Source organism: Ictalurus punctatus, chromosome 17 (assembly GCF_001660625.3).
Source record: "Ictalurus punctatus breed USDA103 chromosome 17, Coco_2.0, whole genome shotgun sequence".
NCBI lineage: Eukaryota > Metazoa > Chordata > Actinopteri > Siluriformes > Ictaluridae > Ictalurus > Ictalurus punctatus.
This window is the reverse complement of record NC_030432.2, coordinates 17,486,558-17,550,894: the sequence shown is the minus strand read 5'-3', so window position 1 is coordinate 17,550,894 and position 64,337 is coordinate 17,486,558. Positions and strand designations below refer to the sequence as shown.

Sequence of the window (64,337 nt, the reverse complement as noted above, 5' to 3'; positions counted from 1 at the left end):
AGAGAGAGAGAGAGAGAGAGAGAGAGAGAGAGAGAGAGTGAGTGAGTTGTGCTCTGTGCATTATTTGCTTCTGGATTTCAAACTATTGCAGACATATTTTTGATATTTCTTAGGATATAAGTCTTACTGTTTAAATCATAACTCAGAATATGAGTGAATTGCAACTTAACCCATGTGCGTCAATTAAAAAAAGTTACATAGGTCCATAGAGGACAAAAATGTCCATGTCCAAAAACTGTCATATAAATATTATATATTCATATTTTTTCCCACTTTCACTGACTTTGATTTTTTACCAGCGTCAGTTCTGATCATAATTGCCAAAAATTCATTCATTTTCAGAATTGTAACCATCTAAATGCTGGTTTCTTTACATAATGCAAAAATCTTCAAAGCTCAGTAATCTTCTTTGACTCATATACATGGGGTGGGATTTGTGATTTCCAGTACAATAGAAATTTCTCCTGTCAAACTGTTCACACACACACACACACACACACACACACACACACACACACACACACACACACACACACACACACACACACACAATTTTCAGTAATTCCCCTCAGGCTAAACCTGAGAAAATACTACACATTTCAGAAAGTTTTTAAAACCTTGTCAACAAAATAAAAGCCTATTAACACAGAATGCATGATTTTATGCTTAAATGTCTCGGGTCAGGGATTAAATATTGAATATTGAATGGGTTCAGTGGGGGCATTTTTGTCCTTAAGGTCCTGAGTGTAACTATTTTGTGTACACACCTTTTGCAAAATTTATGCTGTTTGCATTAACACAGACAAAATGTTAAAAAAGAAAAAAGTCCACAAGACCGCACAAGGGTTAAGCTTTTATTAGGAATCTGTAATATTTGACCAGCTGGAGCATAATCTCAGTTGATTATTTACACTCAGACACATGATAACATGGCATTGAAAAGTCTGCACTGGTGTTCGATGCAGGCAGAGGTCGTCTTTGTCACCCATGAGTCTATTTTATGGCAAAGGTCTGGTCAAAGCAGCCACACAGGTAAACAATGCAAGCACAGACAGGAAGGGCGTTGACGTTGTAGTCAGATCTACTACAGATCTACAAGACACAATTCCAACCTGATACCAAACACCACCGTTCTCACAGAACAAAAGGCCACCAGTCACCCTACACATAACATCCACATGAAACTCTCTGTAAGTTTGTAAAATGAAGTGATGTTGCCACAAGTACATTAACTACTAGTCTGTGTTGTTTGATTGCATCAAATACAGTACATAGCATTAATTAGTTTCCTTGCATGTAGTCGTCTAAAATTTGTACGTATTTCTATGGATGTCTATTTCAGGTTATAAAATGGAGATCCCAACACAGGTTACCAGGAGCTAGACACCCTATAAAGCCAATAGTATGTAGATACCTGACCATCACAACTATATGAGCTTTTTGAACCTCCCATTCCAAAACCATGGGAATTAATATGGAGTTGGACCCTCTTTTGCAATTGTAACAGCTTTCACTCTTCTACAAGGCTTTGGAGTGTGTCTGTGAGAATTTGTGCCCATTTGTGAGGTCAGGCACTGATGTTTTTTACGAGAAGGCCTAGTTCACAATCAACATTCCAGTTCATCCCAAAGGTGTGCAATGGGGTTGCGGTTAGGGCTCTGTGCAGGCCACTGGATTTCCTCCACACCAAACTCATCAAACCAGAGATGCGTGCACTGAAATTCTTCCACAATAGGCATGGAGATCTGCTGCAAAATACTAAAGCTTGTGACAGACAGAGTGAGAGGAAAACATCATCAGAGAATCCATCTGTGCTATAATTAGCAACATATTGTATATTAGCATACCAACATTAGAAAGAAAAAAAAATTAAAAGCAGAAAAAAGTAGACTAACAGTTTCCTAATCTTAGTAACAAACTTGCTTGTTTAAATAGCAATGAGTTATGATTCAAGCAGGCCCACTGTGCATACTGTCTACTGACCCCAAGGAAACATACTCACATACATACAGCACCCATGAAATATAAATGGCTGTAGCACATAATCAAATTTGAAAACATTCCTGTGCAGTATTTAACATTGCTTTAAGAACTTTACCAGACTCTCCATTGGGTTAACAGTCACTCTTCCATTTTTATCCTTTTTTGTGAGCCGGATTTATGCAACATTTTACTAAACTTGAACAAATGAAAACAACCAGATTACACCCCCTATATATATATATTTATATATATATATATTTTATATATATTTATATATATATTAGTGGTTAGCATGTTTGCCTCACACCTCCAGGGTTGTGGGTTTGATTCCCACCGTGGCCCTGTGTGTGCCGTGTTTGCATGTTCTCCCCATGCTACGGGGGTTTCCTCCTCCAGTCTAAAGACATGGTAGGCTGATTGGCATGCCCAAAGTGTCTGTAGTGTATGAATGGGTGTGTGAATGTGTGATTGAATGTGTGTGTGTGATTGTGCCCTGTGATGGATTGGCACCCTGTCCAGGGTGTACCCCACCTTGTGCCCGATGCTCCCTGGGATAGGCTCCAGGTTCCCCGTGACCCTGAAAAGGATTAAGCGGTATAGAAGATGGATGGATGGATGGATGTTTCAGTGGGTGTGGAAGATTTTACTGTAAAAACACACCAGACACTACTATTTATAAAGTGCATAAACCTACATTTTGACCACTATATTTTGATCATATGGATATATTTCAGACAGCTCTATTCCTTATGCCAACATATGCTACTAAACCCAGGACAGCTTTCATGGTTTCCCTCCGTGATGAGGTGGAGTAAAACCCTGCTCAGACAATTCACCACCACCTCAGACAATTCACCACTAGAACGCCAGAGGGCGCTCACCCCTAAATTTTAAAGGTTACTCAGCTCATTTCCTGGGTAACTGACATAAAACACATATGGACCCTAGCCATATTGCAAAGCCTTATCATTTGCATGCAGTTAAGAAAGTTCTGAGCCATGTTCATTTGGATAGCCTCATGTGTATGACCATAGCCTGTTTGTTCTTGTCCCTGCCCTTGCCTAGCCCTTTGTGCCTACTACTGAGCCTCTGCTTTTTGGGTATTTTCATCCTGCCTACCCTTGACATTGATATCAGTTCTGTTTTGGATTGATCTGCCTAGTCTGCCTACCCTTTTGTTAACGAACTGGACAATGCAGGGACAAGAACAAACAGGCTATGGTCATACACATGAGGCTATCCACTGGTGAACTGGGTGGAGCCAAGTACAGGGAGCGTCTGGGGAAGAACCCCATGAAATCTGCTAAAAACCTGAAAATGGGTTCAGAACTTTATATTCCAACAGGACAATTGCCAAAGCTCCATTTGAAAGGAAAAATGCTATTTTTAGAGGTATGCATTCCTTTTCTATCTACTGTACTGCAGTAAAAAAAAAAAAAAAAAAAAAAAATTCACTACATGAGAATGATTGCCAAGCTCAAATGGATAATGTATAATATTCAGTCATTCATCTCATCACATATTGATCAGTGCAACTCAATTTTCACAGGGGTCAATCAGTCCTTGTCCTGTCAGCAGTTATAGCAGAAAGCCTCTTCCAGGTTGTTCAAAGGAGAGAGAGAACATTATATCAGTTCTAGCTTCACTACATTGGCTCCCAGTTCATTTTAGAGTTCATTTTAAAAATGTTTTTAAATTGTTGCTAAAACTCTTGATGGTCTAGCACCTCTTTACATATCTAGCAGTTGCTAACACCTTTGATTATGCAAGGTACATGAGGCCTTCCTCACAAAACTGTTCCAAGGTAAAAATTACCCTCCAATTCAGAATTCAAATCCCATCTTAAAACCTACCTGTACATGCTGTCTTGATCAGGATCGATGGGTGTTAGTCTCACACCTTTGTTGTAATCTACATTTTATTCACTTTAATTGCTTTTTGTTTGTCTGTCTATTTTAATGTCTGTTGTCTTGTTTTCTTCTAATTAACTTTGTTTTACATTTCTTTTACCATTTTATATCATTTATAATGGCATTCAATGTACAGCACTTTGGTCAATGAGCGTTATTTTAAATGTGCTTTTTAAATAAATCTTACTTGCTTACTTTTAGTCTTTTGCAAGTAAAGCACTTTGAGATATTGGAGAAAAGACAAGAGACAGATTATTCTTATTATTTCATTTTCTGTTTTTATATGTTTTTAGGCATACAGAGCATTACAAAATGACCAAACTATTGATTGCACACAAACACACAAGGCATGGATAAAGAGAATCCACTGTATTTCATTGAAGTGCTACCATAGAACTGTGGAGAACTGAGGAGGACATATGTAAGGAAGTATAGCTACAAAAGTAGATGTAATGGCACAAATAATCTCAGCCTAACCTAAAGAACACATTGTGACCAATCACTACAAGATGCACTGAAGTTTAATGTCACAGAAATAGCGGATTTGGTCACAAGCTTTATGTTGGTCTCAGTTGGCACTGGCTGGCATTAAGTTGTAGTGACATTAAGTTGTAGTGTGAAATGTGTTGAAGATAAGGACTCCTGATGGTGTGTAACTAATGCATGGATTTCTCTCTCTCTCTTCTCCTGGTGTAGTTTTAGATTTAGTCAACTTCCTCAATGGTGGGGCCGGAGGAAGAACTATTACCTGCACCTGGAGGGAACCCACCTGAGCCACCAGGCATTCCACCTGGCATACCCCCTGGCATACCCCCGGCACCTTGGTAAAGCTTGGCGATTATTGGGTTACACACTTTCTCGAGCTCTTTCTGCTGGTGCTCATACTCATCCTTTTCTGCAGTCTGTGGCACAAAAAGAGAGCAAATAAATGAAATATTAGAATGATGTTTTGTCAATTTCATCCATTTAATGAACCACTGATGGACGTTTTATATTTGAAAAAACGGATTACCCTGAATTCCCTGGTTCCAACAACAATAAATAGGTTTAAAAAATATTTTGATGGATTAAACACTGTGACCTGACAAACACTTTCTTTTCTGGTTGGTTTTCAAGCAATTATACAAATATCCTCAGCACAATTTTCCAAAGGGAAAACACTGTATATCATAAAAGTTATTCACAAATCACAAAACTCTTATACTTTCTTACAAATCAAAGAGGTTGGAGCACTTGGTGGAAAACAGGGTAAAGAGTTGTTCTGCAAAACCGATTTTGGTTTAGTGTCTTTACCTGATTCCTGTCCAGCCAAGCAATAACCTCATTGCACTTGTCCACAATTGCCTTCTTGTCCTCAGCACTGATCTTGTCTTTGAGTTTCTCATCATCCACTGTGCTCTTCATATTAAAGGCTAGGGACTCAAGAGTGTTCTTGGCTGTGACCTTTTCCCTCTGAGCATCATCCTCCGAACGGTATCTTTCAGCTTCCTGTACCATTCGCTCAATGTCCTCCTTGGACAGACGGCCTGAAAGAGCCAGACGTCATTAGTGTGGGAGAGAAAAACAAAATCTAGCTGCATTTCTGGGGCTTGATTGTGCTGATACCTTTGTCATTAGTGATAGTTATCTTGTTCTCCTTGCCAGTGCTCTTGTCCACTGCAGACACGTTGAGAATACCATTGGCATCAATATCAAAGGTCACTTCAATCTGTGGCACACCTCGGGGGGCAGGGGGAATGCCGGTCAGCTCAAATTTTCCTAGAATGTTGTTGTCCTTTGTCATGGCTCGTTCTCCTTCATATACCTGACCAAAAAGAACACTTTATTATAGCAGAATACATGGTATGGTGCTGACCAGCTAAAGCCAGAAAATCAGGCAAGTTTTGCTGTTTTGATGGACTTATATTTGGGGTACCAGCTGCCGTCAACAAGGGGTACCTGGATCAGCACACCAGGCTGGTTGTCTGAGTAGGTTGTAAAGGTCTGGGTTTGTTTGGTAGGGATGGTAGTATTCCTCTTAATGAGCACAGTCATGACACCTCCAGCTGTCTCAATCCCCAGAGACAAAGGAGTGACATCCAGCAGAAGAAGATCTTGGACATTTTCTGACTTATCACCTGACAAGATTGCTGCCTGGACAGCTATATGGGAAGGTTTGAATGTCACAGTCCATTATGTGGAATAAAATGAGTAAACAGTATGAAAATTATTTTTATCAGTGAATAAGTACTACTTAGACCACTTGAGAATGAGACCTCACATACCTGCTCCATAGGCCACTGCTTCATCAGGGTTAATGCTCTTATTGAGATCACGACCATTGAACAAGTCTTGCAGTAGTTTTTGGATCTTGGGAATGCGAGTGGACCCTCCAACAAGGACAATGTCATGAATCTGGCTCTTGTCCATCTTGGCATCACGCAAGGCCTTTTCAACAGGCTCTAGAGTACCACGGAACAGGTCAGCATTGAGCTCCTCGAAGCGCGCCCTTGTAATGGAGGTGTAGAAGTCTGCACCCTCATAAAGCGAGTCGATCTCAATGCTGGCCTGTGTGCTGGAGGACAGTGTGCGCTTGGCACGTTCACAAGCTGTTCTCAAACGACGCACTGCACGTTTATTTCCTGTGATATCCTTCTTGAATTTACGTTTAAATTCAGCGACGAAGTGATTGACCATACGGTTGTCAAAATCTTCACCCCCAAGATGAGTGTCACCAGCTGTCGCCTTGACCTCAAAGATGCCATCCTCAATGGTCAGGATGGATACATCGAAGGTGCCACCACCCAGGTCAAAAATGAGGACATTACGTTCACAACCAACCTAAGGCAACAGACCACAATTTAAGCTTTGCACATGTGGCAGTTAATGATCAGTCTAATCAATTTAGCCAAAAGAATTTTTGTCATAAGACACAAATACACAGCAATATAGCATCTGGATCATTTAAGGATTGAATACTGACTTGACATATTTTGAATTTTACACCAATTCTATCTTCTAAGTCTTCTTTTTTAAAATAATGCTATTATTCACTTTTGTTTCAACTGGACAGTGGTTAAAATATCAGCATACCTTTTTGTCCAGCCCATAGGCAATGGCTGCTGCTGTTGGCTCATTGATGATGCGGAGGATATTCAGGCCAGAAATGGTGCCAGCATCTTTTGTGGCTTGCCTCTGGGAGTCATTGAAGTAGGCAGGTACTGTGATAACAGCATTTGTTACAGTCTAAAGAGGCAGGAAATTGAGAAGTAATGAATAAGTTAGATATAATTGATCAGACATGGATTTCTGAGTAAAATGGATAGACTGATGTTCGCTGAGACTGTTCTATGGACATTATTCTGACAGCTGCATGCACTGTAGTTTGGTTGTTATACATACTGATGATAAATTTTGTATTAACTGAGACACATATTGTACTGTGTAATATTTATTACTGTATTTTTATTGCATTATAAGTGTAGCTTTTGGTTTTAATTTCTAAATCATTGTTGTAAGTCGAATAATTATTCCTTTATATTCATCATCAGAAAACAGCTGGCTTCTCTGATTCATCTTACTTTGCCCAAATAAGCCTCAGAAATCTCCTTCATCTTAGTGAGGACCATAGAGGACACCTCTTCAGGATAAAAGGTCTTCATCTCTCCCTTGTATTCCACCTCCACTTTGGGTTTGCCTCCATCGTTCACCACCTTAAAAGGCCAGTGCTTCATGTCTGACTGCACCACAGCATCGTCAAATCGCCGACCAATCAAGCGCTTGGCATCTTGGCAGAAACAATGAGATCTATTTACATATGTAAATTTGAATATAACGCTAGAACCCATCTGCTAGCATTATAACTAACACTGGAAAGTGTTGATATAGTGCAATGAATCTGTTTACAGTTTCTAAAATATAGAAACATTTTAGACAGTAATCAAGATATTTACAGGGTCTTTTCACTAAATCCTATTTTCAATACTCTTGAAGTTCATTGTTTAGCATTTAGTATTTGTTCTGCCATCTAGTGTAATGAACTGTACATGGCTAAACAAACAAAAACAAATTAATTAAAAAAACAAAAAACAAAAACTGAACATAATTTTGTTTTCCTAGTTGCCTGAGATCTTCAATACAGGTTACATTAGAGCTTTCATGATGGTTCACTGCAGTGTACACTGTCTTACCAAACACAGTGTTGTTAGGGTTCATGGCCACCTGGTTCTTGGCAGCATCTCCAATCAGTCTCTCAGTGTCTGTAAAGGCAACATAACTGGGCGTAGTCCTGTTTCCTTGATCATTGGCAATGATCTCCACCTTGCCATGCTGAAAAATGCCAACGCATGAGTAGGTGGTACCCAAGTCAATGCCTACTGCTGGACCTTTAGACATTATTCCTGAGAGAGAGAGAGAGAGAGAGAGAGAGAGAGAGAGAACACTCAGGTCCAGCTGTTGTCATAAATAGTATACAACATGGGCACACTGCCCAAAGATGTCAACAGATTTAGAAAGTGCAAGCAAGCTAGTAACCTGCTTGACGGTATTTGAATCTGTAGTGGGAATAACCATATGACTGTCCATCACGTCCAAACAGCAAATTTCTCTTTTCATTGAATAAGCTGCTAAGCCTATTCAGGTTGTCTATTCAATGAGCTACCATTCATGATCTTAGAAAGCCACTACTGCACATACAAATAAAAATATATAAAATGTGTTATTCCATTTTTATTCCCTTTTAACCTTCCAGGACTCCATCACAGCCTCAGAGAAACCATATGTTGACCTTCTGCTGTACTGTAAACAAAAGCTAGACTTATTAATGTCTTTGGAAATTTTAAGGCTGATAAATTTATCTGTTAAAAATTCAGCATCAGGTTATTTTCCCAGAGAAGCAAAAAAAACCAAAAAAAAAAACGATAAGAGCATTCTAAAATGAATATGTTGTTCTCTCTCTTCAACTTGGTACCGGCCTCTGAAGACCGATTAATAAAAACGGCAGCGCTGCCATGAAACTATAGATGATCAGTAACATAATGCTTTTGCAGCTAATAAAAATACTAATAAAATTAAAAATACTAAATACAAATGTGAGGTGGTTGCCAGATTGGATTGGACTGTTTTCAGCCAAATTATGGTTCAAAAATTTAAAGATAAACCATTATAAATTTGATGAACTTTAGGAAACTACATTAAATCTAAATTTACTATATAACTGCTCTGAAATCCATCAGTTTTTTGATTTTGTGTTTCTTTTTATTGATTGATATTGATTATTGAAGTCTTTATTATTCTTATTAGAATTATCCTTGCTTGTGTTTATTCTGATCATTTATTCAACCATAGGCTGTTGTTGCACTTTGCAGTGCAAACAGGATGGACAAATGAGAGAGAGAGAGAGAGAGAGAGAGAGAGAGAGAGAGAGAGAGAGAGAGAGAGAGAGAGAGAACGAGAATATACATTAGGGCTAAACATATGGAAAACAGGAAATGCCAAACAGGAAATTCCTTGAGGCAATTATTACAGTTAAAGCCTATCATTAATAGTTATGATATATAAATACAGGTTTGATAGTGACATATGATCCCTGTTATTCAGTTACATAGATAAATACTGAACTACATGAATCAAGTACCTTAATACTGTATTGTGTATTTCTCAAATTAGGCTTCATTACACAACTTTTTTTAAAAATTATTATTATTAAGCACTGTACAAGCACAGAATGTCAGAAATGGTAAGACATAGAGAATGCTGAAATTTTGCAGCTGGCAAAGCAGAAGCCAACAAAAATCAACAACAATATAAAAACAAAAACAAAAGGGGACAGACTAAAGCATGAAGCCAAGCCACTTTCGCAGGCCGTTTGCAACACCTCCGAGAAAAAGGTTTACCTTTCCTGGAAACTTCAGAGAGAACTGTTTGGAGTATGTAGGATGGCTTTAGCCCTGTTTGAACCCTGCTGGCCTGTTCACACTCCTGTCCCACTGGAATCAGAGACTGAGGCTCTAGACACTTCTGCGTATATAGCCACAGCAGCCAGAGAGATTCCAGCACTTAGTCATCTGATCCCACCACACAGAGAAAGTTCCAGACTGCACTGCTCATGTGTGCTACTCAGGCCAGCTCTCTGCAACACAATCGCATTGCACAATGCAAAAAATAATGCTCTGACTGTTGTTTGAATGCTTTTTGACCAGATATATCTCATTTAGTGTTCTTAATAATGTGTGTGGATGCAGTCTTATGATATTTTAAAGTCTTCTTTTAAGCATTAAGGTATCGTTCAGCTTAGTTGACTTGCTCGGCTGCAGTAGGCTAGATAAACATTTGCTCAGAAGTGATAAGCTCAGAACCAATGAAACTCTAAAACTGAAAATTATTTGAGTTTCACAGTAAAAATGGAGAGGACCAGATTAAAAAATGCATATTACACGCAGTTTATTAATTTCAGTACAAAATAAGCTTACGCTATGAGGCCTTTATTCAATGATTCAGTGACTCACATGGTTAAGGTTACTTAAATGTCACAGTAATCCTAAAATAAAACACAAATGACACTCCTATTCCCTCACAACACCTCCAACACAGTCACACGAGGACCCTTTGTTTATGTGCTGAAACTTGGAAAAACTTCTTTCAAAAAAGATCTTTCCGAAACATTCAGAAAAAAGGAACCAATTTTCCAATTTCCTTGACGTCATATTGAGCAGCAGATAGTGTCAGCAGGACACACCTTCCAAAAAAAGAGAAAGTCCCAGTGGGGCTTCCATTTCTGACCCACTGACACTTGAGCATTGCTAACTATTGACTGTGATTCGCTACAGAGGCTCTTCTAGAAGAAGCAGTGCGCTGGTCAACTTACACATAAATTTCTACTGAGAGCAACATCAACACTATGTACATATGTGCGTTTCTATTATTGCAGACTGATCTAATCTAACTCAGAAGTCAAACAGCAGCAGATTTTCAGTCCTAGACTCGAATATAGCCACGGGGTCTGGTCTTAAACCTTCAGAACAAATCTGTGGTGTATATTCTTCAAAAATAATCAAAAATAATCCAAATACTACATTTTATATTTGGCAATGGATGTTCTGTTAACCAATGATAATCTCTTGTGATTTTTATAGAAATACAGATGTAAAATGTATTTTTAAAATACCCATTATAAGCAGTATAATGCTTATAAATATAAACAATATTTATGGAAACCAATAATATTAGACACTTGGACTCTGTGTGACAGTAATTTATTATTTTTTTCCCCCATTGTATTTGTATTTCACCTATTCAACCTCAACACAACATTACCTGGACATAATCCTGCAGTAGGATTTTTAAAAAATGTATTTTCTTGAATCAATATTAAACTTCATAATAAAAAATATTTATTTAACATTGTACTATTTTAGCAAAAAATAAATAAATACAATAAAAGGAAAAAAGTTATCTAAACAGGTTAGTTAGTGTGATTACCTCCAGCCCCCTATCTAAAACCTGACAAATTATTTTTATAACAAAAATCTCAATATTGAATTATCAAATGCTAAATATTAACTGGATTTCACTGACTACCTTAAATAGCTAATTATTTAACAAGACCTTTATTTAGATACTGCTTGTATCTGAAACCTCAAACATATTCAATGACTGTAAATGTTTCCTCTGCATTTTGTAACAAGAAAATATTTTTTACATACTATGTGCTTAAACTGTGCAAATCAGGCCTTTGTTGTTTGGACCATAACGTATAGAGAACAGATGAGCGGTTCCCAAACTAAATTCTAGGAGATTAATGAATCTGAAGTTTCAGTCTTTTTGTTTTGTGTGCCCTAATGTGTATTGTGTTCTGTTCGCTCTAACGCACAAAACTCTGCTAGTCACAGCACAGCAAAGGCCCCGGTGTTAAATGAACACTGCTTTTATATATAATACTGGGGATTTTACTGTGTAGACTCGGCAGGACTGGGATTAGGGGCCACTTTATCAGACTAATACATATTTTTCAATACGAATACATTATTTTCAACAAGAACAGGACAAGTTCATCTCAATATTCCAAGACTGAATGATCACCTTCTTCACTTCAAAACCAGTCACTTATTTAAGCAGCAATATTCAGTTTAATGCAATGTTAACATTTCTGTGCACTACATAACACCTTATTCCTCAGAAAGGGCCAGAAATTCAAACATGACAGAACAAACCACCTTTCAGTTGTCAGTCATTTTTAACTGTCTTCTTCTTGAAATATACAGAAAATCCTCCTTTAGCTCAGGAGAACAGGTTGCGCAGCTGGTAGAGGAAGGGCTCCTCGTTGCTCTTGTGTCTCTGGTAGCATTCACTCAGACAATCCCTGGCCTTGCGCTTACAGTAGTTGTAGAAATGCTCCTCAGCTTTCTTCAGGCTGCTGTTCAAATCCAGCGTCCCCTGTAGGCTGGACGCAGACAGGAAACAATAAGTTAAAAGCCACACGTTAAAAGTCAGGCAAATGAAATAAGATGCTACACAGCATGGTTATTTTTTAATACTGTATACTATCACTAATAAAATACAAAAAAGCAGTGTAATTAATAAAAACAATCCACCAGTCCCAAAATGAGCAATTGTCATCATTTACATGTATCTATGAGGTCAGTAAGGTCATAGGGTGTCACAGTTTTGAGTACTCATGAGCACCCCCACATGACCTTAATGCAGGTTTAACTGTACCCCCTTGTCATATCGGCTGTAGGACCCATCAAAGCGGTTGGGTTTTTTTTTTTAGGTTAGAGAGCACTGATATAGTCAAAAATATTTCAATGAGTTTTCTCTTTATAATTTCATTAATTAACCTTTGTCAGAGAAGAGTATGATGGACTAAAATTATATGGAACAAAATCCATAAAGTAGCTGATTGTGGCAAGGAAAATCTTCCTGAGCGATAAGAGGAAGAAACCTTGAGAGGAACCAAACTCAAAAGGGAACTCATCCTCATCTGGGTGATACTGGGTAGTGTGATTATATATCATGTGATGTGTACGATCAGGCTCTGTGTGCATTTGTGCTTGTGAGATGTAATACATAGGCTATAAATTATTGACTTTACAACGGTAACACATTCATAGTTCTCAGAATGATTTTATGCAAATTATTATTTTTGTGAAGGAACTATCAAGATGGTTTTGAAGTTTGAACGAAAAATGACATAAGTTTCACCACGTCACACACAACAGTGCACACTAATGAGACAGTGTCCCAGAGGCTTTTATGTCCAAGCACTCTCAAGTACGGATTTATCAGACAACCTTAAGGCTTAGAGGGCTGTTTGGCATGGAGCTAATGTAACGAAAAAAAGAAAGGAAAGAAAAGAACGGCAACCTGTTTGTGAACTGCAGGAGCTGGACCTCATTTCTGCAGCTGAGCAGTGAATCTCTGTTTTCCAGCAGAATGGTGGCACAGATGAAGAGTTCAAACGTGAACTCTCTGTTAATGGACTGAGGTTCTGTCATCGGCTCATCCTCTGCAAGAATTGTGCAGGATAAAACACAGCCTAATTTTTTTGTTTTGTTTTCTTTTACACCATTATATGTAATCCAAGCAAAAACTGAAATTTAGTGGTCATCAAAAATCATGGGTGCTTAGTTTGACCAATTGAAATAAATAAAAAAATCCATGTGGAACAAATCATTACAGTAACAGTACTGATCCTGTAACCACACTCTGTATTTTAAACTGAATGCATTATTACTTTTAACTATACACAGTTTCATTGCTTTGCACACTTTGTAGTGTATATTATATAACATTCTTTGATCTAGAACAAGATTTTTATGTAATTTATAAAAACAACTAAGGCTAATTAAACCTTATATTATGCACAGATTTAGCTCCAGTTCTTCTGATACTGTATACAAAGGCCACTAACATGTTGAGCACAATAGTAGACACGGGTACCTTGTCAGTTACCTTGTTGGCACATAGGCAGAAACCAGAGCTCACTTTTTTTTGTGCACAGTTTGTGTTAATAATCCTCTATCCTGCAAAGTGTAAGTTTCTGACCACATCACTGCTACTGGATGGATATGTTTGGCTGCAGATATTTCTTGCACCAGAATGAAAGCAGTGTTGAAAGCCAAGCAACACTGCTGTCCCTGATACACTCACTAGACACACCCACCCACCCACCCACCCAAACCCAAACCCAAACCCCCCCCCCCCCCCCCCCCACCCCCACACACACACACCTTTATCTTGCCCGTGACATTGTTGTACTGAGAATGACCCACCAACTACATATTATTCAGTCTGTGGAGGTCCCATCCTGATGATGGATGGAGTAAAAGGGGATGACGAGCTATAGTCTTTATACCTACAATGTGCCTCTATATGATACAGTAAGCATCCCTGACAAATCTGTTCGGGCAATTGAAATTATAATGTACTTAATTAATAGTAACACAACTATAGCCTGGACGCATACTCAACTATTTACACAGGAAAATTAATTTCTTAAATTACATCATTTCCTCATCCTTATGATGAAACTCGAAGCAAATGTTTAAATCAAAACGAAACATTTGAGCAAAGCTTCCTGTTACGTTTACTACTGAGGGTTTGAGAACTCTTACGAAAGTTGTGTTTGTAGGCCAGTCTCTCCTGGTAGCGTGCCCGGTCCACCTGCTGGGAAATGAGCTCCAGATGATCACAGCTGAGAATCTCAAACAGCCGGAGAGCATCACTGTGCTCAAACTCACGCTGGAAACCCAACAGCAACCACCTGTACAGCAACACAGCCACAGAGACAGGCAGTTTTAAAAGAAAGGGACATAAACAGAGAGCGATACACAGATAATAAAAGTTTCACTGCACACGCTTGTGAAGGAAGTGCTAGTAAGACAGGATAAAACAAAAAGGAGACAGAAGAGGGGTGAAACTCATATATACCTGTGACAGAATGTCAGACGGTCCATATTGTCTGTTACAAGATGAGCATGAAGATGAGGGTCCAACTCCTTTAGCAGAGCCGCCTCCAATTCTGATCAAAAAATAGATATATTAAGCAAGTTCTAATTGAATAATTTGGTTATTTTATAAGCAAGGCATAAAAATCAATCATCGGGGTGTGCTGTTATAGAAAAATAATCAGTGGTGAGGTGGTGTGCTGTGATGTGGCCCAACATGAAGCAGAGTTACTGTTACCACCCTGAAGCTGATTATTTTCCTAAAACAGCACCTCACAATGTGTTTTATTTTTCTTAAACCACAGCAATTTGCCAACCAGAAAACACAAAATCCTCCACATTGAAGACTTTCCAGTGTCTGAAAGCATGAAGTAACTGTTACAAAGTGCTGACACTGGAAACTCCTTCCAAAAATGCTAAATAAATGTCGCCTCACAGAAAACTTGACACATTTTATTACATCGGGATCCTCCACCATAAAAGTCCATGTAAAAGCTGATTATAATGTTTCAGAAATACTGTCAGATCTCCTGTTATAGAAATCAACCAACACCTTCTGACCAACTTGAATTAAGCACTATATAACACTGTGATATAAGTAATAATAAATATTTCAGATAGTTTACATGATTGTATCCATCCATCCCTTTTCTGTACCCCTTATCCTACACAGGGTCACGGGGAGCCTGGAGCCTATCCCAGGAGACCTGAGGCACAAGGTGGGCGACACCCTGGACGGAGTGCCAACCCATCGCAGGGCACAATCGCACAATCACACACACACACACACACGATCAATCAGCCTACAGTACATGTCTTTGTACTGGAGGAGGAAACCCCGAAGCAGGGAGAGAACATGCAAACACCGTGCACACAGGGCAGAGGTGGGAATCAAACCCCCAACTCCAGAGGTGTGAGGCAAATGTATTAACTTTATTTATACAAACAAATATAGTACATATACTCTGTAAAACAGAGACAGCTGCAGTTGTTCTTTCTCTAAAGAAACCCACCAATTTTGCGGTGCAGGCCATCAGCACAGAAGTCCCTTGAAAATTTTTCCATGTAACAGCAAAAGCTCCAGTATGTGTCCACCTCTGAGTCCAGAACCTCCAGGAACCGACTGCACAGATCATTCATACCCTGGGCATAACTGACCTCTGAGAGATTGCATTGAAGAGGGAAATAAACATTTATATTCATTAACATTTCAACAAAAGATAAAAACAAATTTAAATGGCGTCAGAAATTTGGACAGTATTCAGGACTAAACAAAAATATGTCTGGTGTTTGAGAGTTCCTTGCCTGGGTGGAAAGCAGCATAGGTGATCAGGATATCTCTCAGTACCAACAGATTACCCAGGCCTTCATCCCTATTGAAAAGACCCCACACATCAAAATTCCTATACTTCACAGAATAACCTTCTGAAAAAAAACCTTAAAACTTTTGCATTGGGTTAGTCGTTCCTTATCAGAGAAAATATCCATGATAATTAGTTTGCATGAGTGAGATCATTACCAACCAATTCACAAATGTGATTATTTAACAAAAAACATATGTATTAAGTTTATATATAATTTGAGGTTTTGTTATTCATTATTCAGAAAACCATATTGGTGAATTTCTTTCTTTAATTTAATAGAAAACTGTTGAGACTCAGCTTTGTGATGTTATTCTCCAAAAGTATTTTCCACAAATAAAAAAAATATCAGTGGTTGTCAACAGCTGATACTCAGCAAGTGGATAATTTTCTATATCGGGATCTGTGAGTAACTGGGTGTGGTGAGTGTGAAATTTTATGCCTCTCTACTAATTCTAACCATATTCATATAAATGATGTGTCCATTTGTATATCTAAGCAGCTAGCAGTAGTGGAGAAGTAGTGGATGAAATGTAGTGACCAGTATTAAATATTTCTGAAATAAATAGTTATTATATATACATTAAGATGCACTATATGGCCAAAACATTTGTGGGCATGCATATGCGCTTTCCGAACACCCCTTGAGAAGGCCCTCCAACCGTAGGAAGCTATAAAGGGCAGCTTGCAATGAACCTGGAACCTTGGTATGGTTTACCGTACCTAAATGCATGGTCTACCATGAGTACAGATGGGACAGGCATGCTTACAAAGCAGAGTAAGGAAAAAACAAAGAATGGAGACATTGCTTGTGTACCATTTTGGTGTACTCAAACAAAGGAACCTTCTTTATTAAATGGATAAAAGATAACAAAAAGGGAAATAGACCCCTGAAACATAAAAGGGGGCCAAGCTCAAAATGGCAAAATACTGAGCTTTTAGTGGTCACTGGTCAGGAAATTTGCAAGAATTAAAGAAATAGATAAAGTAACTTGGGAACCATGGGATAGCATTTCCATTTGATTTGTTTAATGGTTTACACCTTGTGGGTAAACTTGGACAGTTTTTTATTTTTTCATTTTGTACACCCAGACATGTGTTAGCTTGAATTTTACATCAAACATTTTATCCTTTAGCGTGATTTTACCTTTGTGTACAATAAGACCATTAGTAAATTCCCTGTTTCTAGCTTCCCCCCCCACACACAGCTCAGTGCAGCAAAAATAAACAAGCAAATTGTGGCACAGGAGGTCTCAGGAGTGCATTTGTTCAATTCTTGATAATTTCCTGACCACTGATTTGCTGTTAAAACCATTAAAAGCTTAATAGTTTGCCATTTTTGGCTTGGCTCATTTTTTTTTGGCCAATAGTACATATATTATTTTCTCTTCTTTTCAGTTGTTTTGTAGTTTTGTCTTAGATTATCCTTTCTTCTTTCATTCATTCTGTTTTTCTTTACTGTTTCTTCTCTTTTCAATTCAATCCTCTTCCTCTTCTTCTTCTTCTTCTTCCTCCTCCTCCTCCTCCTCCTCCTCCTCCTCATCATCATCATCATCATCATCATCATCATCATCATCATCACGTCAAGCTAAACACTCATTTACCATACCGGTCATCCCTCTACAAAAGGTATGACGACGAGCCGCCTCATAGGCTGGCCTTAAATATCCCGACTGGCAGGTGCAGGCAATCAGATTAGTTAGCCTGGAGGATTAGGGTAATTTACCTAAGTTTTTCGAATGGGCGCTCTAACTGTGCGTCGCTGCTGCCCTCTGTTGGCTACTAGTGGAATAGCTTGACCTCTTAGAATATATTATACAATATGATACAAAGATAATAACGTCATTCTACATACGGATATAGAGACATTTAACCCAGCAAATGGGTTGTTTTTCAACTCAAATAACAGATTCGTTTTTACAAAAATGCTTGGTTAATTTTATTTCATAAATGGGTTAATATTTTCAGAGTTATTTTTACCCTTTGAAAAGGTCAAATTTATAAACAAATTTGTCGACATGGTGTCTCCTCTATTTATACACAAGGTGGTGTTCAGAAATGTTTTGTTAGAGCTGCTAAAGTGGTGCTTATATATAGGCTTTGAAGTAATTTACTCAAATAAGACATATATTTAAGACGAAAACGAAATCTAACAGTCTGTAGATTTGAAAACTGCTACCTCCACCTGAGGCGAATTCAGACTTCAGAGTTAATTTGACCCAAGGAGCTGGGCTGAGGTGTTGGGGGTGGGTGTGGGGTGCACTGATTCAACGGTCAGTGAAAATAACCCAGCCACTAATCCAGTGGTTGGGTTATACAAAACTACCCAGAAACTACCGAAGACTGAGAAAATAACCCAATCAAATGACCCAAAAGTCTAAACCCAGCGTTTGTGTAGAAAAAATAACCCAGCATTTGTACTTTCTATTGTGTTTGCATACACAGCAGCATGTCTCTAAGTACCGTTTTTGTATGCACTTCCTTATAACTTCAATTAAAAGACAGAAAGTCAAGATTTTACCACTAGATGTCATTCTATTACTTGTCAAAATGTAAACATACACTATAATGGTTATAAACAGTTAATAGTTATCTATAATAAAAGTGTCTTTTGTGGCTTTCCTAACTAAACATCGCAGTCTGTTCCCTAAAAAGTTCATTGTTTCTGTATATAATTAGCAGTATTGAAACAATTATTTAGAAGCTCTTTCATGGCAGTATATTGGGCTGTTAATATGTTTTGGATGACCTCCTTGACCCTTTTTTTTTTTTTTTTTTTTTTTAAGCTCCAAGCTTGTTTGATAAAGTGGCGTGGCAACAAGGATGTGCTGCTATTATGTCAATAACAGCTGTCTGCAGTTAAAACATCTAGAGTATATCTGAATGCTTTTCTATCCTATTTGTAGAGTTACTTATGCAGTGTTCACACCACAGTGCTCATTATGGACTTGAAACCCTATTATTTAGGATTTCATAAGAAAGTGCAGTGGCTCTAGGACATAATTTACAAATTTGCTAAAATCGGAGGCTTTGTGCCTTCTTCAGTGAGAGAATCACCAGAGGATTAATTTAACAGAGATTGTATGGGTCATTATAAATAATGACAATAAAACAACAAGATATTTGAGGCACAACAAATTCTTTAAAAATGAAAGAAATAAAGATTGGCATGGCATACGTGTAGTAGGCCAGGCCTCTATCAGTTCTCGGAACATCTTTGTCAATGATGCGTATAGCCTCCTGAAGTTCCTCCAGGTCAAAAGTCACCCGCTCAAACAGGACCTACAAAGAAGAAAATACAGCAAAAGTAAATAAGAAAAAGCAAAACATTTCATGTTTTGAATTCTCATGTGTGGCACTAAAATATAAGAAATAAGAAAGATACAAACAGGGCATTACTGGAAAAAGGAAGGAACAGTGACTGCGTTTCAGTGGCAATCGTTAACGCTCTTTTCCCAAGGCCACTTTACCAACACTCAATTGTGCAGAACAGTTTAAGAATTATTATTATATTTGAGTTTAATACAGTTTTAAGGTACCAACCCTACAAAAAATCCAAAGTATCCATTTAAAATGAAAAGCATCAGAGTGGCTGTGACATGCCCCACATACGTCTCTTATGTTTTGACCTGCAAACCTGATGCACCTGATTTCTGAGACATTTAAAGGAGTCTTACTGAACAATACTGGAAATGTATTATGATTTTTTTCCCCCAAAGACTCCAAAGTGCAAAACAAATAGTGCAAAACAAATAGTGATTTCAGTATACAAGTACCGCCAACTCAATAAGTTAACCAGGTATTCAAATACCTGTGCACACCCTTGGTTTTAATAATGCATGCAGTGGTTTAAAAGCATATGCACTTTTGGTTTAAACCAGTGTTTCACTTCTGGACTTAGTATCAGTTCTTCTTTTACATACTGTGGGAAACATGGTTTGTGGAAATGTGGTAAAGCACTTTCTAGCAGGTGCTTCTAAACCTCAGGGGTGGTTATAGTGGTATTTTAGCTTTACGTTCCCATTTATAATATTTGCTCATTATAAATAACTAACAAATGGCTTGACAAGAGCCTCCTTAAAAAAAATATAAAGTTCTTTTTTCTCCCCCAAGAACTGCTAACTGCTAACTTTTGTTTGGTTTATTAAAGCCACTATGAAAGACACATAAAATAGTCATTACATTGCCTGCATTATCATGTCGGACCAAACGTAGAGTGGTATGTCTAATAAAATATGACATAATATGACACTTTTTTGTTAAGTAGGCAAATTTAAATTGAGTAAAATGTTATTTTGTAAATAATACGAATTGCAGTGACACGCTGTACCAGCAAAACAGGGTTGTCACATGGGTTCATCCCACAGCCCTGTTGAGTTCTTTATTCTTGATCCAGACTGGTCAGCAGATGTTGATTCATTTTCTATAACTGCAGCTTTGAGAATAGTACTGACTATGATTCAAATCACAGGTTTATATTAATAGTTTATATTATCATTTCTATAGTAACACCTTACACAGGGACTTGTTTGGTAGACACTCCACATAAACAGACTGAAAGTCTGTGTAATTTCTGGAACTGGGTAACATTTTCAGTTGGTATTTTTGGAAGGAATCTTCAACATCAGTGCTTTTAAACAGATATAAACCTGTTCCTTTACGTTTTCAGATACAGATACATTTTCTGTCTTATTAACATAAAGGAAAATAAATATAGAGGCTGGTTAGTGAACGACTGTTTGTGGCTGCTATAACGTGCTATAAAGTGGTAACAGAAATGAACTTCTTTTGTGGACGTTCCATAACAATATGCATAACCACAAATGGCAAAAATAAAAAGTATTACATGCCTTTTGTTAATACATTTTTTTTAAATGTTAGCATTGACAATTGATGTGTTATAGGAATAATAAATCAAACTTTGGGGTAGCAACCGCTTCACATCAGAGCACATCACACCACCCTACAACATTTATTTATTTCCCTATAACAGCACCCACCACTGCACTTCAGTCCTTACTTAATTTTTACCAAAACCATGAAGCAGGTACAAGCACATATATAATATTTATAATGATAATATCACACACAAATGGATAGGCAGTTACTGTGATGTGTAACACTGGACCATATGATATCATCAGTAAATAATAATAATAATAATAATAATAATAATAATAATAATAATAATGTTTTACTTATAAAGCGCCTTTCGCAAGCTCAAGGTCACTTTACAAGGAGATAATACTTAAACACAGCATCACAGCATGAGGTACAGTAAGCAGTTTTAAATCAGATGACCGAAGAGAGCGAGGAGGTGAATATTAGTGCAGCAGTTCAGATAAATAATGGGGCGTAAGTCCATGAAGACTTTTAAAAGTTAACAAGAGAATTTTAAACTGAATGAGGACAGAAACAGGTAAGCAATGTAGATTGTAAAGCAAAGGGGTAATGTGAGCAGATTTCTTGACTTGATTGATGACTCTGGCAGAAGAATTTTGAACATATTGTAATCTAGTAAATCTCTGAATTACACTTGAAACATGCAGCTATAATGTGTAAAGGGGCATAATAAGTGTTATACTGATATTATATTATATTATATTACATTATATTATATTATATTTAATATTACATATTATAGTATCTCCTGTAGCATATATGTGACACAGGCCTTACCGACCACCCAAGAACTGATGGGCAAAATGAGGCTAAAATTGGCTGTAGCTGGTACCATAGAGCATTAAGGATTTTGTTTGCAGAGGATATTAATTTTACCTGTGCCTGAAGCTCCAAGAAGGAAATCCGTTTCCTGACCTCTTGTGATTTGTAGTGGTACTGCTGTGTTTCTTTTTCTCTCTGCTGTCTCTGCTCAAAATATTGCACTGCTGCTACCAGCTCAGCTGAGAAAAAGAGGAGAGAGGAATATGCAATTCAGCAAAAATATAAATTGAAGCACAGAATCTGCTAGTCCTTCACAGCTAATTGCAAAATGTCATAATGTTTAGAATGAGTTTTACCATCAGTGCCATTAAGACGCAAACGAACAGCTCCAGGAATCAGGCATTGCCATTTCCTCTTCAGAACATGGTAACGTACTGACATCTCTTCCAGCAACAGGGTGCGCTCCAGAGTCGTAGAGCTGCACGGGTACATTCCAAATAAGAAGCGCCACACCAGGCCTCGCTCCTCCGGAGACACACCACCTAGACAAACACACACACACACACACACACACACACACACACACACACACACACACACACACACACACACACACACACTCTGAGCAGATGTAGTAAGCTTCTAGTGCAATTACTGTGCAGGTTGGGTCTTAGAAATGATACAGAGCTTTACAGGAAACTGTTACTGACAATAAAATGGCTAAAACTGAACATTTCACTGTGAACACAAAGGGAAATATTCTGACTACTGAACTATTTTAAAGTAAGTAATAAATGATACTAGTTGAAAAATAAATGAATGCATCTGTAACTAAGGTGTACAATTTGTCATTTTTAAAATTGATTATCAATTTATTCCAATCATAAAGTCTGACAGAAATAGAACTGGCTACAGCTAAAGCTTAGTTGCCCAGCTCCCAAGAATGCAGCTCATGAGGCATACATAGTTTCCCCAAAGGAAGTTGGCAATGTTGTAGGTACAGTATGCAGGAAGGCTTGTGAATGTTTTCATTGCAATTCCAATTAACCTCACATAGAGCACTGGGATACTTTATAAACTGCTCCTTAAATTATTGGAAAATATAAAGTATGTATAATAGCATCTTATTTTGTTGGAAATATATTAAAAGTAACAAAAGAGCATTTCTGCAAACTGAATACAAACTAACAAATATATAAAAGATTGCATATAAAATATATGAAATAAATATTGTTAATACTGGGTTAAGAACAATCTTTAAGTACACATGCAGCATGGAGACTTTCTAGAATAAACCTCCGATTGATCCTATCTGTTTAGATAGACACATTGTTTCAATTCAGCATTTCACTGTAATAATTAAGTGTATGCAAGTCGGCAAAAAACAAAATGCACAATCCTCTGTCTGGACTTTACCCACCCCCTTCTTAAAGATCTTAAAGGAATCTTATTAAGTCTTTGGTCTAATGGGCTGTGAATATAATAGCACTGAATAAAATGTGTTTTGGATATGAGAGGCGTGTAGAACATAAAAAAAGGCACTGTAATTTGCATCACGTGTCGTTTTCAAGTAAACTGCTTGGCCTTGTGAGAGAAATAAGATTAGCTTGTTACCTTTTTCTGAAACCCAAATTAGGAAAATTCCAGTACAATGTTATTACCAGGTTTAAAGTACCATATACAGCACAACACATAACAAGGGTTTCTTCAAAAGGTGCCCAGTGATCTCTCTCAGCAGTTCAAAGCTAAATGTGCTGTATTATACAAAAGAGACCAATGCAATTTTTACAATACTGTCTTGAAGACTTTCCAATGTCAGAAAACTTAAAGGTACACATTTACACTGCCCTCCAGTAATATTGGCACCTTTGGTAAATATGAGCAAAGAAGGCTGTGAAGAATTGTCTTTATTGTTTAACCTTTTGATCTTTTGTCTTTTCCTATAATGCCTGATGAGGTTGGAGAATACATGGCAAGGGATCTGAGACCATTCCTCCATACAGAATCTCTCCAGATCCTTCATATTTCGAGGTCCACGCTGGTGGACTCTCCTCTTCAGTTCACGCCACAGGTTTTCTATGGGTTTCAAGTCAGGGAACTGGGTTGGCCATGGCAGGACCTTGATTTTGTGGTAAGTAAACCATTTTTTTGTGTTGATTTTGATGTATGTTTTGGATCATTGTCCTGCTGGAAGATTCAACCACGGCCCATTTTAAGCTTTCTGGCAGAGGCAGTCAGGTTTTCATTTAATATCCGTTGATATTTGTTGGAGTCCATGAGGCCATGTATCATAACAAAATGTCCAGGTCCTGTAGCAGAAAATCAGCCCCAAAACATTAAAAAGCCAGCACCATATTTAACTGTGGGCATGAGGTACTTTTCCATATGTCTACCTCTCTGTGTGCACCAAAACCCCCTCTGGTGATTATTGCCAAAAACCTCTATTTTTGTTTCATCTGACCATAGAACCTGATGCCATTTGAAGTTCCATTAGTGTCTGGCAAACTGAAGATGCTTGAGTTTGTTTTTGGATGAGAGTAGAGGCTTTTTTCTTGAAACCCTTCCAAACAACTTGTGGTGATGTAGGAGACTTCAGATTGTAGTTTTGGAGACTTTCTGACCCCAAGACGCAACTAACTTCTGCAATTCTTCAGCTGTGATCCTTGGGGACTTTTTAGCCACTCGAACCATCCTCTTCACAGTGCGTTAAGACAATATAGACACATGTCCAATTCCAGGTTGATTCATAACATTTCCAGTAGACTGGAACTTCTTAATTATTACCCTGATGGTGGAAATGGAATCAAAAGGTTAAATAATAAAGACAATTTTCACAGCCTTCTTTGCTCATATTTACCAAGGGTGCCAATATTAGTATAGGGCACTGTATATTCATTCTAATGCATGAATGGATGATACAACTAGATTACATCACTTGTTAATGACTAGTTCTGTGGTCATGCTCACAAATCTCTTACATTAGATTGCACATATGTTAAAGTGCAGGTGTTGTGCACTATATTTGTGTACTGGCATAGCAGCCATACTAGTAGACCTTTTCAGCAACTTTGAGAATGCACAAATGTAGCATTTTCTGGAGTACACGTCATCAGTAAAAGGCCAAACAGCCATCATATGGCCGTGAGAAATGTTCTTGAGATGCAATCTAATGTTTTCTGATAATGGGGCACTTCTAATTCTCCCAGTTATCTAAATAATGGACTGAGAAGATTAGGCCTGCATGAATTAGGCACTGTGTTTATTAAAACAAATTACACAATGTGCAAAAAAGTTGGAGAAAACAATATTTAAGGTAGGTTTGAGTGTGTGCTAATTGTTGGATCTCCAAGAGATGGCAATAATGGCAATGAAGTATTTGCTGAAGATGTTGCCCTGGCACAAGATACATATGATAAAAGCGCCAGTGAATGTAGATTAGGGATATAGCCGAATACATTATTTATATTTGAAATATAATGAATTCTAAACACAAATACAAAACCACATACAAATTGGGGGGTGCATTACTTATTAGTTTGATTGTTTGTTTTCCCAGAAAGATTGCTATAAGTGTGCATCAGGACTGTGATACCACAGGACACAACAAAATGTCATGCAAGAGGGAAGTTTTACTTTCATGTAGGTGTGAGTGAGTGGTCAGATTCCATCGAACTTCCAAACCACTTATCATACACAGAGTTGTGGGGAGCCTGGAGCCTATACCATTGAACTCGGGGCACAAGGTGGGGGACACCCTGGACAGGGTGCCAACCCATCGCAGGGCACAATCGCACACACACTCGCACACTATGGACAATTTGGAAATGCCAATCAGCCTACAGTACATGTCTTTGGACTGGGGGAGGAAACCAGAGTACCTGGAGAAAACCCCGAAAGCACAGGGAGAACATGCAAACTCTGTACACACAGGGCGGAGACGAGACTCTCAGCACCCAATCTCAGAGGTGCGAGGCAAACATTCTAACCACTAACCTACTATGCCCAGATGTGAAGCTTAATTGTGGGAGAAAGAAAAACCTCCATCCTTTAAATAACTGCCTGGTCAGGGCCGCAGTAGTTTAAATTAGGCTACTAGTTTGTTTATATTTTACGAAATATAACCAACCATATTGATTAGATTAAATGATGCAGGGAGATACATAAAATAACAAAAATTAATGCCAAAAGCAGGATTTTAAAAACAGTAGGCTAATGTGCACATGTCTAGTTGAGTCTAGTCTATTAGTGATTAATGATGAACTTGAGTGATGTAGCTGAAATTAGGGAACTGTCAGTGTTATAAATCACACACTATGCTGACAGTACAGGCATTTATACCGCTGAGGTTATTTCAGTGTGTTCGGGGGTAGAGTGGTAGGTCCATCCATCCATTTTCTGTACCGCGTATCCTACACAGGGTCGCAGGGAGCCTGGAACCTATCCCAGGGAACTCGGGGCACAAGGCGAGGGACACCCTGGACAGAGTGCCAACCCATCAGGACACAATCACACACACACATTTACACACCCATTCACACTGATAGGCTTCATATTCACTCTTAAAAAAAAAAAAAGAAAAAAAAAAGTCTTTCTGTTTAGACCACGCCCAATTCGGGTTTAAATCCGAATACAGATAAGGATATTTAGTGCGCTAAACAGGCACACATACAGATGCATTACACTCCTAGTGTAGATAGATGTTAGATGTTCCTAATAAAGTGAATTCACACTGGGACACATCATCACTGGTCTAATGTTACCATTTTTAAATATGTACATCCGCAGTCTGGACTCGTCCACTCTCCCCTCTGCGTCCATAACACCGGGCAGATTCACGCGCTGCGACGCGGATATGGGTGACGTCACAGGGGCGACACGTGACACGCTCGGCATCTCGCTGTCAGCTCTCAGTGACTTTCTCATCTGACAAATACCACCTTCTCGGCTTGTGTTTTCTTCCCACAACGAGCCGAAAGTTATTTCCCCCTCCAACGCATCACGCGACGAGCAGACAATGTTTGAAGCCGTGCACTCCATATTCAGTCTGAAAAGTTGTAACCGAAGAGAAGACAAGCAAAACACCAAGCATGGGTTCACCCAGCGAAATCTTCTGTCAGTTCAGCATAATGATTCAAAGCGAAACCGTGCTGATCCTTGGCCCGGTCCATGTACAGCTTTCTCACCAGCAGCACGGTGTAAAATGACTGGTTTAAAGTAAACTCTGCACTCCTCCTGTCACATGACCACATACTGCGAGCTCCTCGGGGTTCAGAGTCTTATCAGAAAAAACTTTCAACCCCCTCTACTGGTGAGATCTTTTGCTTTGCACTTAGCTGGGGTGTGGTGGTCATCTGATCATATTATCATTCACATTTATCATTAGGATAATCCAGTGGCACATGATTAACACTGCACACTCTCTCTCATCTTCATACTAATGCAAGAGTATATGTGACTTATCCTAGCTCTATAATTTTGAATTCATTTTCAATAACTGCTTTATGTCCGGAACACTGGATATGAGGTGGAAATACACCATTGATTGAACACCAGTCCATCACTGGGTGCAATGTAATGATAATGATAATGAGTCTTAATTGATCACATATATACATTACAGAAGAGTGAAATTCTTTTTGTTGCATACCTCAGCATCTCAGGAGGTTGGGGTCAGAGCGCAGGGTCAGCCGTGACACAGGGCCCCTGAGGCAGAGAGGGTTAAGTGGACTAATTCAACAGACTTCATATAAAACAATAATGATCTTTCATTTACTTTCACACTATCTGTTGTTACCCAGATAAGGATGGGTTCCCTTTTGAGTCTGGTTCCTCTCAAGGTTTCTTCCTCTTAACATCTTAGGGAGTTTTTACTTGCCACTGTCGCCACCGGCTCACTCAATTGGGATAAATGCACACATTTAAAATCTGTATCCTGTGTTTATATATGATATGCATATTCATACACTCAATCAGTCATGGGGCAATTTAGCATAGCAGATCCACCCTCATGTATGTTTTTGGCAGGTTGGAGGAAACCCGAGAACCTGGAGGAAACCCACATGGACAAGGGTGGAGATCATGTTTGAACCGGGGACCTGTAGCTGTGAGGTGGCAATAATCCCCACTGCATCACCCTGCCACCATTAGAACTAATATATATTCATAGTTATTTATTTATATTTGATGCTTTTTTTAAATTTAAAAATAAAAATGATCTATGATTTAATGACTTGAGAATTAATCAGATATAACGTATGACCTTGGACTGAATTTGCTGGGATGCTCACTCCTGTGTAATTTGGCAACTGGCCTGATGGCCCTGATAAATAAAAGCATAGAACTGAAGGAGGGTGTACTTTCTTTTCCATATGATTGTTCTCACATTTTCATGAGGATGAATCTTGTAGCTAAACAAGTTTTTACTGTACCTGTGATTTATATGTTAACTCACAGTAAAGCACGTACATATATCTGTTGTCAAGAATATTTGTTTCTAGCATTTTTGATAGGTAATTTTTCTTTTATGATCTACAGTATCATATATTTCAAAGGCAGCATGATGGACTGTTGTAAATGGGGGGTGGGAATCACTTTATGAATGTTTGTCAAAAAATCGTCTTTTTAGAAGGAAACCTGCACTAGTAATTTGACAGTATTATTCACCATTTATTTTTTATAAATATGTATGGTACTTTGATGTCTATAGTGTGTTTTGGACATAACTGAATTATAACTGAATTATATGAGATGTCTAAAGATCTTAACAGTTCTGAGAAAATCCGATATTATAACGCCAGGTTCAGTAATTAGTCATAGTAATTTTTTCCATTTAAGTGGTCAACAAGTATGGTGGTAACAGTGACTCATAAGTGGGTGAGAAAAATCTGTTGAGCTTGGAAAACACACATTCTGAAAAATTCAAAGTCTCAAATCGTGTGACAAAAGCAGTGCATCGTACTCATTAATTTGTTAATTTGTTTGTCCGTACTTTAACTATTTTATCAATTGGAATTTAATGTTCATTACATTACTTTTGCTTTATTACTTTGCTATTATCCTTTCTCTGCCCAGGGGTGCTATTATGCATTGAACCCCCTATCACTGGACAGCTTTGGATCTCCTGGATAATTTTCATCATGTACAGTCACTATGGGCCCCCTGTGTTCAGAGTCCATGGAATCATCCTCACGCTCCACATTTTTACCACACTCTTGCCTCTGGAATATGTATCTTGTGTAATTTGGCTCTTGAATATTTTAATAACTAATATTAGATTATTTCATTAATTAAACCATTTAAGAATCTTTCATAAATTAAACCAATTCAGTATTTTACCCGGTGATTTTACACTTACAGTCCTGACTAAAATAACTAAAACAGAAAAGTGAACATAAATCGAATCATCGGCATTTCAGATCAGATTAAGTCAAAAATTAATTTTAATTAATGTAGAAGTCATTTGATTCAACTATGACACATATTTGACACAGATTTTGTACAGATGTTAGAAATCAATCAAGGTTTACTGTCAATATCAATAATCTCAGACTGAGACGCTATATCAATATAGCTCAGTAAAGACAATGACTACGTTTACATGCACATCAAATTCCATTTAAGGGTAATTTGGGTTGCAGCCAGATTCTGAATACAATATATATGATATATGTGTACAGGTGTTAGAATATTCCTATATACATGGTTGTTGTAAGTATGCCAGAGTTGCCATTCCTAAATACCCAGCCTGAAGCTATGCATATGTTAGCACCCACAATTCCTTAGATTTTCTGAATGAGGTTTTTACATGCAACAAATTTCAAGCATAATTCAGGGTTGGGAATCACAATTTGGGAAATCAGAATATTATCTTAATCTGAATTGGTGAGTTGGTTTGTGGAGTTTACATTACTCAATACTAATAAGAATATCACCAAATTACGATTAATATCGGAATACTGATGTGCATAAACATACTCACTGTCAGAAACACCACAGCATTTAAAAGTGTATAACAGACTGAAAGATTTATGAAGTAAAGGGTCTTCGATATGTCATGTTCTTATAATAGCTTAAAATTAAAACACATCTTCACACTGTCCATGATGTCCTGGGGGAAAAATAACAGCACTTGAGCCAAACCAATATTTATGTTAATCTACTACTAATACATAAATTTTTCCTCATGTGAGGATAAAGAAGAAATAATACTCCTCCCTATAGCCACTTTCATGCACTGACACACATTTCACGCATTTTTCATAATTGAGAACACAATTCAGAACAAACACCAAGGACTGTCATAATTATAATATTTATGCGCAGAAGAAACATTTGACATACTCATCTGTGGGTGTTTATGAGTCATAAGATTCACTTATTAGGTGAAAAACAAGAGACATAAAGAGACATTTATAAAGATGTCAACTTAAATTTGATAGTAAACCAGGACAATAAAAAGCAATTGATGTATAGGAAAACAATGTATAAAAGCATATAAAAACAGTTGCCACAAACTTTATTGATAATGGAAGATAAAGAAGGAATGTGAGAAGGACATTCTCTGTGGTGGTGTGCTCAGTATCAGCATCTGAAATAATAATAATAGTAATAATAGTAATAATAATAATAATAATAATAATAATAATAATAATAATAATAATAATAATAATAATATTCTTAAGTATCTGTGTGGTCCAAGCACCCTTAGAATGCAAGTTGTTCCCAAATGTCCAGTTGTTGCACAGTTACATCACCTATAGTTACACAGTATAACAGAAGGGCCATAGATATACATACTTATCAAGTTTTGTGATTGTAACTTAATGCAAAAAGATGCACCAAATTTCAACTTGATCTGACTTACAGTTCCTGAGAAACACCCTAACCTTGCACATCAACTCAGAATCCAGTCTTGACCATACCTTTCAAGTTTTATGTAAATCAATTTAATATGTCATGAATTATAGCTTTTTGAACACATTAAGAATTAATTGGCATTAATAGGTTAAAACTGATTGGTAGGTGATGGCCACATTGTTTACAAATGTTTTAGATAATTATTGAAGGTCAGATGTTGCTGACTAATTTGGCTCTTTTTGAAGGCTGGAATCCTAGGACTAGTTTGCAAAAAATTATTATGCAAATTGACTTTTTATGCTTTTTATTTTGCCTAAACCGAGGAATCAGAAGACAATTTTTTTTTGTTTTTTTTGTAGAACTTATAGTTCATGAGATATGGGCCAAAATTCAAAACCCTGTGCTAATAGTGCACCCATCAGGCCAATCGGGCCCATCTTTACTGCTTGAGTAACAGGAGGGAGTACAGTCTAATGACCATGATTCATGTGCCTACGACTTATGGCTTACTATGAGCCATTCATTTTATGGGGGGAAAATAAGACTAAGAAAAAGACCCCTAATAATAATAATAATAATAATAATAATAATAATAATAATAATAATAATAGTAGTAGTAGTAGTAGTAATAAATGATAAAGTATGACTTACCAGTATTATTACCAGTCTTATTTGTGGTACTGGGGATGGTTGTGTCTGTGGTCACCGCCTCTTGGACAATGAGGCTTGTGCCGTTCGCATAATTCTGCAATATTTTATGACCAATCCGGTAGATGAAATTGCAGAAGTACTTGCCGGTGTCATTTAGCTTGAGCATGAAGAGTGAAAGGCTTGCATTTTGCTGTTTGATATTGGTGTTCTCACGAAACCTTCCTCTGAGCTGGGAAAGGTTTCCAACCTCGTATGGGTGTCTATCAGCACCCTCCCTGTACCACTCTACATGGAATTTAGTAATTTTCTCTCCTTCCTCTACATAGATGTGACATGACAGGGTAACATTTTCTCCCTCAGTGAGATGTACAGCATTTGGCTGCTGTTCCACACATGTGTGACCACTGACAAATGCTATAGTTGGGCACAGAGAGTAAGAACTGTCATTTAAAAATAACTTCAAGTATTCAAGATAAACTTTATTCATGCTTATATTTTCAATCACAGTCTCTCATTGCATGGAGAACAAATGAAGCTTTATATAGTTGATCATTATTTATCCATAAGCTGCCAAAAATGTGATTTCTTCCACAAGATTTATTAATTTTCATATTATATTACAATATTATATTTATATGTAGGTAATATGGTTTTATTTTTCACATATTCACATAATCACATCTGAAATGTATGTGATGTTTCTGTAAAGGGAGCTGTTACATATTTTTGGACCATACAATAATTGCTTGTAGTTCAATATTGCATATAAAATAGTTAAAACACGGTCAAACATATTACCTGAAAGATGGATTACAGCCAAAAGGAACTCATTAGGTAGCATCTCTTCCTGAATGAAAGAAAAGTCAACATCTCCTTCATAATCACATCATATAATATCTCAATCAACTTGCTCTTGCCATAAATACTACTACCTGTGGTATATTTTTATACTGTTTAAAGCTGTTTAGCATGCATTAGAAATTAGAGTCAAACATTTATGCTGATGCCATAAATTCATCCAGACTGAAAAACAACAACTGTAAACACATGGCCAAGTTGTAAATAATACAATCCATGCACTCAGGTGTGTTCAAACATTACAACTGTTTAAGCACATGATACTTTCACTTTGATTAAACAGCTTTCACTTTTTTGTGCAGACTGAATAAGAGTCGCCTAGGTGCTGTACTGAATAATTCTAAACAAAAGATAAATTCAAGAATTTTACATTAAGTAAAAGTTCATTTTAACTTTAAATAGAGAAAGGTTTTCAGTTGTTATTTCATGTCTCTTATCAACCTTTTGACACACACTTTAGAACGACAGTTCAACAGAAAAAGAGCAGCGCGATGTGCTCTTATCACCTTACGGCAAACATGTTACACAATAGTGAACATACAAATAAACCAAGTGCAGCGTGTATCCAGCGTGCCTGCCGTACATCTGAACTATGAGCTTGACATAATTTACGTTTGGAAATCCAGTTGCTAGGATATATGTTTAATCCAAGTTATATGTTTATATGACTGTTTTAAAGTTGTGACTTACCTATTTTCCCTCCAAAAACAGAGCTTTCTGTTGCAAACGTTTATCTGCCTCTTAAAACCTGTGTTTTGAGGGAACGATTGGCACATATTATGGGGGCTTTCACACCTCTGTAAACCTAGGCTTTCATTTCCTTGTTGAGCTGCATCTCATACATCTGTAGCACTGTTGCGCAAGATACAATGGAGGCGAAATGTGTGGTCTCAGACATCATCACATAAACATCATCATCACAGTATTTTCATGTAGTGAACAGGGTTTTTTTTTGTTTTTTTTTTGCGCTTTCACACTAACGCTTCCTGAGTGTTTCTTAACCCATGTGGTTATGGAGAAACAGGAAGTTTACAGCAAGAAAAGACAGAAAAACCTTGCCAAGTAAATCTTGCAATATACAGGACCTTGTGGCTGCTCAGCTTTAGATGTCTCTTCTCTGCAGTGTGAGTTCCTTCTTTCTAACCTTAAATGAAATATATATAAAAAGATTTAAATAAGCATCAACTGTTCTATAAAGTGTTTTATAAATGTTTAAATATTAGAAAGCAGTCAGTTTTCAAGTTTTCTTGAAATTATGTTACATATTATTTCTCATTGGTTTTACCAATTAATTGTCTTTAGATGGGACTTTCGTGGTGGCTAACAATAATTAGCATATGTTCTATGCTCTGCGATGTCAGCAGTTCTACAAGTAAGACATTTTACATCTAACATTAACTAAGAAATAAACACATCACACCACTGTATGATGTGGCCCTTCACGAACTGACGTTACCACCCTGAATTGGATGCCTTTCTTATAATTGAAATGTTTGATTTCTCTTAAAGCACAGCAATTTGCCAATGCTAATAAATAATCTAATTTATTTATTCATTCCTTAACCAATTTAATTACTATTGGCCAATCAGAATCAAGCATTCAAGAGCACTGTGTTATGAAGACATTTAATATTTAACAACATCTCTTAATTATTCAGCACATTTTAATTTTGTATATAGATTTGTAGATTTCTATAATAATAATAATAATAATAATAATAATAATAATAATAATAATAATAATAATGTACAGTGGGGTATCCTCCACCGGAAACAGAAAAGGGGATATCTAAGCTTTCTGGGAAGCTCTAGATAAAGGCCAAAGGAAAATAGACAGTCAAGGATTACAAACTTTCAATATAGAACCTACTTCTTCTCTCTGAAATACCAATAAAGGTGACTATTCGCTGATGATTCCTAATATATATGAAACTGATGGTGGAAAATACTACCTTGGAGTAGAGTCTGGATCTTTAAATTACAGCTTTAAAACTATGAACCACAAGTTTCATGAATAAGTCATAAGTTAAACCTGAAAACCCCTCAAGCATAGGATTTATACCTGACACAGTTTTGTATAAGACGTAAACAATTTAAACATGATTTAATATGAAATACCCAATTATGTGCTCTAAAGAAATGAATGACTTTTACTTCTGTGCAATGAAACATAATTTTGTGGGTAACTTTTGAAAGCATCAGACATCAGGCATTCATTAGTTTTGCAGCATTTCATAGACACTTTAGAAAATTAATTTATTTTATTACAAGAATATGGTTTGGTCATTGCACAAAAAAATAGAAACTTGTTGTTTATTCTGTCCATATTTATAAATGGTTACCTTCATAGCTTAAAATGGTTTAAAGTATTTTTTAAAAATACTTTTAAAGTATATAAAAAAACTATTGTGTTTTTAAACAAAATGATATTTGCCTAACATGCTAGTTAAATCAGAGAATACGATTATTTCGTTAGACATTGACTCCTTTGAGAAATTCTGCTGCATTACACAGTTTTACTTTCTGTACATTTACTTTCAGGTAAAAGTAAATTTCATGCCATTCTACACTCATCAGAAATCAGAACATAATCAGTCATATGCATTTACTACATCACAATATTGGATGTTTAATCCACCGGATTAACTTTACTGCCTATGCATTATGTTTTTTATGTTTATGTCATAAAGCATTAATGTAAATCTATTGTGTCCATTTCATGTTCAAATGTGTGGACATGCTACTATGTTCTGAGATGCTTTGAAAATACTAAAATCTTTCCCTGTTTTGTAAATGGTTATAGATCAAACTTCTGTTGTTACAGAAAAGACAGTTACTTCTCAAGGTTTGTGTGATCATATCTCTAATCGTTTACATCATTAAAGAACATTCTTTTGCAAGCACCAAAATGTACACTGTACATGATAAACTTTCATTTTAGTTTTCTGGACAGTATAATGGGACAAAGGCCATCTGTCAAACAATAATTCATGTCTATAAAAAATAATGTAGTAAAGTTTTATGTTTATTTATTACAGGAACCACTAAAACAAACACAACTTCGCCTGGTAAGTATCAAAGAGTAAAGACTGTTAATTGTGGAAAATATTTTCCTATTTTGCTAAAGTCACAGGCCACCACAAACCAAAAAGCAAACAAACAAACAAACAAAGCCCTGAAAATTTTTTGAAAATTGACGGTAATTAACCCAGCAATAAAAATAACAATATTCTACCCTGCACAGCCAACCAGGCTGGTGGAATATAACTTACTTACACAAAAATGGATTTTTATGATGTAAAAGGGAAATGTGAAGAAACTGGGCAGGGTGAAGACAGAAAATGCAGTGCATAAGCCCAAATACTTGGTGAGCATATACTGTGAAATGGCAGAATAGTAGAGATTGTAGCACATAACATGGTCTTATGGAGCAATGAATTCAAATATGTGGGTGTTTTTTTGTTTTTTTGTTTACAAAAGTACCAGCATGTCTGCAGAAGAAGAAGCTTACTGATGCCTGTCTAAAAGTTTCTGTGTATCAAAGAGTGACTCTATCAGGGTCATTTCAAACAGCATGTGGTCAGAATCAAGGGAGCAATAAACACTGATGAATGTAAAAACATTTTGATTCATCCTACTGTACACACAGTACAACACAGCTACCTACTGTAAAACACAGTTTGCATTGTTAAGCAGCTTAAATAGATTAAAAAAAAATTGTCAACTGTCCAAACCTTGTTTGAGCAGAAGTATATCTTTACATCCCTTCTAATGTAGAGACAGTACAGGCTCAGGTGGTAGAGTGGGTTGTCCACTAATCGTAGGGTTGGTGGTTCGAGTCCTGGCCCACATGACTCCACATACCGAAGTGTCCTTGGGCAAGCACTGAACCCCAAATTTCTCCCGATGGCAAGTTAGCACCTTGCGTGGCAGCTCTGCTACCATTGGTGTGTGGGTGAATGATACACAGTGTAAAGTGCTTTGGATAAAAGTGTTATATAAGTGTGCCATTTAATCTAAATTGTAGTTTTAAAAAACATATTACCACTATACTATTAGTCTGACTATAGTGAACATACTGTATAAAATAACCCAAGTGTATATGTTAAAGAATACAAAGTGATATATTTTGGAAAACATAGCCCATATTAGCAGGTCTATGTTGCTTAATTGGCTGAGGAGAAACATGACTTGCCTTTCTTAACAAAACATTGCAAGCTATGGAAGGTTTAAGTGACACTAAAATAGCCAAATATTGTAAAAGCTCAAATATAATTATTAATTTATCTGCCTGATTAGACTAATTCAGAAATTCTTTTCTTTTGTGCTATTCTTTTGTTGAACAATGAATTCAGGGACATGGATTGGGATCTTTGTTCCTTTAACCCTTGTCCTGCTAGCAGCTATTATTATCACAGTGCTGGTGTTTATCTACAGACGAAAAAGGTGGGTTTTATTTGGACAGTTTTGTGTAATTTTAAAATGATGGCTCATTTTAAGTTGAACTAACTAACTAACTAACTAACTGTGATTACTGTATGTTAAGATTTCAGAATATAAATAACACAGAAATTAATATTACTTTTAATTATTATTTTTTGTTTATAGTATTATTGAATAGAATATTAAATGTAAACCATGAACAAACAAATAAATTGGTGTTTAGAGAAATATAAATTTAGGTTTTTAAATGTTATGGTTTTACAATGTTTTGGCTTCTGTTATAAAAAAAATTTGTTCTGAAGATACTGCTGCGTTTTCCATTCTAGAAACCTTAACACAAATTGTGTCCATATTTTGACATAATTTGTTACACATTGTGTGAGTAACTTTCTGAAAACATTTTGAATCCAAACCTTTATTAAATCAGGTTTTCAGAATATCATACAGTTATTATTTAATGTTACTTAGCTGAACTTAATTTGAACATCTCATATCCATAAATGCATGTTCACAAAACATTCTCTGCTAGCTGGGACAGGGCTCATCACATTGAATGGGAATGAAAGCAAATGTACAAATGGGTGTTTATAAAAATATCAATTTACTTGCAGGGGAGCAAATTTTCAACAACAGGAGGCAATCTACTGTGGAAATTCTGAAGTTTCTCATAGAGGGGAACATTATGTGTAAGACATTGCTTTGATATATGTGTCAAATATAATTGTGCAGACGGCAGACTCTGGCCTTGCCGCAGAACAACATACTGAGGACCACATCCCCAAAATGAAGAGCAAATCTCTGAACCCAATGTAACTGAAGCTGTGTCGAAACATAGCCTGTGTTTGCAACATCATATCTTCTTGCAATGTCACTTTTGATTACACACCAGATCAAAAATTAGTTGTTTCTGTGATGACCTGGAGTTACACTCCAAATGTTAATGGCATTACACTTCCTAAATGTTAATATCCCTAATAGCATGAAATAAATAAAAAATGAGAATCATTACTCTGCCATCTTTACACAGGTATAAACCAACAGAAAAGGAACATGACAACTATGAGCCAAAGCCACCTTTAACACCTAAAGAGGAGCCAATTTACATCAATGTCCAGGTAGTGCAACTAATGCAAAAATAAAAAAGCGATTTTTAGTAGTTAATAGATTTCTACTCAGTGTTATCATGATGTTATTTTATTTCATTGTTTCATAATACACTCCATCCAAGATGGTCAATTTATTTGCTCTTTCACTGCTTCTGATTCACCTGAATCATGTATTGATTGCTTGCTTCATGCGTATTGTTTGTTGAACACTGAGAGTGATTAAGAATCTCTTGTATCTACAAAAAATGAGATTCTCATATCCCAGCTAAGAATTTTGTTTAGTGGAAGGTTTTTTGAATGTTTCCGTTTTAAAACCTTTTGGTTCCTAGAATGTTTGATGTTTTCTGTGTGCTTGCTAAGTGCTTTTTAATTACAGCAACATTAACACCAAAGTTTCATTGATATTTCCATAATGTAAAATTTGTCCAACTGGGAACATTGTGTGAGTAACATTATGAGAACATTGTGAATCAAAACTTTTATTACATTATGTTTCCTGTAGGATGCCTGTAGCTTCATAGAACTTGTCATATCTCATAACATTAAAACCACTGACAGGTGAAGTGGACAACATTGATTATCTTATTGCAATGGCACCTGTCAAATGGTGGGATATATTAGTCAGCAAGTGAAAAGTTGATGTATTGGAAGCAGGAAAAATGGGCAAGTGAAGGGATCTGAAAAATTTTGACAAGGACCAAATTTTGATGGCTAGACCACTGGGTCAGAGCATTTCCAAAACTACAGCTCTTGTGGGGTGTTCCCAGTATACAGTGGTTAATACCTGCTGTTACGTTCTCAATCGTATTTCTGTTTGTACTATGTGCCATTCGTGTGTTTATGTCTGTGGTGGGATGGGTGTCTTTTGTCTCCTCCTCCTCATTTAGGCACACACTAATAGTCACCATTTGTAAATAGTAATCGTGTTAGTTGGAAGTCGGTGCCATTTATGTTCATTTATTTTCTCTTAGTTTTTGGGTTAGCTGGGGATTGAGGCAAGGAAGTGTATTTTTGTTTTCTTTTTTTTTTTTTTTTTAGCTTAATTAACACCTTTTTGTATAGTTAGAGGGAAACTTTGATTATTATTTTGGCCTGGTTGGCTTAAGTTTAAACCACTGAAAAAAAGAGGAATAAACACAAAGTAAACGCAATCCTGGTCTTTCCAACCTGTATGCTTCATGGTATGTTGCGGCCTGACCTAGACCGGGTCGTAACACTACCAAAAGTGGTCTAAGGAAGGACAACTGGTGAACTGGTGACATGGTCATGGGCACCCAAGGCTCACTGTTGTGCGTGGGGAGTGAAGGCTAGCCTGTCTAGTCCGATCCCACAGAAGAGCTACTGCAGCAAAAATTGCTGAAAAAGTTAATGCTGGCCATGACAGAAAGGTGTCAGAACACACAGTGCATTGCAGCTTGCTACGTATGGGGCTTTGTAGCCACTATTGGAAGAGGGCAAACCGGCAGAGGCAGTGTGATGCTCTGGGCAAAGTTCTGCTGGGAAATCTTGGGTCCTGGCATTCTTGTGGATGTTACTTTGACACGTACCACCTACATAAACATTGCTGCAAACAAAGTACACCACTTCATGGCAGTGGTATTCCTTAATGACTGTGGCCTCTTTAACACTACAAAAATGGTTCATGAATGGTCTGAGGAACATGACAAAAAGTTCAAGGTGTTGATTTGGCCTCCAAATTCCCCAGATCCCAATCTGATTGAGCATCTGTGGGATGTGCTGGTCAAACAAGTCTGATCCATGGAGGACCCAGCTCACAACTTGCAGGACTTAAAGGATCTGCTGCTAGCATCTTGTTGCCAGATACCATAGCACACCATCAGAGGTCTTGTGGAGTTCATGCCTTGACGGGCAACACAAGTGGGACCTACAAAATCTTAGGCAGGCAGTTTGAATGCTATGGCTGATTGTATGTATGTGAATGTTCTGCCAATATTCTCTCATTGCTGTGACACTACTAATCACAAATGAAAGACACATTAAGTTCTGTAGATTAATCACTAAAGATACTTTTTTTGTAAATGAAATTCCAAAATATATGCAATTGCTCATAGTCAGCCACTGTTATAACTAAATTTTTTGTTTTACCCTACAGGGTGAATCTTCTCTGGAGCCAAGTGTGGAGGGTGATCGAACTGAAAATATTTACTGTAATGTTGGCTGCAATGCACAGCACTAGAATGCAAAATGTCACACTTTAAGATCATGGCAGTATGATCATATCATTTGGTGAAACACATCCTTATTACACATTATGCTTTATATACAGCTTTTATGAATGTTAGTATCATAGAATGTGACTGCATGCATTAGCTTGTTTTACCTGAAACTCAAAGGGATGAATCAAGTTGTGTTGGGGGGGATTGAGGCTGGAAGTTCATTCCACCACTGAGGGACGGTCAGTTTGCTGTTTCTGGAAAGGGACCTCATGCTTTTCTGAGTAGGCACTACCAGGTGTAAGTCTTTAACTGATCGCAGATTGCATGTAGGAACATAAACTTCAAGGAAATTGTTGAGGTAGGGGGTGCTGTTCCAGATAAGGTCTTCTAAGTAGTAGCTTAGTGGTTAGGATGTTGGACCACTGTGAGTTCAAATCCAAGCACTGCCAAGCTGCCACTGTTGGGCCCTTGAGCAAGGCCCTTAACCCTCAACTGCTCAGTTGTATAAGTAGGATAAATGTAAGTCACTCTGGATAAGGGTGTCTACCAAATGCTATAAATGTCTAAATGCTACAGCTAGTTCAGACCACAGAGGGCAGAGTCCTTATCAGGAAATGAAAGTTAAAGCGTATTTATCTTGCACTATTTATATTACATTCAAATGTAATATTATTTCTATATATCAAACAAGCTTTCTTTTTGCATATCTCAGGTTCTGCTTTTGATTTCCTCTCTCTGCGTTGCAAAATGTCATGTTCTAAAAAAACATTTAGGTACAGACCAGTATTTTGCAACATATTACTCTGCAACAGAAACTCACATAAGATGAAAAATGGAAAATGCTTTGTGTTGTTCTGTGTGAAATTACTTTTCTCTCTGCAAACGCCCTCTGTGTAATGGTTTTGACTGAAGAAAGAGGTCATATCGCTGGATAAACAAGGCATTCGGAAAGAGTTGTATTTAATGCTTTTATGTTGTATGTCGACCAGTTCATAGAAAAAACCCTGAAAAGTATTTAAACAAATGTCTCAAGTGAAGATTTTTAATATAAAATGAGCATGCTGAAGATGAAAAATATCTGTTGTCTAAACAGATTTTATTATTATTTTTTTTAATGTAAAGCAAATTTAATAAAAGTTTCTTGTTTCACTATAATTCAGATAGTCATTATTTGAACAGAATTATTTCTGTTTAAATAAGTATATATGTTTTAGAATTGTGCAATGTTTTCTTAATAATCCTATTTTGGTCATTAAGTACATTTAACCATTTAAGTGCATTTAAGTGCAATTAACCATCAGATTAATGTGACAGTATGGATAAATTTCATGCAAACACAGAATAATCCCCTTGAAATATAATAATGTACATTAATACTTTAATACAAAGCAAAATAAATATATGCAGTATTTAATCTCAGACTACAGTGACAATGATTGTTTTCTGTTGTATTTTTAAGATTTGCAGTCTTTGAAAAAATACTCTATGATTGCTGTAGTATACTATACTGCATTGTAAATGTATTGTTATTATAATAAAATTTCACAATATTTTTTGACAGGTTAGATGAATATATTTTACTCTTATGGAATTTAAAATATCACACCTTCGAACAAGTTTCTCTGGCATTCACACATTAGCATATGTTGCTTCATATTCATTAGCAGATTCGTAGGGGTACTCCTCTTCATATGACTCTTTAAACTGAAAGGGTTGAGTAAAGGTTAGGATTATATTATGTACATTACATTGTATACATTTGTTCTATGTGAATATAGTATTATTTGATATGGTTTATGCTAAGCTTTATGCTTATTCACCATCAAAAATGTCAAAAATTGATTTATGTTTTATATACTTATTTATTTTAAATAATTTATGGAGGTAAGACTGCAAGAAAGGGAAAAGATGCAGTGAACCTACTGACAGGTTGCCATACACTTGCTGACTTCCATCATAGCTTGGGCTCACATCTTTGCATTTCCTGCAAATTGAATGACTTTTATGACTAAACTACATTCATATGAAGTTGATATGTTCAGTAAAATACTTCTGTTTATACTACTACAGTACAGCTATTTTAGTGTACATCACTAAGTATGATTCAGATTGACATGTATACAGGCATATCTACTGTGTAAAAACAGGAACACAAATACCTTTCTGGTACAGAGTCGCTGGTCACTTTCATTTCCGTCTTTGGCTGTGGTGTTGTGAGAGGTTCAGTCCTCCTGCTTTGAAAAAAAAAAGTGTGTGCATATATGCACACACACACACACACACACACACACACACACACATACACACACACATATATGTTGGGGGAAATAAGTATTGGACGTATCAACAATTTTTTCAGTAAATATATTTCTAATGAGACTATTCACATGGATTTTCACCAGAAATCAGTATTAACTCAAGAAATCCGGATATATAAAGAATTCACAACATTAAAGTCCATAAATAAAGTTATGTGTAATAAAGTGGAATGACACAGGAGAAAAAATATTGAACACAATAAATAAAAACAGGTGTCCAAGGCAAGGTAAGGCAAGGAACCTGTAAAATCTGAAATCTGTAAGTAATTATACCTCCTATCTGTGCAAATTAATATCAGCTGGGTTAGTAAATTGATGGTCTATAAAAAGGCTTTTCGTTATCAAGGTGTCACACAAGAAACATCTCATGATGGGTAAAAGCAAAGAGCTCTCATTTATGGACTTTAATGTTTGGATTTCTTTTTATGTGTGGATTTCTTGAATTAATACTGATGTCTGGTGAAAATTGCGTGAATAGCCTCATTGGAAATATATTTACTGAAAAAAATGTTGACGCGTCCAATACTTATTTCCCCCACTGTATATTGATATTTACACAATATGTTTGAATACAGTTACTTGAAAACGATCATATGTTCTTACCAGCATTTTATTATCCACACTGAGAGGCCTATGACTGTCACAACAAATGCAACGACAGCAACTGAAATGTACAGGAGCTTGCCTGATAAGACATGACATCAAAATAACAGTATCAGGTTATATGCTTGTAAAGGTTAATGCTTGAAATTTTATTTTAACCCTCATGTTCAGTTATTAGAAATCCAACTGAGCCAGGTCTTCCATTTCTGTATATTATATTTTATAGTGGTATAATTTTAAAATTGAATTTAAACTGGCCAATATATCAATCATATTTTTAAAGAATATCACGGTGGTTTACTACATGGCATTGCTTTTCTACATTACCCACAATGCCAGCTACTTGAAGTAAAATGGGTCATTTTAACCTGAACATCAGAGTTAAATATCATACACTGTACATTCATGTTGTTGAAAACTGTGTTATATATTATGTTTCTCACTGTTGTGTGTCTCATGGCTGTGTGGTACTTGTAATGCCATGGTGTAGTTCCCCTGAGTGTTAGTGGCTTGGCAGTGCACAGTGTCAAAGAAACCTAGCGCCTCCTGTAGGGTCACCATAGTCAGAGTGCCGTGTTTCTCTTCTTGAGTTCTGTGCAGCTCTGATGATGGATCTGCACCCCACAACTTGATTTCACTGGCAGGATAGGAGTCTACTACACACAGACATGTTACTCCTGAGATGTCCAAAGTACATGAGGAGCCAACTTTAATCTCAGGAGGATCTGAGGGGAAACAGTGGCAAAAATATCTACATTTAGATCACTTGTAAGGTACAAGATGAACTATATACAGGATTATCCACCGTAATAGTACATACAGTTAGTCCATTGGTTAAAATACAATGCCTATTAAGTAGTCCCTCCAGGATATTGCAATTTTGCGATCAAAGAAACGCCGCAATATTCATAGGAGCTTGCTATTTCTCAAAATTAGCACAGATTTTCCACAGTTTTGGGCCAAAACGTGTCATATGATGTCATCACAATGCGCATTCAGTCAAAGCCCCTTCGATTCATATGCGTCGAACATGAGTACAGCTAAAAGGTCTCATTTACCACGCAAAACAATTTAGTGTAATTGCAATTTAGCCAATTCAGCAAAAGCAGTACTTTTCAGAAAAAATCTCCCCCCAAAAACTCAACAAATCTCATCGCAAATTTTGTAAACAGAAAAATCAAGCATTTTTGGCCGCAACAATCACATAAATTCCTTAAAATCCTGTATGGAATGATTAAGTGTGTTTATATAAATCAGCATGCATTCCCTCTGTAAGTTTACTTACACAATACGATGAGTTGTGTTGGACTGGAGTTGGCTTGTCCCTCTGTGTTAATGGCTGTGCAGTAGATGGTTCCTATGTGTCTGGACACATTCTTCAGTGTGAAAGTGTGTCCTTCTGACAGCAAGGTCCCAGCCTCAGTAAACCAGTGGTATGTGTGGGGAGCAGGATTACTGTCACTGGAGCAGGTCATGTTCAAGGCACTGCCCTCGACCACCGAAACCTCTGAAATCACTGCAACATTTTCTGGAGCATCTATCACAAACACACACCTGTTATTGTGTTTTTGAGGAGATTCAGTTACAAGCAGATGTTTCATCTTTACAAAGCACATTTAACAAAGTACTTGGAAATAATTCCAGAATTTGTATTACCAACAGGTAATCCAGTTAGAAAACGATGGAGACCCAGAGGATCACCTTTCCATGTCGATCAATGAATGCCCAAGTAAAAGTGCAGAAAGCCATTTTAAGACTTCTTGGATTCAAGAGTTTGCATGGCTCAGCTATGATCATTGCTCACAGAAAATATTTAGTGACTTTCGTGCAAAATAGGCAGGGAAATAGCGGGAAAAACGGATTTCAATACCAGAACGAACCATTTCAGAAAAGAGACTGTGAGAAAACTGGGCAATAGTCAAAAGCATAAGAAAAGCTCGTGACTATGTAACAGCAGGGTGCTCTACTAAAAAAAGCATTGTCTCGTGCATGTGAACTAGGCTACATGACGAGACCAAATGGAAGAAGCTAAAATAAAATTCAACACCGCCTATATGATTGCATGCAAAGAGCTGCCTTTCACCAAATTTACCTCTCAGATATTACTAAAGAAAAATTCACAGGACGTGTGTAAGACGTATGACAACGACACATCATGTGCTTTTAGCAGAATGCATCTAGTTGAGATATTGCTTGTCCTTGACTTGATCAGGATCAGCACAGAGGAACAGTTTGATGCTGAACCATGTGTCAAACGCTGGCTTTCTGCAAAAAAAGAGGAGGCCAAACTACACTCAATGGCCAAGAGATGCTGACATAATTATGGTCAGTGACACTGGCTCAGATTCTGTGTAAAGAACAATTCTTTGTGACCGTATATAGTTCTCAAGTTGAAAAAGACATTCACTTCCCACTTTAAGGGAACATGGATGAAAATGCTGATGCTGTAAAAGCAGGCCAGACGTAGACACATGACAGGATGACTGAAAGTAAGTGGTTAAAAAATGTAATTCTTATGTGGAACTTAAAAAAAATATTTGGTGCCTGTTTGTTTTCTCATAGGAGCCAATGTCTCCTTAATAGATTTTTTTTTTTTGTCCGGAGCCCTGCTTTTGAGATAACACAATATAGACAGCTGCAGGATTATAGTTCTGGTTCTCTCTTGCCAAGTGTGACTCACATGAGCAACAAATTTTTTTATTTTATTCAAACAAATCCAAACATTGAACATGATTTTAAGCTCTAAAATAAGCTCTAAATAAAAGTACTTTAGATCATATTGCTTTTCTCTGCCCTATTGGATCTTCTCCATTTCTTCCTCTACTTTTCCTCTTGCCAATAGGTGGCGCTATGACTATAACCAAATATTGGCATCTAGATGTCTTCAGGCTGGGGCGTTTATCAAACCTGTGAAGTTTGGAGCAGATTGGACATTGTATGTTTGAGTTATAACAACTTCCTGTTTCATGGCAAAATATCGAAATTAACGCATTGTCCATAAATAACCCACTAAATAACCCATAGACTCACTAGTGGTTTCATGAAGCATTACAGGGCTCTAGCGTTTCTTCCTGCATGTTCATACAACTTGTAATATTGCTAGTTGCACCAAAGTTGTGTTGCTCTTATATGCCATTGATTTCTGTCTGTAAGATTAAGATATAAGTTTTGAGCTTGAATATGCTTGTATATGGTCAGATAGACACTACTCGAAACAACCTGCCAAAACTGAACCCATTCTTAAGAAATCCCTAAATTCCAGTCATTAATTCAAGTCAAGGGAGATCTATAAAGAACTAAGTGGTAGAATTATGTTCTGACTTGTAACCGAACAATATGTTGGAGATTAGTTCTCCTATGACTTACTACCAAATGATAAGCATCTAAGCTGGTGAAATGACAAGAATGTATTTCTCTCCAGATGAAAGCCCATAAGTGCATTTATCACTTATGCAGATGTTCTCTCATCTGCCAACATGCTTTATGAAAATAACTTTAACTTTATGTGTAAAATGTATGTTCTAGAAAAAAAAAATCACTTACATTTTACTTCAAGTGTTTTCATGCTGTCAAATTTCTTGTCTCCTGTAAATACAGCTGTGCATCTGAGAGTTTTCTTGTGGTCTATTTTGGAGGGTGTAAAGCTCAGAGAAGATGTAATCTTCCACTGGCCATTGGACTGCTGGAGTGATTGGCTGCTAAGTGCTCCTTTGTGGCTCCAGGTAAGGTTGGGTGGGTCAGAGGGACAAGAGTGAAGCACTGAACAGGTGGTGGTCACCTTTTTCCCTGCACTCATTCCCTCTGGGATGGATAGTGTAGGAAATCCAGAATCTGCTGTTGAAGTAAAAACAAAACAAAACAAACAAACAAAGAAACAAAAATGAAACAAATACCATGAAAAAATGATCAGAATCCCATATATAGATATTTGGAGCACTTGGAAAAAAAATATTCAGTGCATTGGACTATGGTTTGACAGAAAATTGTGATTTCATGATTTTCTATCTATACTAACTCCTCTAGTAACTCATTTGAAGGAACATCATTTTTTACGTAAATACAAAGTATTATAACTACAGAACATATGAACACACATGCCATACCCGTATCGTTAAAACCGTATAAATTTCTAATCACGCTGCATGAATCATTTGTATGGTTAAATTAGTCTTTTACTGTGCCTGCAGCCACAGTTATATCACTGCCATAGGCAGGACATTTATATATACAGTACCATTTGAAATGAAAACTGAACCAATTGAAATGAAACTTATGCCACAACTTCTGCAAATGTCTGCTTAAAAATTAAATAAATCATTAATGCAAAGTGTCCCATTTGTTCCAAGTGTCCCAAAGACACAATCATACATACATTATGATGAATAAATGTAGATTTTTTTTGTGGTAATATATTAATATTTCACACGTTAGTTTGAATGCACATATTAAAGTTATTTTAACTTATTGTTGTTTGATGTTCAAGGTAGGTTTACTCACTCATAAATGCAGTAAGTCTACATGAGCAAAGATGAGAGCTAATAACTGATTTTACTTGATGCTGACCAATTAAATAAATAATTTATAATGCAAAATGTAATTAATTGCACAAGGGAGCCAATAGAATTTTGGGTCCTGTGGCAGGTTAAAAAATGTGCCTACATCTCTGTATAATAATGTATAATAAGCTGTCACAAGGTTGCGATGGACTTTTAACAGTAAACATGGTGAGCACATCACACATGACACTGTTGCCAAACTTATTAACAAATTCAAAAAGACTGGAAGTGTTGCGGACCAACCGAGAGGTAGACGTCCACAAACATCCACTGACGAAGGCACAACTGACGTGGTGGTGGCAAATATAGTCCCCTAAATATGGAGACTTTTGGGACACCCTGTATAATTTTGTAAATGTTTTCTAAGGTCTGTTTGTGCACCCTGTCTCCTCAGGGCCCATAGAATTATTCCTGATTTCCCCATGTATTGCCCTCCTGCATATAAATCTTAATAAGCCAACTTCTTTATGTGTTAAAACTTGTATAATTAACAGACTGGAACTAAGTAAAATTGTTAACAAACAACACTCACCTTTTATTGTAATAGACACTTTATTGTGAACAAATGTGTACTTGTTGAAATCTTCAATCTCAATCCGGAACATGAATGGGCCGACATCACTACGACGCAAAGGGTTGATTTTCAGAGAGCAGTTTCGGTGGCTTAAGTCACCCCAGAGGCTCGTACGCTGCTGAAAGGCACTGCTGATTTTGGACGTTACTGGATAGTAGACTTTCTCATAGGAATCCGTGTACCAGATTCCAGTAAAGTGTGAAGCCTTCCTGTCTACACCAGGGTACCTAAACAGGCAGGGAATCACCATACATGAGCCCTCGAGGCCGACCACAGATTGAGGAACCTCTATATTCCATGACTCGCTCCGAGCTGGAGACACTGCAGTGGCAAAATATGAGTAAAGGTCAGTTTTCCAGTGTTACTATGTGTGGTTAAATTGTTTTTAGACCCAGACTGTGACAAAGACAGAGAGTAATCATCAGGTGACTTTGGCCTCATGTTTTTTTTTATCACCATAACTCTCTTCTGAAATATTTTGGAATATAAAAGTATGGCTTTGCATAGGTGCAAAAATGGTCTTGATAGGATGCATCACAAGCAGGTTTTTGGACCAAAATTAGTTTTAAAATATCACTGCAGATCTTTCGCACTGGTCGTCCCACCCTAGCAGAGGTGCCTTCAATTACGGCAATGAAAATACACAACACAGAGAGGAAAAAAAATATGCTTGGGCAGGCACAACAATAGCACCCCACGGCTTTTGTTATAAAATTATTAAAATATTTGTAAGCCTGTAAAGTTTTGGGGAAAGCAACAGCATGAAATTATAAGTTAATATTATTAATAAAGTAAATTTAAAACCTTCTCATTTTCCTGGATAGATTAATATGAATGTACAAATTAAACAAAATAAATATTTCTTGTTTTCCTACTCTTTCTTATTTCTTATTCTTATTTCCTAAAATTACATTTTTGTAACTGTAAATGCATAAGCAAATAGAAAAACTTACTGATTATTAAATGCACTGATTTAAATGCCTATAATATATATATATATATATATATATATATATATATATATATATATATATATATATATATATATACACACACACACACACTCACACACACACACACACACACACACACACACACACATATATATATATATATATATATATATATATATATATATATATATATATATATAAATTATATATAAACATATATATATATATATTAATGTTTCAGATGTGCCACCAAGTTCATGCAATAAATTAACATAAAAATATTCTTATATATATGTGATATTCTAGTTTCCCCAAAAAATACATATAGAGTTTGCTCTACCCACCTTTGAGCCAGAGAACATAGATGCAGAATAACCAGCAACTAAATGGCATCTTCTTCTCTTAGTTATGAAAAGATGAAAACCTGAAAAGATTATTCTATAATTTATTATTATTTAGCATTTTAGATAAACAGCACTTCATCTGTAATGTGTTTCAAGTATATAGAAGAGAGTATACATACATTTTATTTATATAAATAGAGTAGAAATGCATGTTTCAAAAATAGTTTTTGAAATGCAAAACTGGTTACTTACCTCTCCACAGCAAATGGCACTGTCCTGGATCAAAAGTTAACTGTCTTTGAGTACGCATCATTAGTTCCTTTTTTTCATAGTCTCGGTTTTAGTCACCACCACTTCCTACTTTTCTGACCCAATAAAAAGATGTCAGTTCTGTTAAATGTGTTGCATTTTCACACCACTTTGCTATATTGAAAGTATAGTTCAGGGAACAAGTGAAAGCCAGGGGAGCACTCAGGAATCTATGCTTCATACTGAGGAAAGGTGTGAGGCTGCTGTCACAAGTGAAATGACTATAGAACACACAGACTTTTGCCTTGAAAATGCAGATGATGACATGTTTCTAAAATGTCTGGCCCTGTTTTATCTTAAGTTGCAGGTAAAGTTGTTGCTTTCTCACCCAGTAAACTATGTCACTTCAGAAACATTAAATGTGTTGCATTTTCACACCACTTTGCTATATGCAATGCTGTCAGTGGTCTTAAAAAAGACATAACATTTGTAGCCATTTATTAAATGGTCACTGTCATGGGACATGGTCAAGTGCTGGCTTGTGAATGGAGGGTAGAGTTGAGAGGACTGCATGGTAATGACTGATCGTACATCTGTGCCTAATTAAAGATTCCTGTTTATAAGTGTGTGAGTGCAAGAGATACTGGAAAAAGGCCTGACAAATGGAGAGACTGCATTTTCAGTGAACTGAGCTGCACCAGAGCAGCAACGTATTTGTGGTTTACGCCTTCAAGGCCATCATGCATTATGCCCACACAAATAGTTTCTTTTACCATGAAAATACAATAGCCTATTCCAGTGGTTCTCAACTTTACCAGCCGTAGACCCCTAGCACATTCCGAGTGATCCTCCTGCCTGAAATAAGAGTGAAGTAAAATAGTTTCCTTATACATGAGTTTTTTTTTCATTATTTACTGTTAGCAGGTTTCACAAAGTTTAAAATTTTTCTACATAATCTCCATGTAATAATTATGTAGGTAATGAGCTATAATAAGTCTATAGCTCATTACCTACATAGTTATTACATGTTATCATGAAACAAGTTATATTTTTTATAACGTCTTCTATTATTTACTGTCCTAAGAAATTGCTACCTTGCATTTTTAAAGGTTCTAAACGCAGCTTCTTGGCCTGATTCAACAGTTTTTGCCATGTAAATTTAAGGATTGTCTCCATCTCTATTAATTAGCTTTTCTACTTACCGAGTGGAAAATCGCAATAGACTTTGAGATACAATGACGTGAGCTTCATTAATTTAGAAGGAAAAAAAACCCTTTAAATAAACAAACAAATAAATAAGTAAAACATTGATTAATTGAACATAGCTACAGAGCCCCTACAGAGCCCCCCTAGTGTCAGGTAAGAAAAGAAAAAACAGCCGTGTGTAATCTGTACCCTCGGTTTTGTAATCCGTACCCTCGGTTTTGTAATAAGTGCCCTCGGTTTTGTAATCCGTGCACTCGGTTTTGTAATCCGTGCCCTCACTTTTGTAATCCGTGCCCTCAGTTTTGTAATAAGTGCCCTCGGTTTTGTAATCCGTGCCCTCAGTTTTGTAATCTGTGCCCCCAGTTCTGTAATAAGCGCCCTCAGTTTTGTAATACATGCCCTCAATTTTGTAATCCGTGCCCTCACTTTTGCAATCCGTGCCCTCAGTTTTGTAATAAGTGCCCTCAGTTTTGTAATCCGTGCCCTCAGTTTTGTAATCTGTGCCCTCAGTTTTGTAATAAGTGCCCTCAGTTTTGTAATCCGTGCCCTCAGTTTTGTAATCTGTGCCCTCAGTTCTGTAATAAGTGCCCTCAGTTTTGTAATCCGTGCAATCAGTTTTGTCATAAGTGCCCTCAGTTTTGTAATCCGTGCCCTCAGTTTTGTCATAAGTGCCCTCAGTTTTGTAATCTGTGCCCTCAGTTCTGTAATAAGTGCCCTCAGTTTTGTAATCCGTGCCCTCAATTTTGTAATCCGTGCCCTCAGTTTTGTAATAAGTGCCCTCAGTTTTGTAATCCGTGCCCTCAGTTTTGTAATAAGTGCCCTCAGTTTTGTAATCCGTGCCCTCAATTTTGTAATAAGTGCCCTCAGATTTGTAATCAGTGCCCTCAGATTTGTAAACCGTGCCCTCAGTTTTGTAATCTGTACCCTCAGATTTGTAAACCGCGCGCACCGCGTTAAAATTGGGTTTATATTGGACATTTGCTGTACATTCGAGCTTCTCTCTTCTATTTCTCAAGAAATAAACACACAAAAAGGACATAATGTGTATTGTCTTAATAGTGTGTATTGAGAGGACATAAAACCAATACAACTGAATATATTTTAAAATTTTCTCCCGTTAAAGCCAATCTTTGGGAAGCGCAGGTCATCAGCGCCTTATAGTAATGGAGTCAGTAAGGGACCGTCAAAAAAGTGCATGACCCTGGCAACTGTATAAGATTTTTATATGGCACAATAAGTTTATATGTGTAATAAAAGGTATATCATTAATAATATATATGCTATAAAAAAAACAAATTCTTTATCCATACTGTATAACATTGCAATAAGTTAGATATCCCATGAAGTAGACGACTATAAACTTAGTAGAATCTTATACAATTACCCAGGTCATGCACTTTTCAGATGGCCCCTTACTGTCTCCATTGTTAATCATAGGGTTGACGGTTCGATTCCCAGCCCGCATGACTCCACATGCCGAAGTGTCGTTGGGCAAGACACTGAACCCCAAATTACTCCTGATGGCAAGTTAGTGCCTTGCATGGCAGCTCTGCTACCGTTGGTGTGGGTGTGTGTGTGTGAATGGGTGAATGAGAAGTGCTTTGGATAAAAAATTTAAAAATATATTCAGCTGTATTGGTTCTATGTCCACTCAACACACATTATTAAGACAATACACATTATGTCCTTTTTGTGTGTTTATTTCTTGAGAAATAGAAGAGAGACACTCGAATGTACAGCGAATGTCCAATATATACCCAATTTTAACGCAGATTACAAATCTGAGGGCATGGATTACAAAATTGAGGGTATGGATTACACATGGCTGTATTTTTTTTCTTACTTGACACCAGGGGGCTCCATAGGGCTCCATATTGTCCTGATAAAATCATTGTCGGAAAACACACAGGGTCTGTAAAAGGCTCGGACGACGCCCCTGTTTGTAAGGTTTAGTAAATTTCCCGGAAAGAGGAGTTTCCACAATCCTGGTCTCTCAGTTACATAATAGTGTTTTTCCCCTCATGTTTTCACACAAGAGAGAGAAATAAAGAGAGACTGGTAAGTGAAGGACTATTTATGACTGATATAACACAGGTTAAGCGATTTTAAGTGGTCTGTCATGGGTTATTCCTTACGCAATGCATTTTTATGAGATTAACTATCATCATATTTGAAGAAGGCCCTATCTGCTTTGGTTTGTGCATGCTTACAGTCATTCTAGGAGTGTTTAATGTGAAAGTGCAGTCCTTTACACTTTCTACTGCAAGACAGTTTCTCATGGAATACTTTCTGAAGCCTGAATAAACGGAGCATAAAATAACCAAAACATAGGCTATGTGTACACAGCCCTGTCTTTCTCCTAAGGAATACTAATAATTTGCTTAATGAGATTAATATTGTTAGAAATGGATCTCTATAAAAATAAAACTCAAAAAGCTCTAAATGCTTCTTGATTCAGTAAGAAAACGTTTATCCCACTTTAGAAAACGTTAGAAAACGTTTATCTCACTTGATCACTGACTACAGGATGTGGCCCTTTCTTAAGTGAACAGAACTAGTGCTACTACTTTTTGTAGTAAAGTATTTATTCTTTTATTTTTAATGTATGTGAAGCTATGTTGCAATTTGTTTAAACCACATATATTCTGCATGTGTGTATATCTTTATATGTAACAAATTTAACTACTCCAGTGTCAGATTTATTTGCTTTTCATATTTTATCATTTTGTACATAAGTAATTACTAGCAAAGGTTGTGTTGTGTAGTCACTACATATACTGTATAAGTTATTTATATTATGTAGTAAAGTATTTATTATGTTATTTTTAAATTATTACTGACATCAGTTATGTATTGATTTTGTAACAGTTTAAGTTGCAGCATGGATCCACAGTCAAAAATACTGTTCTGCTGGATTTGTCTTCAAGGTACAGAATAACATTTACTTGGGTTACCTGATATTTCCATTTATTTCTGGATATTACTGAATATTGTGAGTAATAAAAAAACCCTCTATGTATTTTCTACAGCGATCTTTGCCTCTGTTTTTTCGGACGTGTGGAAGTCAGAAGTTGTCTCTCCAGTGGAGGCGCTGGTCTCATCTTGTGTCGTGTTGCCTTGTAAGTTTAATTACCCTGGCACTCGATTTTCTGACTCTCGGATAAAGGGAATCTGGTGCAAACAGACAGACAGAAATGATCGCATTTATGATGAAGATCACTATTTGATTGGAGACAACTTCAAGGGTCGCACAAAGCTAGTTGGCCGATTGAGTGAGAAAAACTGCTCCTTGGAGATCGATGATGTGAAAGACCACGACGACGGCCCATTCTGTTTCAGAGCTGAACTCCCAGCAGACCAAAAGTTCTCTTTTGTGGAGAAGTGTGTGACCATCACTATGAAGTGTGAGTTTGGTTTCGAAATTTACACTTTTACAATTTTTCTTAATGTCTATGTACCATTTATTTATAAGCTTAGAGTAAAGAGTTCATCTTCCACTTGCCTTTAATAAAACATTAATTTACAGTTTCATTATAATCTGAATGGGCAAAAATAATAATAATTTGAATAAAGCACTTTATTAGGGATTTGATGGAACACTTTATATTTTTCCTTATTTATTAACTGCTAGTGGGTAAACTATAATAAAATGTAAGAAACTCCACAACATGTTTGACTGTTTATATTTAGAGAGACGTTATCTCTTATTCAACCCAGGTTTGTTCACTCCAATAAAGTTCAATGTTGTAGCATCATAAGCAGTTATAATTCAATAACCTGTTGAAAAATACGCTTTGATAAAATTACATGTGTAATATTTTCCTTTATGAGCAAGTACAGTGCCCTCCACTAATATTGACACCTTTGGTAAATATGAAAAATTGTTTTTATAGTTTAAACTTTTGATCTTTTGTTAAAATATAATAGACAGTATATAATAGACAATATAGACACATGTCCTCTTCCAGGTTGAATCATAACATTTCAGTTCACTGGCTTCAGTTGACTGAATTAACTTCTTAATTATTACCCTAATGGTGGAAACGGGCATTTTCAATACTTGTGCTATTTTCTTACAGCCACTTCCCATTTTGTGAAGCTCAACAACCTTTTAGTACGCATCGCAGCTATATTCCTTGGTCTTACCCATTGTTATGAATGACTAAGTGTATTTGGCCTGTATTACCTCATATTTTTACCCTTGTGAAACAGGAAGTCATGGTTGAAGAACTACCTGTTAATAGTCACCCAGGTATACAAAAACAATGTAAAATATCAATGGGAATATACTTCAAATATATTTTTCTCATATGAATTCTATATATATTGTGTTGTGTTTGCAATTGTTTGATATCCATGAGAACAGAGTATTTTTGTGAACTTTTTTTTTTTTTTAAACAAAAGATCAAATGTTAAACAATAAAGACAAATTTTCACAGCCTTCTTTACTCATATTTACCAAGGGTACCAATATTAGTGGAGGGCACTGTAAGTCCTAATGTAAACAGTTTAATGAAACAACTTTTCTTTGATTAGATTACAATAGATAATCAGCCTACTCTATCCTTAATATCATATTAATTGAATTTTGAAGTCATTGATATAATTTTATTTAATAGTACTAACTTTGCTGACAGCTGAACCTGACCAACCAGAAGTGGAACATGATGAATCTTTCACGGACGGAGCAATTGCCATCTTTAAGTGTTATGTCAGACACACCTGTCCCACACACCACCCAACTATTGAATGGAGTCGTCAAGAGCCTAAACCCCGTTTGTCCTATAAGGATAATGGCTATGGAGTTTGGGAGGTGGAGTCCCTCCTGATCTTCACTGCCAAAGAGGAAGACGATCACACTGATATCACCTGCACTGTCACTTTCCACGGCAACAAGAAATCTGCAGTCACTAAGAAGATATTCATAAAACGTAAGACCAGTTAGGTTGTGTGTCCTTCATAAATCATGATTTTCTTACAGTTGGCTCCTCTGGGCTGATTGAAGAATAGTATAAGAATAATTACAAATGACAGGGGTTTTCCTAAATGTTAAATTAAACATTATACATACATATATACATATACATATGTATATACACACACACACATATATATATATATATATATATATATATATATATATATATATATATATATATATATATATATATATATATATATATGTGCATGTGTTATATATATATATATATATATATATATATATATATATATATATATATATATATATAATTTTACATGCTTTACACAATATACAGTGACAGCTGATATAAAATTGACTCATTCTTTACACTTGACTCATTCTTTACACTTATTTAGTGTGATTAATTATGGAAAAAAGAACGTGTTAAACCGATTAACACATTTAACGCTTCCCGTCCAACCCCAGACCTGTACTTCATCTTACATTGCATGCAGTTGCTTAGTGACGAGCATGATGCAAGGCAACGTCCAAACTCTGCTTGGCCCTCTGAAGGGAAATCTTTAATTCAAAACGCATACAAATGCAGTCGACAATACATAATATGAAATAGAATACATGAATATACATACACATTAGCAAATGATCATAGAATTAAAGGCAAATTATTTGAAGCAAATAATTTAATGCAAATATTTCCTTTATCGCCTAATGAACTATACACTTAAGTAAAATGCAAAGTGTTTAAGTGCACAACAAAGGAGAAATTTCTATAAAGTCACAGTTCTGTGCCTTTAAATAACTCTTTTTTAAGAAAATTAACTCTTAAATTAACTCTTTTTTTTCAGGTAAACAAAATATCGTTCACATCATTATTCCTGTGGCTGCTGTGCTCGGGACCATCGTTGTATTTGGAACGGCATGTTTCTTCGTGACCAAGAGATACAAGTGAGTCTGAATGAAGTATTAATGTTGCATTACTTGTATTTATGCAATTCATGTATCTTAAGGTAATATTGGCATGCATTCATTCATCTTCAGTAATTGATTTATCCTGGTCAGAGATAAGGTGGATCCTGAGCCGATCTTTGGAACACTGGGTGTGAGGCTGGAATACACCCTGCATGGGACACCAGTCACACACACACACACACACACACACACACACACACACACACACACACACACACACACACACACACACACACACACACACAATCTGTACAGCTTTGTGGACTTATTTCTTTTTCTTTTATATCACTATCAGGAGACAGATCCAAGAGCTGCAATCTAGAAATCCAAATGTGTAAGTAATTATTACTATTACTATTAGGCCATTGTGTTATTTATTTTATAATTCGGTGGCTTGGCTAAGCACATAATTAAGCTGTTAATAGTTTTTATTGATTGTGATTTCATTGCTACTCTAGCACTGATATACTGGCTCTGGTGAACAAAGCAAACATTAATTTTCAGTAACAGAGAGATTTTCAATAAACGAGATTAGCAGTGAGTAATGTTAACTGACTAGGCAACACCTGGATTGGGATACTGTACAATTACATGTGCATCTCAAAAAATTTGAATATAGTAGAAAAGTAAAATTTTCCCGTAATTTAATTCAAAAAGTGGAACTTTTCATATATTCTAGATTATAAACACATAAAGTGAAATATTTCAAGCCTTTTCTTGTTTTAATCTTGATGATTAATCTTGTAATGTAATCATTAATCTTGATGATTGATGTAATCATTAATCTTGATGATTACAGCTTACAGCTCATGGAAATCAAAAATCCAGTATGTCAAAATATTAGAATAAGATTTGATAACCATTGTATTTGCATCCATCTCCAAAAGGAATATATAATGGGACATGTCCATGCAGAAAACTCTATTCTCTCTTAAACTAACCCAAGTGTATTACATTACTGAGAGGTAAGCAAGTTGTGACATACAGAAACCTACAGTCTAATTTAGATTGATGATGGGAAAGATTGTGAGAGAGAAATAGTTTGTGTCTAAACAAGTCTAAACATTAATCTTATTATTAAACTCAGAAACAATATAACTGTCTGGTTGTGATCATAATAAAAGGCAACGTGAAAGGTGACTTAATTCCCAATGAGATTTCTCTATGTTCTCTATGACCTTTCTACAGTATATGCCATTAAGTCCTAGTGTCCAGCCATCATTACAGCACGGGAGAGGAAATCTCGTTTATCAGATGTGTGATGTACGTCTAGACAATCTGATAACAAACTACACACACAACATTTATGTTGAGAAAATTCAGATTGATCTTTGTTCCCAAATAACATTGGATCAGATCCATAGTTTACAGCATCTGTCCCACACGTATTTAATCTGTATTACGAGTATTGAACAAGTTAAAGGAGGAGAAAATGTAGATTTACTGTTCAATGGAACTTTATTGTTTATTTAGATCTGTATATATTTTTCCACACTACATGAAGTTTGGGGATCCTTATAGACTGTGGAACAGAAATGTACTCAGTGTGTCTCCACCGTTTTATTTCATATTGGAGTATAACCATTTTTCTTTTTTACCATTAAGGATGAAACACTTGTTTCTTTTAAAACATAATCTTTAAATGTTTTTCTACCTCCTAACTAAACCCTCGGACTTAAGACACGATCTTTGGAGTTGTTGACGCCCTGCTCAGGGTTAAGCAACAACGTATTTACATTACCTTCATTAATAAATTGTCAAACTAACATCTTGGTTTTTAAAAAAAAAAATTTTGGAGCAAAAGTCAGGTCCTCTCTCATTTCAACAGGTCCTCTTGTTGGTGAATACACAGCAATCTCCTAAGGGTATTAGGACTTCTCGGAGCAGACATTGTAGCAGATAGTTGCAGAGTTTCTTCTGTGTTTTAACTATGACGTCTTAACCATTATTTTAACACTTTGACACACGACTCCCTTTAATTCGTTAACAAACACATTTGTAAGAATTCTGGTCAGCAAAACCCCAAAAGAACAGCTGTGTCTCTCTCTCTCTCTCACACCCACCCCCGCACACCCACATGGTCATCAGAGGTCATAAACGTACTGCTGGGACATGGGATGTCAAAGCATAGACAAAAGCTTATGTATTTAGCGATAGTTCTGTGTAAGTATCCTCGTTGGCGAACCATTTTCTGAAATCTTGTTTATAGTTTAAACAAATGCACGACTCTTTTAAAACACCGTCTTTAAATGTTTTTCTACCTCCTAACTAAACCCTCGGACTTAAGACACGATCTTTGGAGTTGTTGACGCCCTGCTCAGGGTTAAGCAACAACGTATTTACATTACCTTCATTAATAAATTGTCAAACTAACATCTTGGTTTTTAAAAAAAAAAATTTTTGGAGCAAAAGTCAGGTCCTCTCTCATTTCAACAGGTCCTCTTGTTGGTGAATACACAGCAATCTCCTAAGGGTATTAGGATTTCTCGGAGCAGACATTGTAGCAGATAGTTGCAGTTTCTTCTGTGTTTTAACAACGACGTCTTAACCATTATTTTAACACTTTGACACACGACTCCCTTTAATTCGTTAACAAACACATTTGTAAGAATTCTGGTCAGCAAAACCCCCGAAAGAACACCTGTGTCTCTCTCTCTCTCTCACACCCACCCCCGCACACCCACATGGTCATCAGAGGTCATAAATGTAATGCTGGGACATGGGATGTCAAAGCATAGACAAAAGCTTATGTATTTAGCGATAGTTCTGTGTAAGTATCCTCGTTGGCGTACCATTTTCTGAAATCTTGTTTATAGTTTAAACAAAATGCACGACTCTTTTAAAACACCGTCTTTAAAAAAGGTTTTTTCACCCTTAAAATAACCTGGTTAGAAGGTAGGATATGTAATACATATTTTCATTTTCTTCAGACATATTGTCACTTCAGTCTTCACAACGAATAACACCGATGGTTTTGACCTTTCTTTCAGTAAAAGAGAACAACGACATCATACAGCCTTGAAGGACTGTAGAAATGTTTTACACATCACAGTGTTTTTCTCAACAACGTAGCCAATAAATAGTTCAATTATTTCACAAACCTCAGTCTGTTCATTTCTTGACAGAAGGATTACACATAGATCATACACATAGGGAGCTACACATGCATAACATGTCCAAAATTCTAATACATCTACCACATTCAGTCACCAGGTCTAGTATTTTCTGATAGATTAGTTACACAAACTGATAATTACCACAGAAGTAATTTCAGAAACAAAGATTCACTTAAACCACAAATGTACACATTGGTGGGGATCATTAAACCCTGAAACACACGACTCGTCCCTTAATTCATTAACATAAACACACTGTAAGCAGTCTGATCATCAAACCCCAGGAAACACTCGACTCTCTCTCTCTCTCTCTAACACACCCACACACACGCACGCATACCCCCCACACCCACATACACACACACTTCAGATGTGTAGGACACTGTGTATAGGCCTACAAGACATTCCCCGGAAAATGTGTCTTCTAGTTTAAACAAAACTCTCGATTCTTTTAAGCAGCACTTTAAACATTTTACATCCTAAAGGGTTAGGTTTAGAAGGCATGTAATACGCGCGTTTCTTATAAAACACCGTCTTTAAAACGTTTACCTCCTAAAGGGACCTATTTAGAAGGTATGTAAAAAGTTTTTTTAAATTATTTTTTTCTTTTTTACATTTCTTCGGGTATATCAATGTTTTAGAGTATTTATTTCAGTAAATTTTTATTCAAAGTCATGCCATTTTCTCAAAAAGTGCAATCAATAAAGTTTAATTTATTTCACAAGCTTACATTCTGCTCATTTATGTTCACATTCAACCATCATGTATTTTCTAACAGCGGAGCTATACAAAACAAACCCCCACAATCTAAATTTAATGTGTGGTTGCAAGATAAAAATTCTAATTTATTGAATTACTTAAATATTTAAAGTTGTACACATTATTTTGATGAGTGGTGTTGACATAATAATGTTGATAATTACATCAACTTAATAATGTGTGTAATTTCTGCGTTAATTGATTTAAAACAAAATTTACGTTGTAGTACATTTACATTTATTCATTTAACAGAGTGTTAGAGGACCTGTAGACTGAACAAATACTAAGGACATTACAATTTGAATATCATTTGACTTACCATTAAATTCTACTAAAGCAATGAATTTGGGGGCATGTTCTCAATTGTGATATGACCAATAGTGGACTCGTGTATAGGCTACACCTGCTAATACATTTGATGGACTATTTTGCACTAGTACACGTAGCTAATGCTAGTCATATTTAGCAGTGTAATTTGAATATCTACTCTTTAGTTTACCGTAGCAGTGGAAAAGAAGGAAAAAGTTTCATTTGACAAATCTGTCCATCTAGAGAGGGCTTTTCATTTGTGCTATAGGAAAGATAAGCATGATTACATTTCTACTTATTCATGTAAACCTCAACTACATTGTGTAATCTAATTTCATGTATTGGTACATTTTTTATTTTATTTTTAAAAATCTTTTGTCATTCGCACACGTAGCCTTCTAGCTCCACAGCCTTTGGACTGTGGATAGCTCTATGAGAGATAAAAGTAGTAGACACAGAGTGTTTATTTTTTGTCTATATTGCTCATTTCATTCAGTGTTTTAATGTCTATAAATCCTGCAGAGATGTTACGTATGAGATTTGTAATGTAAATCACGCTGGATTTTACTTACTATTGTTATAAAACTTAAAGGCAGTCATTTTTCCTGGTTTAAAAGACTGCATTGTACTGCAGACAATCTAAATGGAGAAACATAATTTTAAAAATGATTGTCAACTTAACAACTTGTGCTCATAATTATGGTAATTTAGTACATAACACTTAAATTCCTTTTTCAATAATGTGAAAATAAAGTGCGTTTGTGTGCGTCATATTTTTGTTTGGATGTGTAATACACATGGCCGTACCATGTATAGTAACATTTGTGTCAGGAATGGATGGGACCCCGATTTAACATAACTAGCAACATTTCTGTCACGAATGGATGTGAACCAGATTTAACATAACTATATATATTTTTATGACCTACCACAGAGAGTTTCATATTCTACGTGAAAAGAAGGACCATGTGTGCAACGTGTGTGGGGCGTAAAATACATGGCCGTACCAGGTATGGTCACGAATGGATGTGATCCAGATTTAACATAACTATATATATTTTTATGACCTACCACAGAGAGTTTCATATTCTATGTGAAAAGAAAGAACATGAGTGTGCAACTTGTGTGGGTTGGAAAACATATTGCCGTACCATGTATGGTAACGAATGGATGTGATCCAGATTTAACATAACTATTCATATTTTTATGACCTACCACAGAGTGTTAGAAAGAACATGTGTGCAACGTGTGTGGGGTGTAAAACATATGGCCGCACCATGTATGGTCACGAATGGGTGTGATCCAGATTTAACATAACTATTAATATTTTTATGATCATGACCTTTGATCTAGATATAGAGAGTTAGAATGTGTATCTTTTTGACCTTTGATCTATACCTGTCAAAACTACGGTTACAATATATACCAACTATTTCTCTCTATTGTGGTTTTCTCCTTTTCGGTATGCTGCTGTTGAAAATACCCACATGCTTTTTAATTTCCTGTCATGTTCACATCTACGCACTATGTAGATGTTGTATAAGTTTGCGTGCTAAAAGCTTTTGTAGCTGTATCTGTTTTTCAAAGTTTATATGAATAAAATCCAATTAAATATTTTTTACGAGCACAATTTTACATGCTTTACACAATAACAAAGTAACAGTTGAGGTAAAATTGATTCATTCTTTACACTTGTACAGAGCATGTGGTAACTTTTAATGGCCACTAGAAAACAGCTAGTAAATAAAAATAAAATAAAAAGGAAATGTTTTGATGACATTTTAGCCCTTATATAACTATGCATTCGTATTTGTCTTTGCTATAGTTCATTCTAAGAGTAATATTTTCAACAATTAAGGGAAGCTCTTACATACCAGCATTATACACTTAGATATGGATAAATTTCTGTAGTAAGTAGTGTGAGTCATCTGTCATGAACTGTACAATATAAATGTTTTTGTCAGCATTGTGGATCAGCATTTTTATTGATTTATTTTTGCAATATTTGCAAATTATAGGGATCTCTTGGGGAGCTCTTAATTTTACTTCTCTATGGATGGCAAAATGTGAAAGCAACAAGAGAGGTCAGTGTTACATTCTTCATCAGCATCATGTCTCTTTTCTTTGCTCTGCTGAGACAAAAAGGTGCTTCTTTATAGTCAAGATGGTGCTTCCTCCAATCATCAATCATACGCCCTTCAACCTGTAATGCAGAAGTCAATAAAAGTATCAATTAATTTAATGCATTCGGATGACGTGAGTTCCTACAAGAGAATAAGAATTGTGTAGATTAACTGTGCATTTTGTGATTTGGTTATTGAAACCACAGAATTCATGTTTTCTGGTGTACAGCATTTTGGACGTTCTGAAATATTCAAGACCTGCCCTACAAAAAGAAAACTACATTAAACAAATTAGGCATGTACAAGAAAAACTGGACATTAACCACAATGAATCTAGAGATAATATACTAATTATGCAATAATTCACTCTGTGGTGCTAACAGCGCTCCATTTTGCATTGGGCCTCATCACACCACCTTAGAGTGGAATGTTTTCATATAACAGCATGGCTCATCATATGATATTCAATACACGTTAACTACCACCTTTCATCCTTTGTCCCACCCACTGTGGCAAAACGTAAAGCACCTATTTAAACTACTTATCCCTGCCATTTCCACTTAATTCTATAGTCTCATCAATCTGTACTGCTTTGTGCCCTTACTTTTTATGTGTGTAACATGCTATGTACAGTGCTTCCTTGTCATATATACAGCAGGTTTCTTGTTTTTACATGTTAAGTCATCTGTAGGCACATGCTGCTGTATTAAATTTGATTTTGACTGGAAGTAACTCCATACTCATTACTTATGATAATTAATTAATGCATGAATTCTGATAACGTTCAATTAATGAAATAATAGTACATTTTGTAGCAAAAAATAACAATGCATGTTTTTGTCTAAGGGAAAAAAAAATCACAATCCCTTTTCACTAAATGTTAGCGGAAAAAAAGGCTACAACAAATCTGGTAGCAGACATTCAGTTGTAAGTAATTCTCATCACATATTTCCATTCATATTTACCAGTTTAAATGATCACTAACCTTTTATTATGGTGTTAATTTTATAGCTTGCTTTATGTCATGTTTTGTCCTGAAACTAATTTAATAAGAGGCAAGATTTATTAAATAAACATTGATATTAAAGTAGTTATTATAATAGCACATTCTGGATATTGTGTTCAATAATACTTTGGCATACAAATTTAGGCTGCCTTGGATAAATCTTTGGTACTCTGCAGATTGTGAAGTCTTCATGCTGATTTCTTTTTTCAGGGCTATGGTGTAGATTACACCAACTTGGGTGACCTCAATGTTTATGGGAATAAACACACATACCCCATTAAGAAGCCCATCTACGCGTCAACTGATTTCATAAATGTAAATAGAAATATCTTTATCATTGGACCTGCCATATTTTTTACATGAGGATAATGAATTT

General features: G+C 36.3%; 4 protein-coding genes and 1 long non-coding RNA gene across 13 annotated transcripts in view; 1 reads left to right on the top strand and 4 right to left on the bottom strand.

The window, feature by feature from the left end:
* Positions 1-4,145: 4,145 nt before the first annotated feature.
* hsc70 (heat shock cognate 70) lies at positions 4,146-9,915 on the bottom strand. Its single transcript, XM_017490468.3, has 9 exons — positions 9,767-9,915; positions 8,063-8,272; positions 7,454-7,659; positions 6,966-7,118; positions 6,158-6,713; positions 5,832-6,034; positions 5,499-5,697; positions 5,187-5,419; positions 4,146-4,795 (listed from the first exon to the last, which is right to left on the bottom strand). Exons 2-9 carry the CDS (start codon positions 8,265-8,267, stop codon positions 4,598-4,600), a joined length of 1,953 nt encoding a protein of 650 aa, XP_017345957.1. The 5' UTR covers positions 8,268-8,272; positions 9,767-9,915; the 3' UTR covers positions 4,146-4,597.
* A 1,193-nt stretch (positions 9,916-11,108) lies between these two features.
* si:dkey-238d18.4 (TBC1 domain family member 15) lies at positions 11,109-27,108 on the bottom strand. The gene is made up of 10 exons (XM_017490469.3): positions 26,604-27,108; positions 22,200-22,385; positions 21,958-22,082; positions 19,358-19,461; positions 16,124-16,191; positions 15,832-15,978; positions 14,802-14,892; positions 14,486-14,634; positions 13,236-13,377; positions 11,109-12,312 (listed from the first exon to the last, which is right to left on the bottom strand). Exons 1-10 carry the CDS (start codon positions 26,878-26,880, stop codon positions 12,150-12,152), a joined length of 1,452 nt encoding a protein of 483 aa, XP_017345958.1. The 5' UTR covers positions 26,881-27,108; the 3' UTR covers positions 11,109-12,149.
* A 2,156-nt stretch (positions 27,109-29,264) lies between these two features.
* Positions 29,265-33,061, bottom strand: LOC108277881 (uncharacterized). Its single transcript, XR_001815189.2, has 4 exons — positions 32,899-33,061; positions 32,149-32,197; positions 31,351-31,764; positions 29,265-30,430 (listed from the first exon to the last, which is right to left on the bottom strand). It is a non-coding gene; the product is annotated as an uncharacterized LOC108277881 (long non-coding RNA).
* An 8,234-nt stretch (positions 33,062-41,295) lies between these two features.
* LOC108277879 (sialoadhesin) lies at positions 41,296-49,609 on the bottom strand. Of its 4 annotated transcripts, none has more exons than XM_017490901.3 (10): positions 49,535-49,609; positions 49,283-49,362; positions 47,944-48,306; positions 46,399-46,689; positions 44,141-44,392; positions 43,299-43,580; positions 42,856-42,937; positions 42,094-42,168; positions 41,858-41,918; positions 41,296-41,638 (listed from the first exon to the last, which is right to left on the bottom strand). In XM_017490901.3, exons 2-10 carry the CDS (start codon positions 49,329-49,331, stop codon positions 41,564-41,566), a joined length of 1,530 nt encoding a protein of 509 aa, XP_017346390.2. In that variant the 5' UTR covers positions 49,332-49,362; positions 49,535-49,609; the 3' UTR covers positions 41,296-41,563. The 4 variants fall into 4 exon arrangements, with proteins under 4 accessions (XP_017346390.2, XP_017346385.2, XP_053543171.1 ...); XM_017490896.3 differs by having other exon boundaries at positions 41,862-41,918; XM_053687196.1 differs by having other exon boundaries at positions 41,862-41,918; positions 42,094-42,165.
* Positions 49,610-52,647: 3,038 nt separating this feature from the next.
* The window catches only part of LOC128628628 (sialoadhesin), an 11,931-nt gene continuing 241 nt past the window's right edge, over positions 52,648-64,337 (top strand). The window contains exons 1-9 of one of the 6 annotated variants that reach the window (XM_053687198.1): positions 52,648-52,795; positions 53,606-53,664; positions 53,767-54,141; positions 55,357-55,668; positions 56,525-56,624; positions 56,944-56,982; positions 62,851-62,916; positions 63,840-63,882; positions 64,172-64,337. The exon at positions 64,172-64,337 is cut by the window's right edge and continues 241 nt beyond it. In XM_053687198.1, coding sequence (XP_053543173.1) covers positions 53,619-53,664; positions 53,767-54,141; positions 55,357-55,668; positions 56,525-56,624; positions 56,944-56,982; positions 62,851-62,872 — 894 coding nt within the window. In that variant the 5' untranslated portion in view covers positions 52,648-52,795; positions 53,606-53,618 and the 3' untranslated portion in view covers positions 62,873-62,916; positions 63,840-63,882; positions 64,172-64,337. Of the gene's footprint in view, positions 52,796-53,605; positions 53,665-53,766; positions 54,142-55,356; positions 55,669-56,524; positions 56,625-56,943; positions 56,983-62,850; positions 63,883-64,171 lie in introns of all 6 variants that reach the window. The other 5 variants (XM_053687200.1, XM_053687199.1, XM_053687201.1 and 2 more) reach the window with 5 other exon arrangements.

Coding starts and splice junctions, on each gene's coding strand:
- si:dkey-238d18.4 (XM_017490469.3), bottom strand. CDS start 26,880: ATGGAGTGCACGGCTTCAAACATTGTCTGCTCGTCGCGTGATGCGTTG. Junction 13,378..14,485: donor GGCCTACAAACACAACTTTC/GTAAGAGTTCTC, acceptor CAATTCTTGCAG/AGGATGAGCCGATGACAGAA. Junction 12,313..13,235: donor CTCCTGCAGTTCACAAACAG/GTTGCCGTTCTT, acceptor GTCTGCGTCCAG/CCTACAGGGGACGCTGGATT.
- LOC108277879 (XM_017490896.3), bottom strand. CDS start 49,331: ATGCCATTTAGTTGCTGGTTATTCTGCATCTATGTTCTCTGGCTCAAA. Junction 42,938..43,298: donor CAGCCATGAGACACACAACA/GTGAGAAACATA, acceptor ATGTCTTATCAG/GCAAGCTCCTGTACATTTCA. Junction 41,639..41,861: donor CAGCAAGTGTATGGCAACCT/GTCAGTAGGTTC, acceptor CAACCCTTTCAG/TTTAAAGAGTCATATGAAGA.
- hsc70 (XM_017490468.3), bottom strand. CDS start 8,267: ATGTCTAAAGGTCCAGCAGTAGGCATTGACTTGGGTACCACCTACTCA. Junction 7,660..8,062: donor CCCTAACAACACTGTGTTTG/GTAAGACAGTGT, acceptor GTTTCTGCCAAG/ATGCCAAGCGCTTGATTGGT. Junction 6,714..6,965: donor CCTATGGGCTGGACAAAAAG/GTATGCTGATAT, acceptor CTGTTGCCTTAG/GTTGGTTGTGAACGTAATGT.